This window comes from Zingiber officinale, chromosome 1A (genome assembly GCF_018446385.1).
Source record: "Zingiber officinale cultivar Zhangliang chromosome 1A, Zo_v1.1, whole genome shotgun sequence".
NCBI classification, from domain to species: Eukaryota; Viridiplantae; Streptophyta; class Magnoliopsida; order Zingiberales; family Zingiberaceae; genus Zingiber; species Zingiber officinale.
The window spans coordinates 155,217,083-155,268,276 of NC_055987.1; the positions used below are offsets into that span (position 1 = coordinate 155,217,083).

At 36.3% G+C, this 51,194-nt stretch overlaps 6 protein-coding genes and 1 non-coding gene across 15 annotated transcripts; 4 read left to right on the forward strand and 3 right to left on the reverse strand.

Moving 5' to 3' along the window:
* Window positions 1-4,577: 4,577 nt before the first annotated feature.
* TRNAV-AAC lies at window positions 4,578-4,651 on the reverse strand. Its single transcript has one exon. It is a non-coding gene; the product is annotated as a tRNA-Val (tRNA).
* A 950-nt stretch (window positions 4,652-5,601) lies between these two features.
* On the forward strand, window positions 5,602-9,346 carry LOC122038101 (ADP,ATP carrier protein 1, mitochondrial-like). Its single transcript, XM_042597683.1, has 4 exons — window positions 5,602-5,755; window positions 7,067-7,591; window positions 8,171-8,542; window positions 8,766-9,346. Exons 2-4 carry the CDS (start codon window positions 7,085-7,087, stop codon window positions 9,060-9,062), a joined length of 1,176 nt encoding a protein of 391 aa, XP_042453617.1. The 5' UTR covers window positions 5,602-5,755; window positions 7,067-7,084; the 3' UTR covers window positions 9,063-9,346.
* A 296-nt stretch (window positions 9,347-9,642) lies between these two features.
* LOC122038099 (serine--glyoxylate aminotransferase-like) lies at window positions 9,643-12,703 on the forward strand. Of its 2 annotated transcripts, none has more exons than XM_042597681.1 (6): window positions 9,643-9,798; window positions 10,697-10,966; window positions 11,214-11,498; window positions 11,673-12,039; window positions 12,120-12,330; window positions 12,423-12,703. In XM_042597681.1, the coding sequence occupies exons 2-6, from the start codon at window positions 10,762-10,764 to the stop codon at window positions 12,558-12,560; spliced, it is 1,206 nt and encodes a 401-aa protein (XP_042453615.1). In that variant the 5' UTR covers window positions 9,643-9,798; window positions 10,697-10,761; the 3' UTR covers window positions 12,561-12,703. The 2 variants fall into 2 exon arrangements, with proteins under 2 accessions (XP_042453615.1, XP_042453616.1); XM_042597682.1 differs by having other exon boundaries at window positions 12,120-12,359; window positions 12,423-12,564.
* Window positions 12,704-12,841: 138 nt separating this feature from the next.
* Window positions 12,842-16,008, forward strand: LOC122038102 (small nuclear ribonucleoprotein SmD1a-like). The gene is made up of 4 exons (XM_042597684.1): window positions 12,842-12,996; window positions 13,087-13,163; window positions 15,504-15,695; window positions 15,782-16,008. Exons 1-4 carry the CDS (start codon window positions 12,983-12,985, stop codon window positions 15,841-15,843), a joined length of 345 nt encoding a protein of 114 aa, XP_042453618.1. The 5' UTR covers window positions 12,842-12,982; the 3' UTR covers window positions 15,844-16,008.
* A 2,657-nt stretch (window positions 16,009-18,665) lies between these two features.
* LOC122038103 (probable L-type lectin-domain containing receptor kinase S.7) lies at window positions 18,666-21,190 on the forward strand. The gene has a single exon (XM_042597685.1). The coding sequence runs from the start codon at window positions 19,054-19,056 to the stop codon at window positions 21,073-21,075; it is 2,022 nt and encodes a 673-aa protein (XP_042453619.1). The 5' UTR covers window positions 18,666-19,053; the 3' UTR covers window positions 21,076-21,190.
* Window positions 21,191-21,640: 450 nt separating this feature from the next.
* LOC122005373 (protein SOB FIVE-LIKE 4-like) lies at window positions 21,641-22,006 on the reverse strand. The gene has a single exon (XM_042560400.1). The coding sequence runs from the start codon at window positions 22,004-22,006 to the stop codon at window positions 21,641-21,643; it is 366 nt and encodes a 121-aa protein (XP_042416334.1).
* A 400-nt stretch (window positions 22,007-22,406) lies between these two features.
* On the reverse strand, window positions 22,407-47,315 carry LOC122038104. 8 transcript variants are annotated; one of them, XM_042597689.1, is made up of 17 exons: window positions 46,367-47,301; window positions 44,716-44,992; window positions 44,333-44,518; window positions 38,192-38,344; window positions 36,927-37,430; window positions 33,879-35,951; window positions 30,487-30,698; window positions 30,203-30,358; window positions 28,295-28,526; window positions 27,662-27,972; window positions 26,845-27,133; window positions 26,454-26,634; window positions 25,947-26,119; window positions 25,644-25,851; window positions 25,302-25,472; window positions 24,721-24,792; window positions 22,407-22,525 (listed from the first exon to the last, which is right to left on the reverse strand). In XM_042597689.1, the coding sequence occupies exons 1-11, from the start codon at window positions 47,134-47,136 to the stop codon at window positions 26,848-26,850; spliced, it is 5,160 nt and encodes a 1,719-aa protein (XP_042453623.1). In that variant the 5' UTR covers window positions 47,137-47,301; the 3' UTR covers window positions 22,407-22,525; window positions 24,721-24,792; window positions 25,302-25,472; window positions 25,644-25,851; window positions 25,947-26,119; window positions 26,454-26,634; window positions 26,845-26,847. The 8 variants fall into 8 exon arrangements, with proteins under 8 accessions (XP_042453623.1, XP_042453622.1, XP_042453626.1 ...); XM_042597688.1 differs by having other exon boundaries at window positions 25,947-26,336; XM_042597692.1 differs by having other exon boundaries at window positions 25,947-26,634; window positions 46,367-46,774; window positions 46,875-47,007.
* Window positions 47,316-51,194: the final 3,879 nt, after the last annotated feature.

Here is a 51,194-nt window from a genome sequence, read left to right on the forward strand (position 1 = left end):
ACACGTTGAAACAGTTCACTTTGAGTTCTAAGAATCTTGATCTGATTCTTGGAAAACAAAGAGTCGTCTACAACCGATCCGGACTTGGATTTAAGGTTAAATAAAAATACAAGTCTTATTTATCACTTGTCAATAGAGCTAATAGAAAAATAGTCCAAGCATGGGTCCCCAAGTCAAACTTGATTAATAAAGTTGGACTTGGCCAATATTGGGTCCCCGAGGATTAAATCCACTACCTTGATAGACCCTATCGAGGCTATGATCCAGAAGGGGCCAATAGAGAAATCATTTTTATAAATAGAATTGTTTGATGCTTGTCTTACTGCTTTTATTATACATGCTTAGATTAGGCTAGATAAGGACCTAGGCGCGATTTACACTTGACTAGTTAGACCTAGGGGTTTCATAAAGAAAATTAAATATCCAATTTCGTCGAAAAACTCTGTCTAAAAGTTGTGGATGATCCCATACCTAAAAAGGCCTAGTATCTCGCCACAGCCTATAAGTCAATCTTTGAAATGAATACTTAATTGACTAATTGAAAAATCTGAGTCTAACTCAAATGTAAATTAATCCTTAGATAATAACCTAAATCAAAGATTAAATTAATCATCTTATAAAAACCTATAAGGTTCCCTAATTGATAATTTAGAAAAGGATGAGGTGGACTTAGGATAAATTTAGTCAACTTAATAAATTTAACTTACTTAAACTAATTCAACTTAATAAATTTAACTCAACTTAATAAACTTAACTTAATTAATTTCAAAATTCTTAATTAATTTCAGAAGTCTTAATTAATTAATTTCAAAATCATAATTAATTTTTAAAATCTTCTCAAATGATTTTCAAAATCTAATTATTTTCAAATATTAATTCCAAAATTAAAATTAATTTCTAATCTTAATTAATTTTAAAACCTTAATTAATTTCTAAACTATAATTAATTTCAAAATTTTAAGTAATTAACTTTCATATCTAATTAAGTTTTAAATATCAATTAACTTTCAAATTTAATTAATTTTCAAAGTATTAATGTTAATTGATTTTCAAAGTATAATTAACCTTCAAAATCTTAATTATTTCCAAATGTTAATTAATTCTTAAAATTTAAATTTACACTTATATTTTAAATTTTGAAATTCAAACTCATTCAAAAGACAAACTTAAGTTTTTAAATCTCAATTTCAATATTTCTAAAATTTAAATTCTAAGTCGAACTTAAATATTCTTCGAAATTCAATATTTTGAAATCTAGAATATTTTTAAAATTTAATATTTTTGAAATCCAAATTTAAAGTCAAATTTAAATTCAAAATTCTCTAAATTTAAGTTCAAACATAAACATTTTCAATATCTTTAAATATTTATAAACTTAAAATTAAGTTAAAAATTAACTTAAGTTCATCTCACACAAATTCATAAGTTGAACATGTTTGATAACTTAGAAAGGGTGAGATGGAAAATTAAAATAATAAATAATTACTTCTATTTTAAACTTGTATTTTTATTTTGAATTTTCATGCATGGACTCTAGGACACCCTAAAATATATTTGACATTAATTAAGGGGGCATGAAAGAAAGTTAAAGCATTATTTCTTTTTCAAAATTTTCAAAATTAATTTTTTTTTAAAGTTAAAGTTTTTTTTAAAAGGGAATTCATTTTTTTTAAATAAACATTAAATATTTCATCAAGTTCAAATATTTTTGTATATAGAAAAATAAGTCTTTGAAAAAATATTTTTCACTAAGTTTCAATGTACTTAACTAAACTTTTCTTAAAAATATTTTCAAAAGTTAAGTACTTAATAAAATATTTTTTAAAATATTTTTCAAAGAAATCATTTTCTGTGCTAAGTATTTTTAGAAGAAAATCTTTTTAAAGGTAAATGTTTTATCAAAATCTTTTGAAAAGTTAAGTACTTAACTAAGTTTTTAAACTAAGCTTTTATGTTATTTTTTTTTAAAAAAAGCTGAGTACTTTTAACTAAGTTTTTTATTAAAAACTTTATAAAGTTATCCTTTGTCAAAACTAAGCCTTTATCAACATCTTTTTAAAGATAAAGATTTAACAAATTTTTATCAAAATTTTTTTTAAAACTAAGTACTTAACTATGTTTTTTTTTTTTTTAAAGCTAAAGCACTTAACTATTCTTTTTATCTAAATCTCTTCAAAAACTAAGTCCTTAACTATGCCTTTTATCAAAATTCTTTTTCAAAAGCTAGGTACTTGACAAAGTTTCTTAAAAATTTAAGAATTTAGCTAAGTTTAAAAAAAAAATACTACCCTTCAGAGGGAGCTTCAAGTTAAACAGATTAAAAGCTAGTTTTAGTTACACAGATTAAAAGTTAATTTTTTTTACATAGTTCTCTCTTCTTATATTTTTTTTTATTTATGTCAAAAGGGGAGAAAATAGTTAAAGTTAAGTTAAGAAAGCATAAGGGGGAGTTTTTGTTACATGTTATATTTTGTTTTACTTATGCTCTTACTCTTGCTTAAACTACTTTTATTACAGTTATGTTTTATTTAACTTTGAACCAGGTTGTCATAATAAAAAAGGGGGAGATTGTTGGTGCAGGGAGCACCAGACGATCGAACCTGAATTTTGATTATGTCAAAGGGTCCAAAGTTAAGTTGTCTTATAATCTAACAAGTTTGATTGAGCTCGCAGAAAAGTCATAAGTTGTCTTAGGCAAAAGTCCTAGTGGATTCTAGGCAGGTGAAAACCCCTAGGGGGTGGTAACCCTAGGTCCTAGGGGGTGGTAAACCTAGGTGAAGAAAAGTCCTAGCTGCGGTTAGGCAGGTGGAAAATCCTAGGGGGCGGTAACCCTAAGTCCTAGGGGGTGGTAACCGTAGGCGGAAAGTCTTGACGGGTAGAAGGCTTCGGGAAAAAACCCTAGGGTCGGGTACTCTAGGTGGAAAGTCCTAGTGGTCACGGACCAGGTGGAAGACTGAACGGGTTGTGGAGTGAATGTCTAGCAGAAAGTCCTGGAGCCTCGGGTGTTGAGCAAAAGTTTAGTTGGTTTGGAGGACCGGTCTAACAATAGGTAAACTCTCTTGAGTGGAGTATGTGAGGGCGCATTCCTCGGTGAGGGGACAGTAGGCATCAGTTCGACCTAGTGTTTCCGGATGGAAATCCAAAGTCAGAACCAGACAGTCCGATGACTGCCAAATTTTTATATTAATATTGTTTTATTTGTGCTAACTCTATTTTGTAGGATATGTTTTGTATTTTGTACTAACGTATCTTGTAGGGAGTGAAAAAGAACTAAAAGTCAGGATGAACAGTGTCCAAGGCACCCTCCATGGAGCTTGGAGGCGCCTCGGGTGCCTTGGCCTAAGCAGCGCAGGAAGCAGGTCGAGGGCGCCCTCCATGGAGCTTGGAGGCGCCCTCAGGCGGATAAGCTGCGAGCAGTGCGGAGCTCATCCACACACGGCTGACTCGGGGCTTGGAGGCGCCCTCAACGACCTACTTAAGGCCGGTTCGAGCAGCAACAAAAACATCTCGAAATCACAATCTTCCTTCCGTGCTTTGCTCAAAGAATGATCCAACAAAACTGTAACAAGACTCCGACGACTAGAAGCTTCAAGTTTACTGTTTTCCGTTGTCGGTATAATTTTTATTACTGCTTTAATATTGTACTTCAAATTGTAAAGAATTCTCGAACTTATAGTGATTGTCCATCAAAATCGATCAACGATTGCGGACCTTGAAGTAGGAGTCGTCACAGGCTCCGAACTAAATAAATCTTGATGTTTGCATTGTTTCTTTTATTTCCACGGTGTATTACTCGATAGTTTTAAACGAACGTGAAAGCCTCGAGCGCTATTCACCCCCTTCTAACGCTTTCGATCCTAAAAAAAATTTATAAATACTTTGGACCGATAATTTTAAAAAATATATTTTTCGCAACCCTTTAGTTAAGAAAGATCGAGAAATAGAAAATATTTAATTATCAATATATATTCTTATCAAATTAATATCTAATATAAAAAAATAAATTATTTTTTTTACGAGCGATAACCATACTAATTTAAGGGTGTGCGAGGACTAGTTCAAATTAAAAGTTTTGTAATGTTGAATCTATTAGCTTTAATTAGTGAAGCTATTTTGATGAAATTGTTTGACTAAATGAATTAGCTCTATTAAATTATTAACTAAAATTAGGTATTAATATAAAGCCCTGATTTGTATAAATTTATTAGTTTTAAAAATAAAAAAATATGTTGAGATTTAGGTTACATTCTGATTACCAATATCAATGTTTTTAATCGGTTAATTAATTGCAAAATACCCGATGTTTTTTTTTTATATTTGTTAGCTTCGACAACACCACCGGAAAATCGGCCCAAATAAGAAGCAAATTTGTCGGCCTATTATAAAAATGATGTTGATGCAAAAGAGTAAATTGGCGTCGCCCGGACTCGAGTCGGAGACCTCAGTGTGTTAGATTGACGTGATAACCAACTACACCACGACACCATATTAGTTTTTCTGATATAAATAATATATTTGATATAAATAATATCTCACATATACCTCCCATCATAAACAGTTAAAAGCAAAAAGCCAAATAGCGTCGCCCGGACCCGAACCGGAGACCTTCAGTGTGTTAGACTGACGTGATAACCAACTACACCACGACACCATGTTCCTTGAAGAACGTATTATAAATAATATCCTATACATAACAACCTGGGCTCATTAAAAACTATAAATAAAAAATTGACTTTAATTTTTAAGATTCACAGAACAGTTGTCCTCTCCTCTTTTGATATTTGTAGACAATGACAGAATTGACTTCTAAATTTATGAATAAATAAATAGAGATAAAATAAAAAATTTTTATCACTTAAATCATCATCCAGTTTACTGGATCCAATGTATTACTCAATACATCTCCACGGCGCATGGCAGAAGACTCAGACTAACATTGAAGAACTCTTGTAAATTTATATAAATGAAGTCTAACCATATTTGGTTTCTTATTTTTAATCTTTTCAATTCATGCAAACTTTTAAATATAAAATTTTCATCTTTTTTTCATACTTTTTTTGGTAAGAGATTGTTATCATTAATATAATATAGAAACTCACAAAAGTCAGTTTCAAAAATTATTATTTTTAGAATTATAATTCCAATCAAAGTTCCTGGAAAAATGTGTATTATGGATTATCCTAATTGGAAGGTGGATGCTTAATGTGGGTAAACCCAAAGGGAAAACAAAGTATTACTCACCATAAATTTTCTTTTAGCAAAATTTTAAAAAACCATTTTTTTATTAGCATTAAAGAAAATATTAAAACTAAAGCACTCTATCATATATATCTTATAAAAAAAAATTATTATAATTTTAATTAAGTCGATAAAGATATTTTAATATAACAAAGTGTAGCAATTTTATTCAAATTAAATTAATTTAATTTCACTACTATCACTAAATATATTGAAAATAAGTTTTTTTTTTATAAAAAAAAATATGATAAGATATCTTTTTTAATATTGTTTTGAAAACAAGAGGACCAATCCGCATGGCATATTCTGAAGGACTCCCACATCTACCGTCTGTATATCGCACCGCATACCTTTCTCGTGCGGGCGCGCTCGTACAGCGATTGAAGCGATCAAGCACACTTCCCGTTAAATAGACGCAGGGATCATCACGGTTTCTTCGTCCACGCTTGTTGCCAAGAGAAAAGCGGCTTCTTTTTCTCGAAGAGAAAGAGGCGAACGGAACCGGCACTTCTAAAGGGTAGAGTTTGATCTTTGTTTTTGTCTCTATTTCGGTGTAACTCGTCCTCGATTTCCTTATCACTTGTTTGATCGATCTGAGTTTGTTGATTTTTTTTTTCACTTTCCTTTTTATTGCCCGTCTTTTTAAGGTTTTTTTTGTTGTATATCACTTCCAATGAGGTATCCTGGATCCTATTCTGTTATTTTTTTTATAGATCGATGCGTAATTCGCAGAAGTAGGGTTGGATCTGTAGAAAATCAACCTAATAATTGCCTGTGTATTTTTAAGCTTCTTGATCTTACTGGTCTGCTATGTTTAACAGAGTAGTGTTGTGTAATATCTCTGAATGTTTGTGCTTGCCAAGTTTGATCCAGTTTATTGTAATGTTTTTCGGGGCTCTAATGGTTATTGGTTCAGCTACGCGTGGCTTTTCTTCTGCTGAAGACGTGGCGCATCTGATGATGTAGCGCGTTGGGGGTATATTACATAGGCCAAGCGATTGCATTGATTCGGTTATGCTATATAATATGGAGCGATATATTGTTAAAAACGAAATAGAATATTGAAACTAAGGAAATGATCTGCTTTTCTTGTGGGGATGAATCGGTGAATGTTTCCTCACCACAGCCTTAACCAGAAAGAGCATTATGTTGATTGTCTTCCTTTTTTAGATTTGAAAATGTTCTCTGTTTATTTTATCCATGTTCAGCTTCATTTGAATTTTACTTGTAAATTGAAGCAATCCAAATGAAACCGTTTTGCAATGCTGACTAGTATGTCTTTGACAGGCTGAACAGCTAACAGGCTATTTGCTATAACCGTTATATTGTTTACTAATGAGTGTCTTGGTTACAACACTTATTTGATGATTGTAACATTGTGTGAAATTATATTGTATTACTAAGTGATGAAATCAGTATATTGGCAATGATATGTTTTTGTACTTTAGCTGATGTCATATTGCTTTGTAAAATCAACCCAAATTATGGTCATAGCCATTTACTAAATGGGAAGTCGCCGAGTTATTAATCCCATATCCATACCACATTTCCATTACCCGAGGCTTATTCTATCTATCTGTCATTGTTGCCACTTCAGGTGCTCATTGAACTTCCATGTGTCAGTGGGTCTATATAACTGAAATATCATATTTCATCTTGTTGTTCATGATTGTATACCCATTGTAGCTTGCAGTTGTTTTGTTAGGAATATTGAATATGTTGATGGTTCCATTTTTGTTGTAACTTTAATTTGTGCAAATAAATAGTAGTGGGATTTCGGTGGGAGCCTTGAAAATTATCTGCTGACTTTGATAGTGGATCTGTGTAGGCCATTAACTAGCAAGACATGGCAGATCAGGTTAATCAACCGACTGTTATTCAGAAAACTGCAGGGCCGCTCCATTTTAGACCCAGGATTTCTCAAGATGCACAGGCTCGCAACCGCAGCTTGTATAGACCTAATTTATATGAAAGACAGTTCATGACAGCAAACCACATTTATGGAGGATTTCAGAAACCATCTATACATGCCTACACTAGCAGCAACCAGTCACCTGCCTTTACATCCGTCTCACCGGTTTTTGCTCATGCTCCTTCGGAAAAAGGGTTTGCAGGCTTTGCAATTGATTTCCTTATGGGGGGAGTTTCTGCTGCAGTTTCCAAATCTGCTGCAGCGCCTATTGAACGTGTGAAACTGCTGATCCAGAACCAAGATGAGATGATCAAGGCTGGTCGTCTCTCTGAACCTTATAAGGGAATTACAGATTGCTTTGGCCGTACAATTAAAGATGAAGGTATTTTATCTCTATGGAGAGGAAACACTGCCAATGTCATTCGTTACTTTCCCACTCAGGTAAATTATGTGCTTATGCTGCATATAAATGCATTAGTTTGAGAAATTTTATTCAGCACATCTTTGAATCTGTCTATTTAGCATGTTGGTTCTTTAAGCATTTAGATACTCATTTTTGCTTTTCATAGATATAAATACTAACAACACATTGGCTATTGATAAATTTGTGTTCAATACCAGATATTCAAGGAAATGTGAATATCATCTTTTATGGTGGTTTACCTTCAGAAAATTTCTAACTATTAGAAAAATTTTCAGCATCATAGAGATTGAACTAATAAACTGTTGTTTCTATGGGAACTGATAATTTCTTTTATCTGCTCGATTTCATGGCTTTCTTACAAGGAGTTATAGCAACACGATGGTCAGAGAGTCAGTCATAGTGTCCGTTCATCCATTTTAACTTCAACTTAAAATTATGACAGTTTATTACCAAACACTATACAGCAGTGAGCATGATGATGTTTGGAATTTGATTTCTTATGTCTTCTGATATTCTTGAGATTTCTCTCTTTATCTCTCACCTTTTTGTATTATAGAATTTTACTGCTTCTTAACAGAGAATATAATGCTTGGCAGGCTTTGAACTTTGCCTTCAAAGACTACTTCAAGAGGATGTTCAATTTTAAGAAAGATAGAGATGGCTACTGGAAATGGTTTGGTGGCAATCTTGCTTCTGGTGGTGCAGCCGGTGCCTGTTCCTTGTTCTTTGTGTACTCTTTGGACTATGCCCGTACACGTTTAGCAAATGATTCCAAGGCTGCAAAGAAAGGTGGAGAGAGGCAATTCAATGGTCTGGTTGATGTTTACAGAAAGACCTTGCAATCAGACGGCGTTGCTGGACTCTACAGAGGATTCAATATCTCATGCGTGGGGATTATTGTCTACCGTGGTCTTTACTTTGGAATGTACGACTCTTTGAAGCCAGTGGTTCTTACTGGAAATCTGCAGGTAATATTGGGATTTTCATACATTTGGTCAATACTATCCTAGATTTTATCCAGACTAATCTACTACTATTTTGCTCTGAAATTGGATGTGATTTAAACCAGTCTCTCTCCTATGTATAACACTTGAGGTGTTTATTTTGTTCCCGAAGTGAGCCAGAAACCATATGATTTATGCCATTTTCTTCTACTTGCTGTAATCTTACACTGCATCATAATGCCTGCAGGATAGTTTCTTTGCAAGTTTTGCCCTGGGTTGGCTGATCACCAATGGTGCTGGCCTCGCTTCTTATCCCATCGACACTGTCCGAAGAAGAATGATGATGACCTCCGGTGAAGCCGTCAAGTACAAGAGCTCTTTGGACGCCTTCTCTCAAATACTGAAGAACGAAGGCCCCAAGTCCCTGTTCAAGGGTGCCGGTGCCAACATCCTCCGGGCCGTCGCCGGTGCTGGTGTGCTTGCAGGCTATGACAAGCTGCAGCTGATTGTTTTTGGAAAGAAGTACGGCTCCGGTGGCGCTTAATGTGCCTAGCCACATGCTGCTTTTCTCTCGCAAGCCATTGGTTGCATTCCCAATAATTTTTTAGTTAGCGGGAGATTCTCCCTACGATTTTCTGGAGTTTTGTTCTCCTAACACCTTGATTATGGTTGCTTTGAGGAAATTGCGATGGTGGCGGATAAGGCTGCCATGCATGACTATTTTTCTTGGCCGCATACAAGAGATTAAACTATTATCAATTATTCCTACTTTTCCTGGATAAGTTATTGTTCAGGAATGAATTAATAATAATAGACGTTCTTCCGTCATTCTAATTTAGCAGCAAATTTTGAATGCCGTGGAAATGCTTAATCACTCATTGGTTCGTTTGTTCCAGTGTATTGTATCAGGTTAGAACTTTTGTCCCATTGGTGGGAAGGCATCGACATGAACTTTTGTCTCAATTTCTTGATTTTTTTTTTCTTTCATTTGTTATCTTTTTTCAATTCACGCTAATTAGGAAGGACATCGGCACAAGGAAGCTGTGGTCAGCATTCCTCAAACGAGCAACGCCACAGTTTATACAAATTAAAACTCTTCCCTTTATCTTCTCTTCCCAGGAGCACACTTGTTGTACGCCTCAGGATTCCTCTTATCCACCGCGCGTGGCCCAGCTGACACCGCTGTGCGTTGGCGCCTCTCCGTCACTATACAAACTGAGCCACTGCTCTCACCTCACCTCACCTTCTCTCGTTCCACGACGGGAAGAAGTAGTTCGAAGGTACGCAACACAGCATTAATTCTCTCTCCTTCAAACTGTCAAGTATTGTTACAAGCTTTTCTTGATTCAATCCTTTTTCTTCTCCAACAGTTTTTATAGTATAACTATGAAATTTTTTTGAAATAAATTGGTGATGAGAGATATCACTTGTCTAAGGTCATAAATCATTCAAATACTATGTGCCAAGGAATAAGAAAACCCAGGTTGTGATGTCCTCTAAACCATGAAAAGGTAATAGATGGCAGTACATGTAAAAACCAAAATAATTGAAAATCAATATGTAGAACATATAAGAATCATATAACAAACTTGTGCAGGATGCAGGATTTGTATATCTTTATAAAGATGTTTTAAATTCTCAATTCCGCTGAAATCTTTCTCCATATTGAAAGAGAACTTTGTTTTCTTAACCAACCTTTACATTCTTAAAATGAAAGAAATAAACAAATAGGTTTGGAGTTGGAAAGTTTTTCTTTAGTCTAGAGAATGATTAATTCTCTTTTAGTTGTGAATTCTTATTTGATAAATTACACAATTATCATTTAGATATAGGTACTGAATACTTTTTTCTCGTTCTCTCGGGGTGGTGCGATGATTAAGACATGGGGTGTTGCCACATGAGCGAGCGAATCGCCTTTTGCCACATGAATACTTTTTTCTCAAGAAAATAAGCTTAATGGCCATAGTTCTATATGTTAGCTGAGAACTTTGTGATTCCCTCAGATGGAAACAAAAATATAAGCAAAGGATATATTTTTTTTTGGAGGTCCAGCTCTAATTATTGAAGTATGTTTTGAACTTTAATATTCTTTTGATCTTTTCTTGGGCAACTAAGACTGCATATACTAAACTGGAGCTAAGAAATGAGACACTTATCATCCCTTTTGTGTACTTTCAGGTGTGCTCATAGCAGTCATCTGGGCATAGTCATCCTTCGATCGCAAGAAATTCACTGGAAAGAAAATGGACTTCGTCTATGGACCTGGGAGGAACCACCTCTTTGTTCCAGGACCAGTTAATATTCCTGAGCCAGTGATACGTGCAATGAACAGGAATAATGAGGATTATCGCTCACCTGCAGTGCCTGCATTAACAAAGACTCTTCTAGAGGATGTTAAGAAGATCTTCAAGACGACTATTGGAACACCATTCATTATCCCAACAACAGGTATGCTTTGATCTCGCTTTAGACATATTCGATTTATTACATGCTTAGACTCTTCTGGGTAGGTTTGTGACTTTTGTTCTACTATGTAAGCAGTTTTGCCAATGACAAAATTTCATTTTGGGATCATGCTAACCTTGATGGCCACACAGAACTATGTCAAATAATCTTTAGACATTTATAATTATAACTTGAGCTTTGATTGTTCAAACTTGCAATTTGTTTCTTCTAATGAGGATCTTTGTATCAGGTACTGGGGCTTGGGAGAGTGCACTTACTAATACTTTATCGCCTGGTGATAAGATTGTGACTTTTCTCATTGGACAATTTAGTCTTCTTTGGATCGATCAACAAAAGCGCCTTAATTTCGATGTCAATGTTATTGAGAGTGATTGGGGACAAGGTGCCAATCTTGACGTATTGGCTTCTAAACTGCAAACTGATTGGTCTCACTCAATCAAGGCTGTGTGCATTGTTCACAATGAGACAGCAACCGGCGTTACCAACAATTTGGCATTCGTAAGGAAATTGCTTGGTATGTCAAACAATCTAGTAATCAGAATAAAAAGCAAAAAATGCAAATAGAAATGCAGCATATTGCCAGATATTATCTTGATACGCAATATTTGAAATTTCAGTTCTTCAGGATTTCAATTTTACAGTTTTTGTTTCTGATAGATATATTTCCCTCGATGGTTTGAATCTACAGATGAGTACAGGCATCCTGCACTGCTCCTTGTTGATGGAGTCTCATCGATATGTGCTCTCGACTTCCGCATGGATGAGTGGGGAGTCGATGTCGCTTTGACTGGATCACAGAAGGCTCTTTCAATGCCTACTGGGATGGGAATTCTGTGTGCCAGTCCTAAAGCTCTCGAAGCCACTAAGACTGCTAAGTCTCTTAGAGTTTTCTTTGACTGGAATGACTACATAAAGTTCTACAAACTGGGAACTTATTGGCCCTACACACCTTCCATCCAACTGCTATATGGACTTAGAGCTTCCCTTGATCTCATATTCGAAGAGGGTCTTGACAATGTGATAGCCCGGCACAACCGGCTCGGAAAAGCAACAAGGTAAGCAAATAATAGCTGTTTACAGATTACTGTTCGTGAGCACAAGCTAAATCCTAGCTTTTGTATCAAAAAATTGACAGACTTGCAGTTGAGGCTTGGGGCTTGAAGAACTGCACACAGAAGGAAGAGTGGTTCAGTGATACTGTCACTGCTGTGGTAGTTCCCTCTTACATTAACAGTTCGGATATCGTGAAGAGAGCTTGGGAGAGATACAACTTAAGCTTAGGATTGGGCCTCAACAAAGTAGCAGGCAAAGTGTTCAGGATAGGGCATTTGGGCAACCTTAACGATGTATCCTATCGATTACCTTGCTTCTAAATGTAAGAGTTTAAGATTTTTGGGACAAATTAACAGACCTAACTAAACATTTTTGAGTTTTGCAGATTCAATTGCTGGGTTGTCTGAGTGGTGTGGAAATGGTACTCAGAGATGTAGGATACCCAGTCAAGCTAGGAAGTGGAGTTGGTGCAGCAGCTGCTTATCTGCAGAACACTATTCCCATGATACCTTCTCGGATATAAGAACAATAAGAAGTCAAATTGTAAGAACAATGAACTCCTTAATTCTCAAAGTAAATGTATATTTGTGAATTACACTATCTCTGTATCAATTAAACTTATGTTGAAAGTAATATTGACACAAATGAAAGAGCAGTATCGTTGTTCTTCCTCAAAAACTTCAAAACTATGTTTGTTATGATTTAATTAAAACTAATTTTTAAAATAATAAAAAGCATGGGTCGGTTTCGGATTCAAGTTCAGCGAGTTTTATTACCGAAAGAAAACGAATCGGGTCGGATTTTCTTAAAGCTCCCTCCAAGCCGGCCCGTGTTCAGGCGTGACGGTTCTCTTTCCCCTCCCCGTTTAAAGAATAAATCGCCTGTCTCATTTCTTTGGAGCCCTAGAGCCGTCGTCGCCGCTTCTTTCACTCTTCCTGCTCCGAGATGAAGCTCGTCAGGTACCCTCTCTCTCTCTCTCTCTCTCTCGTCAATCTTCTTTTACTAATCTTTCTTGTTCCTCTGCTGCTCCCAAAAATTTTGGCTGCTAGGTTTTTAATGAAGCTCACCAACGAAACTGTCTCCATCGAGCTGAAGAATGGCACCGTCGTCCACGGTACCATCATAGGTACTCCTCCTAGTCCTATTCTCGTGTGAACTAGGGTTTTGGTGAAACCCGACGTGCATATGGATCTTTGGGCTTAGGGTTCAAGATGCATTTCCTCATATGCTTCTACCTTTTTATCCTTCGTAATTTTGCGTGTTACTTTGCATTTGGATATTGTGCTCGATTTATTTAATTTTTTTTTGTGGCCTGAAATTCGCGAATTTATAAGTTGGACTCCATGTTTGTAAGCCGGATTTGATGAACTAACTCAAGTTTGAGTTTTGTCATTAAGATTGTTATTAACGCTTTCGATGTGGCCATTTTTTTCCCTATTGAAAATGGGATGCCGCTAATCTTATTGTTTCTTCTTGTAGGGCTACTATTAGTCTGGGTGTAATTTGATTGACGCTATAAACTTAACCTCTTTGGACTCGTAGGACAGAGCCTCCATTTTTTATTCTTCATTTCATTTTATAGTTTAAATTCACTCTATTTCACCAGAAAATATTTGATATCTCAGAATTTTAGGCTATCGTGGGAAGACTACATATCAATCAAGAGTAAGCCGTTACCTTCTGTTGTTTATGTATTGAAGTTGGATCTCATGCTTCAGCATTGTATTCATTTTATAAGATTTTAAATACTCAATCATAGTCGGCTCATACAATTTTCCTTCCTAATCCATCCTAGACTATACAGATCTCCTGATTAGGTGTCTTTCCTCATCTTCTTTTCCATTGCCACTAGTAGCATATGTTGGCACAACAAGGGCATAGAATCATTCCATCTGGGAACTGATGCATGGGAACAGAACAATACCTTAAACCTTTGTCCTAGTTAATACTGACTTGATAAAATCAGTCTTGCTTAAAGACAGACACGAAGCATGTTCTGTGTATTCTGTAGTTCATTAACATGGAAGTTTTCTTTTATGTTAGGGTTAATATGCATTGTTTAGTGATCACTGCAAGTGATCACAGCTGGTTCAAATAAGTCAAACTCAACCAAATGGAAGATCATTTATTGTCTATTTAGTAGCTAGGCAACAATGAAAAGATGAGTTAAACTGTAGAAGAGAGAAGTTGGAGGAAGGAAAAGCAGTTTTGTGACGAACATTGTGGTCATGAAGCAGATAAAAAACACGCTGGTACTATTATTCTGAATTGAACTCTAGATATTGTCTGCGAGCAATGAAGCATAAACAATCAATGTGCTGCTTTAGACTCACAATATTATTCATTATTCCCCTTAAAATTTTGAATGACTAATGAAAGCACGAGCTACACTTGTTGATGGTCATGCCACACTGGATGTGCTCATTTTGCTGCATTCATCATCATTTATGAAACTATTTTAATGGCAATATTGGGGATGCAATTGGAGGAACCAATGTTCTGTTAACTTTGTTAGCACAATGCTTAGATGGTCTTCTAGGTTATACATCATTGCAGTTTCAAACGACATTAGGATATGAATTTTTGTTTGATTTCTTACATTTGTTTCTTAACCATATTTTCCAAAATTAAAAGCTACAATGGTCATTAAGCTTGCTGATATGCAATTTTGTAATCCTCTCTCCTTCTCTTTTCTTTCCAATCACTTAAACAGACCTAGTGTCTCAAAATTAACCCTTACAGAGATAACTAAGGGGGCGTTTGGTTTGCATTTTCCATGTTGTTCTCTATTTTCATTTTCTGAGAAAATGGAAAACACGTTTGGTTTGCATTTTCCACATTCATTTTCAAGAAAAAGAGAGCATTTTCTAAGAAAACGAAAAACGTGGAAAAGTCATTTTTCTGAAAAACGAGAAAATGCGGTTTTCTGGAAAATGAAATGAAAATGCAAACAAACTAAACACACCCTAAGCTTTCTGAATGATTGCATCATTTGGTTGTGGCAGAGATTCACTTTTGAGACGACCATAAAGGCTTGGTTGGTAATAGCAAAAATCATGTTTCAAATGGATGTAGTTTTTCTTAGTAAAATGTCTCTAAATCTCACAATTTTGTTGTCTTTCAATAAACTATGGAGAAACAAATCCTACATTCCAAAACACTTTTTTTTTTCATGTCATGTGTCAATCCACTTCCACATCTTATCTACTGCTTCTATATAGTTTATCTTTGCAGGTGTTTTAGTTTATTGCGTTCTTCCTTATTATCCTAAGAGTAGCTTACATGGTGTCTACATTCTTGTCTTAAATGGGCATAAAGCTGTGAACTATGACATTTATTAATATTGCATGATCATATTGTTTGACAATTGGTTGATGCAAATTCTGATTAGATAGGTTGCTAGCAGTCTTCAAATGTTTATTCATTTTGGTAGCCAGCTTAGGATATGTTTCCATCTGTCTTGTAGGTGTGGATGTGAGTATGAATACACACTTGAAGACTGTGAAACTCACAGTGAAAGGGAAAAATCCAGTTAGCCTTGATCACTTAAGTGTGAGAGGTAATAACATTAGATACTACATCCTACCTGACAGCTTGAACCTTGAGACTTTGCTGGTTGAGGAAACACCTCGGGTCAAACCTAAAAAGCCAACTGCAGGTACATTTTAAATTTGATCACCACCATCAATTGGTATCGGATCCATATTTAAGCTCTACCTTTACTGTTATCTGATCTTAAATCAGGGAGATCAGTTGGACGTGGTAGGGGTCGGGGACGTGGTCGTGGACGAGGGCGGGGGCGTTAGCAATATCAATTGCATCTCAAGTTTTCTTCTCAGCATAGGTTTCTTCACCTGGTTTATTCTGTCAATTGATTGTGGTGATTTTTGGTTGCATGCCTCAACTGGTAATACTCTCATGTTATATTTCATCACTTAATTTAGAAGATGAGGCATTATCGGTTCTTATTTTACAGTCTGCTAAGTTTTGCAATTTGAATATACTGCGGGATTGCAACTGTATTCCTTCTTTGTCTTAAGATGAGCACACACTTCTGCAGTCTCGTGTTTCATCTTTGTTTTTTTCCCCCCTTCGTATGTCTTCTATTCTAATGAAGTAATCTAACTTAAAGATTAAAAATTTTGCAGCTACCTTTTCTAGTCAAATTTGCTTCTGTTCTCTCTTCTAGAAAATTCCAATCTCAACTGTCAATTTCTTCTCAGAAGCTCCCCACATTCTCTACAATTCTCCTGCAAGCAGACAGACAGCACTTCTCCCTTATGAATCTCTCTCTTCCCCACAGTCAATTCCAATCTACATCTTCCCAACTCCCTCTTCTCAAGCCATGGACAAACTCTCTCTCACACCTGTTAACTCATCTTCTAGAAGAAACATTGGTCTCGCAACGTCGTAAGACTCCACCAAGACGCAGAGTGAGATTATGCCACTCTGCCTTCATGTGGAATCTCCTCTTTGCATCGCAATGCTTTCTTGGTTTCATAGTATATTAAATCAGATAAAATTAACTCTCTTCTTTGTTCTTTCCGTTTTTCTCATTGTGGATAGCAGTGAAATGTTTGCTTTAGAAGAGATTGGAAAGAAGAGTGCCATGCTGCTGCGAATTAACCTTGACTTGCACTTCACCACCTTTTTCTTCTCCATCTGGTCACCATGATGCCCTCGTCAACTTTAGAGTTGTAAATTTAAAAAGGTTAGGAGGTTCGATCAACTATAGTTGGTCCTATATATAGGTCAAAAGTATTCCTTTCAAGTGGTTGAGTTGTCCACCGATGCTCAGTGTTACCAAGCCGAAACCACCAAACCATCTACAATCATATCACCTCTCTTTCTTCAAGTTTAAACAAGCCTATCCGAAAAGAACACATCTCAGGCTTTCTGCAAGTCAACAACCCCTTCTACTCCTCCCTGTTTATAGTTTGCCCACTTTTCCTTTATTTCTTTCCATCTCCTTCCATCGGTCTGAGATGTGTTTCCCTACAAGGTGTTGCTGCTTCATAATCTTGCTGGCCGCGGTGATCGTCGCTATTGGTTTCGTCTTTGGGTTTGGCATATTTTCCAACGGCTTTAACAGGATCAAAAACACCTTGCACTCCCAGCATGTGGATGAGACCACCTTTGCCCCTGCGCCGCCCTTCACATGAAGGCTTTAAGAGCTCGTATTATTACTCTTCCTGTACTGGCTAAGTCCATTATCTCGCGTTGATATTAAGCTAATTTCCCATTGTTTGTTTAGTGAATTATTAAATGCTCTGTTTTCTATGGGAGTGTAGAGTACTCCATCATTGAAGAGCATCTCCGCACATGAAAGTTATGGAATCCACTTTAATGTTCTTTCAAGGAGCATATCTTTGTCATAAAATAAATAAATTGTACAACTTCAACTTCTCTAGTAACACGACCGGAAAATAACGCTTCTTATCCTGCAAAGAGATGGGTGGGGAAAGTACCGGGACGATAAAAAGTAATCATATGCCTCTCACAATTATAGTATGGTGTTCATTCCAATGGATTTGAATAATATCTTAATGTTGAAAAGGATTTGGGGTTTCAGATGACAAATTAAGAAAGAAAAACTAAAATAAATTATTTGCATAGAATTTAGGATGGTCATAGTCGGATCAAAAAGGAAATTGAAGAAGTCATGGGGACAATAAAGTGAAAACTGGACATCATGAGCAAGAACAGTACTTGTATGAAGTGGCTCGCATAGTTGTTGTTCTATGAAAGTCTCTTTTTTTTTTTTTTTTTTTTTTTTTTTTTGTAAATTCAGGTATTCAATTTATACCATATGACTATTCTTTAAAGTCTAATGAAAATTTTCTATTGCCATAAATCGAGAAAGCACGATCATCACGGATAATCCAGTCATAAATTTTTTAAATTCTCCAAATATAATGTATCATGTAAAATTTGAACCATCGTTACTTGGTAGTCTGTTTCCACTCTTACCATCAGAGCGTAATCAGGGTACATGAAAAATCCCTTTTTAATCCATCAAATCTCAACCAGCTGATCGGAATTAAATTTTCACAGTTGATTAATCAAGTGTTGAAATTGGATCTGCTTAGATCCGATAGCAATGAGTGCAAGCCCATATGTCATGTTTTGTCTATAGCAAAATAGTACAAAGTTAGATTTTTTTTTTTTTTAATAATTCTGATATCCCATTATCTATTAATTTTGAAATTTTTTATTGACCATCAAAATAAATTAAAAATTATTCAAAAGGACTCATTCAAATTATCAATATTTTTGGATCAGCTACAATATATTAAGACTTAAATCTTATATCCATTGATTATCTATCAGCTAGAACATCATTGAACCTCCTCACAGATAAATATCATAAACTGAGTTTCAATTAGAGGGTATGTAATGTCTTTGTTCGTTCTCCACTAAGCCAAAATGGCATGATCTCCAGTGATTTCTTTTTGGGTTGACATTTTTTTACGTTGGAAAAGCATAAATTTAATATCTGATTATTTAAGTTTACGTGATTGTAGAACAAAACAACTAAAAATTATTATTCTTCAGGCCCTGAATATTATTATTTGGAAAATTTACTTTTACGGAGTATGTTCCTCGAATTTTTTCAGCTTTTTACCCCATGGATCTTCAAAAACAACAAGTCACTTCTAGATTCGTGCGTATCCAACGCAAGATCTTGTCGTGTCTCCAGCAGATCTCCAATTTTGACTCTCGTGTACCGACACACCGAATCCAATCCATTTCCCGACCGTTGTATACCCGCGGCTCATAAACGCTCGAGTTTCTTCTCCGTTTTTTATTGAATGTTTCCTCCAGCTCTATAACGTTACAATCATTCCACCAAATTCAAACCCTAAATCCAAATGCACCAAACTCTTCTGCCTCGATTTCTGATCTCATTTGCTTTCCAATGTCGATGATCTTTTATTGATCTTACAAGTAGCACAGCACCGTAGTGATTGATTATCAGCTTGTGGCAAAAAATACAGCTTTTTTCAGTGTCAATAATGGCAGCACTCGATCTCCCTGGTCTGTTCTTGATCCTAGTTACGGCAGCTCCTCTTCTGCTGTGTCTTCCTCCTCCTTGTTCTTCTGCTTCGGTGAGCTTCGATTTTGCCTCCTTTTCCTTCCTCAACCTCACTCTCCTCGGCGACTCCTTGCTCCGCAATGGCACCATCGGCCTCACGAAGGACACCGCCGTACCTTCCACCAGCGCCGGCGCCGCCATCTGCACCCTTCCCATTCCCTTCCGCCCTCTTTCTTCCTTCGCCACCAAATTCTCTTTTTTCGTATCCAACGCCGACGACGCCGGCGACGGCCTCACCTTCTTCCTCTCCCCCTCCAACGCCACGCTCGGCGCCGCCGGTGCCTACTTGGGGCTCTTCACGCCCTCCCCCGAAGCCAACCTCCTTAACGGCTCCGTCATCGCCGTCGAGTTCGACGCCCGATTGGACGCCGGCTTCGGCGACCCCAGCGCCAACCACGTCGGGCTCGACCTCGACGCCCCCGTCTCCGTCGCCGCCGTCGATCTGAGTCCTCACGGCATCGATCTCAAGAGCGGGCGGCTGATCACCACTTGGATCGAGTACCGGCAAAACGCCACCTTGCTCAAGGTTTGGCTCGGCTACTCCGCCGTCAAGCCCCAAGATCCGATTTTGATCACCCCCATCGACCTCTCCAAGCACTTCGCGGACCGCATGTTCGCCGGCTTCTCGGCGTCCACGGAGGGCAGCACAGAGGCGTACACGATCCAGGACTGGAGCTTCTCGGCTTCCGGTCCCTCCATCAACCACACGCAAACTGTTCCCCAAAATGCCTCTGCGAGCTCCTGGCGCGTGGTTTCCATCGCCGACGCCCACAGCGGCCCTCAGAAAAGCCTCAGTTTGGGGCTTGCGGTCGTGGCACCTACCGCAGCCGGCGTCGTCTTTGCATTTCTTGTTTGGGCCTCAGTCAGGAAGTGGATGCAGATGAAGGCCGACAAGGAGGAATTCAAGTCGGAGTTCTTGACAGGCCCAAGAAAGTTCTCCTACAAGGAGCTGAGCGCCGCCACCAAAGGATTCCACAGCAGCAAGATCCTCGGCAACGGAGCATTCGGGACGGTGTACAAAGCCGTCCTCCCTGGATCGGGGGGCACGACCGCTGCCGCAGTCAAGCGTTCGAAGCAAGCTCACGATAGCAAATCCGAGTTCCTGGGCGAGCTATCCATCATCGCCCGTCTGAGACACAAGAATTTAGTTCAACTCGAAGGCTGGTGCGTCGAGAAGAACGAGCTGCTGCTCGTCTACGAGTTTATGCCCAACGGAAGCCTCGACAAACTCCTCCATCGCGTGCACGAATCGGGGCCGATGTCGATCCTCAAATGGCCTCAGCGCTACCACGCCGCCGCCGGAATCGCCTCGGTTCTGACCTACCTACACCAAGAATGCGAGCAGCAGGTGATTCACAGGGACATCAAGACCAGCAACATAATGCTGGATGCGAACTTCAATCCCAGGCTCGGAGACTTCGGCCTGGCGAGGCTGATGGACCACAACAAGAGCCCTGTTTCGACTCTCACTGCGGGGACGATGGGCTACCTCGCGCCGGAGTACCTCCAGTACGGGAAAGCTACCGATAAAACCGACGTCTTCAGTTACGGAGTCGTGCTGCTGGAGATCTGCTGCGGGAGGCGGCCTATCGACGCGAAAGACAGCAACGCCAAGGAGCAGAAGCTGGTGAACTTGGTGGATTGGGTCTGGAAACTGTACTCGGAGGACAAGCTCATCGAGGCCGCAGACAAGAAGCTGAAGGGGGAGTTCGACGAGAAAGAGATGCTGAGGCTTCTTCTTGTGGGGCTGAGCTGTGCCAATCCGAATTGTGCTCAGAGGCCTACCATGAGAAGGGTCCTTCAGATTCTGAACTGCGAGGCAGAGCCAGTGGCGGTGCCGAAGACAAAGCCGCTGCTCATGTTTGCCTCCACCGCCTCCTTCAACGTGCAGGACATTGTTTCGGAGCTCGAAGGGAGTGCGGTGGATGTTTTCTTTGTTTAATTTGATTGATTCAATTGCTGTTGTAAATTCAAAAGCTATTCAATTGTGTGTCTTGTTTACCTGATGTAAATTGTTCAATTTCAATGCAAGTATATGCATTCTCATTTCGAAAACTTGGACAACATTGTTCTTGCAATCTTAATATAGCAACATTTAAAGAAAAAAAAACTTACATATTCTATACGTCTCTCGAAGAAAGGCGCACTGTGTGAATTAATCGACACGAAAGAGATGAAGACGAAGAAGAAATACATATTCGGCCGATGGCCTTCCTGTTAAACGAGGAAATACATGCGTCATGTCATTAGCCACTACACGTGTCCTATTTCTTATGACTTTTAACGAGGTTATTTCATAAAATATTAAAATATATATATATGAAGTGGCCAGGTGCCCAAGGGCCTCCATGGGATTAACATTCTAAGGCACATTTCGTTGTAGTTTTTTTATCCATATAAATCCTTTCATGCGGCAAATACCTCTATGTCAAAAAAAAAAAAAAAAAAAAAACCAAGTTCACAAAAGTAACTAAAGCATGTCTCCCCTACCCTTACACCGCCATCAATCATACATTTCTGCTAACTTTGCTCTCCTTTTGAACAACATTTCTTGAAGGACGAGGATGATGCACACCACAAGACTCATTGTCGTCTTCATTATTAACATCCTCATCTTCATCGTCAACCTTGTGATTCTCAGCATTCCTCCTCTCACACCATGTGGAAGATGCATCAGAAGCTAACGAATCATCCTCATTGTCATCATGAATGCCGACTTCCTCGTTGTCATCAACAACAACATTGCTATAGTTGCTATCATTCCCAGCATCATCTTGATAAGTTGGAGTGTCAATGTACATGGTCCACCCGGACTGGCTGCTGTCACACTCCTCTTCCTCCTCCCTCTCTCCAGATACGCAAGAAGACTCCATTGCTAGAAACAAACAAACAAACAAACAAACCAAAAAAGAAGCCTAAAACATCAAAAATATTAGGAATGAAGAAGAGCTGAGAAGTCTCACCATGAGAGCTGCTGCCTGAACTCGAATGAAACTATTGGATTGTGGTTTGACAGCTAGAGTTGAAACTCTTGTTGTATAGATTCTTGAAGGAGGGTTGGCAAGAGGGACAGCCTATCCTTCACAACTGTCCCTGGGCCTTTTTGGTTGTGTCTTGTCATGAAGCCAGGAGCTGAAGGGGGGAGCATTTAAGAGGCTCCATGGCCATGTGGATTCCAGGGAACTACTCTGCTTTTAGATGAGGCTGGCAATGGCATCAACCAAATTAATGCCACCTCTGCTTCGTCTTTTTTAGGACTTCCAATTATATTTCTCACTTATCTCTTATACCAAAAAGTAAAACAAACACAATGGCGACGATGTTTAGGAGGAAGATGTCAGAAAACATGAGACCCATCTGCTCCAGATAGTTCAGTGCACCGGCACATAACCCTATGGTGGTGCATGACAACGACAAAGATGACCTCCAATCAATTTGTGTTTTTAAAATCAGATGGAATATGGTTAAATTAAAGAAAATTGGAACCCAATTTGTTTACGTAACGAAACTCAAAATCAAATCAATGACAAACAACTGTAAACGAACAAATTTGGATCTTAAGAACTTATTGAAGTGGTTGATTATTCTACACTGTTACAGAGAGACTTTAAGTATCTATACTTATATATAGAATGTTTTAAATTGAGCATATTTAAATAGACATAAATGTAAATATATGTCACATATTAAAAAACAGATAACTTTTACAATTAAATAGAATGTTTTCAATCGAGCATATTTAAATAGACATAAATGTAAATATATGTAACACACATTAAAAACAAAGATAACTTTTACATTAAATACTTTAGCAAATATATTAGTAAATTTATAGATCATCTCTAAGTTTTTAGTGGGTAAAAAGAATATAATCAATTCCTATCCAAAAATAAGCTTTTTAAATAGGTATAATGGATTAAAACATTTGCACAAGCTGGCAATTTGTGAAGTGATTTTATAAAAAATTGCAAATAGATATTTATATATGTCTTCGCCAAATATCAAAAGCATGATCTTATTTTTGTTATCGCTAAAAAGGGTACCTTTTTCAAGGGATGCCTTATCCTATTTTTATTTTAAAAATGCCCTTATTCCAAAATTATTTTAACAATTTTAATAAAAATGAAGCAGCAATAAAATTCTAATTTGGTCAAAATTATTACACTTATTGTTTATATCAAAATATTTTTGTTCCAACCTACTCAAACTTACTTTAACTTAATTAAAATTGCTCCAACTTAGTCAAAACTATTTCAACACTATTATAATAATTTATTTAAAACAGCTACGTAATTCCATGCTGCAATAGTTTTGATAAAATTATTACACATAATTTTTTTGACTAAAATTAATACACGACACTAGAATAAGTTTTTTTAATGAAAAAAGAAACTTTTATTTTATTTTTGATATAGAATGCCGTCTTAATATTTTTGAACATGAACACCCTTCTAACACTAACAAAAATAAGTATTTTTAAAATTTTTGCACTAGATCTTTCTTTCATGTTTTTTCCTAATTTTTCTGACCAAAGTTCATCTTTTTCTCTCCTATTTTCATGTAGGTGAGGTTAAAACCAACAGAAGAAAGTGTCACACTAAAATTATATATCACAAATGACCAGCTAATTTTATGTGCCTTTGTCATTGTTTTTGCTTTTATAGGCACTATTGAAATTCTAAGAACTTTGTTCCAGGTCAATGTAGGTGACAGGAATATAAGAATCATATGTTTTGGAGATATAATTCACAAACCACCACTTCTACAAAAAGGTTAAGATTAACGCCTTACATACTTATAAAACTATATATGTAGAATGCATATGGTGGCTTGAAAAACAGAGTCATTTATTATGTAGATTAGTATCAAATAGGAACGTGACTTTATTGCCGGCCTAACAGATCAAAGAATGACAGTATGTTGAAACTATATAATACTTTTGTTGTTGCACTTGCTAGGATGGTTTTTCAGTTCAATTTTAGTTAGATTTTACTAATTTTCTTTTTTGGATAAATAACTTTTGCTAAAAGTAATAAGCCAGCAAAAACTCTAGCCTAGCAGAAATTTATTCATTATATTCAGACAACTTTTCTATTAACATATTCTACCTCTCATCCATCCTATGATTAGCAGATGTTAATTCAGTTCAATTTCCGTTTAATTGAATCAAACAATAATTATGATATGAATATATACTAATTTGATCTGATTTTTTAATGATGATAGTAGCTGGAAGGAGTTATGCTTTGAGAGACTTCATAATATTTGATCATGGCATGGCAGAGTCAGGGCCGAATTAATTTGATTATCCTATTAGAGTTTTTATTCTTTCTCTTGGTCGAATTAGACAGACTTATAATCTTGATTGATGATATTGGATAACCTAGACTTATAATGTTGATTGATGATATTGGATAACCTTATCATTCAGGTTGATCAAATTAAGTTGTTTATCCCGATACTATGTTGATCAAACTAGCTGATCTTGATTGATGACACCAACTTCAGCATTTGATGGTACTACCACCCTGATTATTCAGATCAATCAAACCAATCCAACCAAATTAAGTCAATTATGAAAGTTTACCTGTCTCAAACGAGTTCCACCAAATTAACCTCTTCTTTTCCTTCCTTTCATCGACTCTCTTCTTCCCTATTCCTAAAAGAAAATTAAATAACTAAAATTGCTCGTGATGTTTACATTAGCAAGAAATCAAGAAAACACATGCAAAATACTGCAAACTATTTATCTATAATTGCTACCCATATGCTTTGATGGAGTTGGAGTACCAAGGGTTTAGATGAGTTCAGTACAGTCTTTGGAGGAAATAAAGTTTGACAGAGGAAATATTTGTATAGTAGTAAATCTACGATGACACGCATGTGCCCCATAGGGCCGAGATGTTTATTCTGTAGGTAAGTATGCATGCCACTCACCATCAGATCTCTGAGCCATTAATGAGCATGGGCTCGCCCTGAATGCAGGAATGATTACCTGACAACTTTTAGAGAAATGTTTTTCTTTATTTTTGAAAAAAAAAATGCAGAGGTGAACAACAAGTAGAATCAGGGCATAATTACAAAAACAATGCAGAGATGAACGAGTAGAAGCAGGGCATAACTAGAAAAATAACCAAACATAAAAGAGGAAAAAAGCAGTTAACATACCAAGCAGTGATATTAAAGTCCGGAGTCGTTCCCCTTAAGCGGCTGGTTATCTTCAGAATTTGACAAAGAAAATCTTGCTTAGCTTGAGTCTTTCTGCAACGAAGAGCAGCAACCCAAATGTACAGGATGCTTGCTACTCCATGTTGATGACCTCGGAAGATCCTCTTGTTCCTGAAAACCATTAGCAGGCTTGCGCATTAAGTGTTCAAAGGCCAAGAACCACTCCATATAAAATTTTATCATTAATATGAAGGCTTTGTGATCGGAAAAATTAAGACGGCTTAGTCATGCAACAATATGATTAAGCTTTATGTTTATGAGATCTTCGGCTGTTTGACATACCTTTATCCCAGCAGTGAGGCCTTCGCATTACTGACTCTTCATCCTACTTGAGGCCAACAATATGATACTTTGACGCACTAACTGCTGCTTTAGATTATGAAACATAGAATGCCAATTGCAAAATATGCCAGACTCCCTGCGTTGTACGAATTGGTGCCTTAACAAGAATGCATATTTCATGCACCTGAGGTTTTTTTTTTACTTTTACCTACAGTTCATGAAGATAATTGCATGCTTATACTGCCATGATTATGTCAGTTCTAGCTATGCAAGAAAGAAACCATAACAAAAATTATGGCGCACCTTTTCATTGTCACATGTAAACATATATATAGCAACAAGTCAATTGCACCAGCTTAAGAACATCATCTTATTCGTGAACATCTTATCGTCTCACAGTGCGGCGACAACCAGAGTAGAAAGTCATACAAGTCTTACCACATTGGTTGTTTTTATCCATCATCAACTCTGTTTTCCTAGCTTATATATGAAACCAATAAGAAAATGAGTACCAGATACCATCAAAATCGAAAGATCCATTGTGCACATTTCTCAGCTCATTAACTACTGTAGCCAAGACACGTCCATATGGCCGAAGGATTTACTTTAACCCAAAATTTGGATGCTAGTACAAAAAATAATATTCTCTGCCAGCTTGGATTCGCATTTCACCTTCTACATATACATCATAACCTTACAAGTCCCAATTGTGTAGTGCAGACCAAAACAAAGAAAAACAACTATTTGAAAACTGTTCAGAAGAGAAAAAATAAGCAGTGAACAAGACACGAACAGAAAATTTGGAGTAACCTGTAATATAGGATAGCCAGAAGCTTGTCATATTTCCAATAATGGTCTACAATCTGGTAGCTCATCTCAGAAAGCTTCCTAAGAAACTCAATACTGACTAGACCGTAAATATATCATAAGCACGGGCTTTAATGTTAGAGAGAACTAGATCAGTCAATTGATGCTCCTTCCGCTCTTCTTCCTGCAATAATACAATCAGCTGAATGATACTTCAAGCAATGCCCTGATAACCTATGGAAACATCATGGCACTTCTATCCTTCTGATGAGGCATTTCATTTGTACAAATAGAGTGAAATATGATCAAGTTTCAACTTTGAGCATTTGTGCAATTAGTAGCATGAAATGCATTTGATATAACCGCCATGTTCATCCATTCTGCACTATAATACCTGTCAATGCATCTTTTCCCGAGGTTGCTTTGGAAAGAAAAGAATGGCCAATAGGAAACATACACCAAGGCCAACAATTCCATCAAATGGGTGCAGAAGATGGCTACTTATTAACCAGGAAGGAGCTCCAGCCTCATATCTGATGAAGCCACCAGTTTGCAAAGTAAAATTGGTGAACATTATTCCAGAACGCACCCCGATTGGAACATAAATTTTATCCTGAGATCTTTGTTTAATTCCAAAAAGCGCTAAAGATAACAAGAAGAAACCAGGTACTGAAGGGAGAGACCTGTGATTTGAAAATCATTATAGGCATCATACTATATAAATGACTAAATAGAAAAATTTACAACTTTGACGGTATTTCCTTAGTAGTTATCCACTGATACTAAAGAATAAAGGTGTCATGTTTTTTGGACATCATATGAATGTAGAAGATGAATTTGCAAGGAAACATACAGAGAATTTGCTGGACAATGAGTTAAACTAAAACTTTTATGGAAAGAAAACTATGCATTCCCACTAGCATACAATTGTTATCATACTTGCTCCAAGGGCTAGTCATAAGAAATAATATCATCTAGCGAGGAAAATCCAAATTATAGAACCCTGTTTATTCTGCAAAGAATTCTAAGATAATATGATTTCACCGTTTATCGAAGATAAGTCATGAAAAAAGACAACAGACAACTACTACCAGAAAGCAATTGGCAGCTTCATGCTTCCAAAACTACAAGTAAAAAATCAGTTACGCATAGAAAACTGAAAACAACATATGTGAAAGATATCAAAAAGAAAGCAGGAAAAGGGAATATACCAATGGATTAGTGAAAACACAATTCCTGATATTATGATGGCAGGGTAATAACCAAGATCAACTTCAACTTCTTTAATAAGCCACGACCTGAATAGCAATTCCTCTACTAAAGCAACACCAGTAGCTGTTAAAATTCCACGAATGCTTAATAGCAATACATTGATAAATGATTTCACCAATACAACTGGACTAGCTGAAAATGAAGTGGGAGCTGGCCAAGATAGGCTTGCAAACCCAAGTAATCCATCTACGGAATGCACAGACATTACGATGACCATTCCTCCAACCAAACCTTTCATAAAACCAAAGACCTACAGAGAATCAGCTGATTATAAGACTACTTAGGTATATGTCGCTATAGAAACTTTTCTTCAAGTGATAAAAGTATGGCCATTGATAAAAACAATAATGGTTACCAGAATGGATTTTTGAAACCAACAACAGAAGTAAAAAAACCTAGGAAGAAAATAAAAAAGACGCACTAATCATTTAATTTTTTATTTGTGAAACTAAATGAGGCCAAAGCAAAACCTATTAGGTGCAAAGAAGAATGTGAGGCCAAATCATCTTACTAAAATTATGTTACTGGAACAACTAAAACTGCCCTTGTCCATGCACAAATTAAAAATTTACCCTGGGTGCTGTGAGATCGAGCCCATACTGTTCAAGGGGATCGTTGTATCCTCGTATTCTTTTACCCCAAAGTACAACAAGGATCATGCTAGAAACATAGAGGCCCAAAATACAAGCATATTCAGCAATTACATTAGAAGCCTTCATTGTCCAACTTTGCACTAGTGTTGGGAGCAGGGGAACCACCACTGGAGACCATAGTAGAAGAACCATGCAGCCAAACAAGAAAATCCTAAAGATAACACACTCTGATGTTAGTACCTAGAAAATATATACATATAGGCTATGTGAAGCATCAAGCCGAAAAAGAACATGAACATTTCTAAAGTAACAAGCAGAAAACAGTTAACTTCAGAATATAACTTATTAGTTGTCCACCACAAGAAAATGCCTCGCACGCATCTATTTTTTTTATTTATGTGAATCATTAGAACTGTTCTGGCTAATTGAACCAGTGTGCCTATGAAGAGTATTATATTATCTCCTAATTGCTCACAGAATCTCTATTTATTTAATAAAATCTTAAGAGAACTGTTGTAATATGAGGATATGGGGATTTTTTTCTACTGAAGTTATACAAAGATATACAAGATGGGAATGAAACACATAGCCCTAGAAGATTAAACAAGAGAAAATCACTAACAATGCAATGGACATGTTGAATTCTGAGGGAGCAGTACTGGGAGAAAGGGAAACCTGAACAAAAATCATAAAAAACAGTAAAAAAATTAAAGAAAGAAGAATCAATGGTATTGGCCTATTTCTTTGTGCCAAATCCCCTCTCACAAAGGTCTTTGGTAGTTTAAAAAAAACTGCAGCTTGCAACCAAAACTAGTTGAATTATTTAGCTGGGTCCAGTGGGATTTTCACCAGAGGAAAAACACCAATAATTGGCAAATTTCCCACACGTTGCAGCTAAAGTTGGAAATTTTCCAACAGGTATCCCAAATTTCATTTTTTTTCCCTCCCAAAGGGGGCACTGCTCCCTATAAAATCCTGAAATGCCTCATATAGTCCAGCTACCCGCTCATGCATAGAAGCCATCAAGGTAATTTCATCAATCAACCTTGATAGCTAAACACGTCAAAAATACAAAAGGAAGACCATAATTGAAATGAAAATCATCCCAAGCACAAATCCAGTGTCAACTGCATGAAATACCCCCTAGTCCAACTTCAGACTTGATGGTAATATTTTAAACTATTTAACTATGGTAAGTTGGCACAGTTCAGATCCACCTAAATTATCCAAATTTCCAGTGTCCAATCCCACTAAGGGACTTCCTCATTTAAGTTGACGATCAACGCCGTAAAGCATAGTTTAAAATCTCAAACTGTGCTGAGGTTTCAATCCTGGACTGTCGCGCCGATATAATTTCAGTATTTTTTAAATATAAAATGTATTAACTAAAAATAAAAAATTAATCTAAATATTTAAAAATATAATATATATATATAGGATAATTTTATTAGGCTTTAATTAAGCCTATTTAAATTATCTCAATCATAGTTAGAAGTTGATTAAAACTGTTAATGCAAATTATTTAATTAAATTAAACAATCCCTGGCCCCCACTGTTCCGGCCCGTGTGACGTGTCATCGGGCTAGAACAACGCCTCAGGATGGGTCACCAAGCCAGTGCAATGCGTCCACGGGGCCTCGGGGAGCGCCGGCATCAGAGGCTTGTGCCTGTCCATGAGCGGCACGAAATATTTTGCTCAGACGAAACAGAACGAGATTTTAATCCATCCAATAAAGACAAGAGTGTCTGGGTAAACAAAGGCATCCAATGCATTTTCCTTTGAAATGTATTCCAAGTTCAATTGAATAACTAAAAAAATTGTAGCTGTACAGAATGAATCCATGCTATTTAATTTATCGACTGAGTAGGAGCAATTGCAAAACTAACCTCTGCAACAAAGGCCGCTCAGCAATCCGCAAAAATGAGATAAGTCTGTCAGTCAAGCTCATAGCACCACGTAAACCACCCCAAAGCAAAGCAATTTTTCCAACAAATTTCAACAATCCACCCTTTTGTCCCAGTTCTGCTAAAACAGCAACTAATCTTTACATGTTTAACAAAGAAATGTTAGTGAAGAATGATATAAAAAATACAAACAAAAAAAACAAGAAGGTACAAAAAACAAATGTTTTCTTTTCTAGAAGTATGATAATAATATAAATGTCTCACACCTGTCATGATCCACTTCCCCATCATCTCTTGTGGGCACTACAGGTCCAGCGATAGACATGGCTTTCTCAGCTAAATTACTCACAATACTAATTGGATTTTTCTCTTGTGATAGCTCCTCGGAACTTGTAGGCTGAACATTTTGAGATCCTTTCTCAGCATTGACACTTGAAGGAGGTTCTATTACTTGATTCTCATTATCCCTTATCTTTTGCTGAACATTCATGGTTAACAGTAAACAGTTAGATTAACCTGATGAACCTGAATAGTAGTTCCTAGAAGTGCAAGTACAAAACATAAATCATAAACCTCATCGATACAACAAAAACCACAGACTAGCTTGCAATTCCATGTGAAAATGATGACAATTAAACAAGTCCCAAATGCAAGAAAATACAAAGGAAGAAATTTGTAGGGAGTGCTATTAAGAGAAAACAAAATATAACCACATATAATGATGCTATATAATTCTGAGGACAATTAAAAAAGCCCCGAATGCAAGAAAATACTAAGGAAGAATTCATAGAGAAAGACATTAAGAGAACCAAATACAACCACCAATGATGCTATAGGATTCTAAAGTCTAAACCAGTTATCTGAGAAGAAAGTTATAGAGAAGATCAAAGAACAATATTTTTTTGAGCAACATATAAATGAAAGAAAGTCCTTGCAGTATTTTCTTATAATCTTGAAAAAAAACAAATTTGACTAATTCTTAATAGCTTCGATTGGGCCAGTAAAATCAAAGATGATGGTTATTCTTTCCTATTTTGATAAATTTCACATGAAAATATAGGAATTATGCAGGAAGAAGTTTCTTCCATTAAATTACTAATAAGCTAAGTAACACGTTTCAGTCAGATGAGGTTTATGCTAATGAGAATGACAGTTGTATTGCAAACCAAGTCAAGATAAAAGCGTACAAAAAGGTCAGCAGATGTGTAATCAGAATTTAATGACGAAACAAAGGAAAAAAGGGCAATCTGATGCACGGAGCTCCCGCCAATGCGGGGTCCCGGAAAGGACCTACAAAAGATCAGATTATTCTAGTGCAAAATTCACCAAAACAGCCTGCTTACAAATGCAATAAAAATCATAAGGGGATTGAATGGCTGTGGGGACTGTTCTAGGTGTCACATAGTGGAAGAAAATCAACTGCACTCACCAAGGGATTGTCATTTTGCTAAAATCTGGTGGAGTCAGATAGGGGCTACTAGCTTCAGCAATTTCTTTGTGAAACAAGACATATCCCATTGGATTGTTCAAATTTATGTAGGACAGATGAGATGCTACTGGGGGGAGTTGGTGTATCAATTTGGCATGGCATGCTGAAAGTTGTGGGATAGGCACAACATGACAGTCTTAGCAGCAGGTCATGGGATCCCGTTTAAATCTTAGAAGCTTATTGTTAATAAGGCTCAAGACCATGCCTGGGTGGGAATGACCATGCAACTAGAATGTAGAAGCAGAGGTGGGAAACAACCTTTGCATGTTCTAGATTGGTTGTGTGAGGAGTGGAAATGGATGAAACAGTGGAAATTGGCTTTGGCCCAGCTGGCATCGGAGGAGTGGTTAGAGATGGAGAAGGCACCATTAACCTATTTTTCATGTGAACCATCAATCCCACCTATCCTTGACGCCAAACAACATGGAATCCAATCAAGAACTGAGCTAGCTTGGGGGAGAAGAGCAAGGAAGGTTGTGACAATTAAAGATTGTAGACAACGTAGCCTTCTGAGGAAGGCTTGGCCATCCGTGTGCAAAGAGAGACTACAGGATATCTGTGCTTGGTTTGGCAGGATTTGGCAAGTAAAGGTGGTGTTTAGACAAAGAAGAAGCAACAGTATGGCTGATAATTGTTATATTTAGGACATGAGATATATTAAGACATTTTGGGAGTGATTCCATGCATCCTAAACTCATTCAAGAAGCCTTTTAGCCTGTAATTAGTGTGATTTCAAGTGTTGATGACAGAGCACATGAAGGTTAGTTCCATTACAAGGGGTATAATGATTCAAGTGGCCAAGACCTAACCAGGTTATCATGTGACTTCAAAGATATCATGAGACACATGACTGTCAGGCCATCAATGCCTTACCAGGGCATCATGTAATCTTAGGGATATCAAGGGCGTACATTGACATCATTTATTTATGTTTGCTTCCAAACCAATCTGAGGCGGTGATAGAGTTGGCTAGTCAGATTGCTAAGTGCAATGTTATATTGACTGCTCCAAATTATTGATTCTACAGGTGTTAGAATTTTTGTACAACTTTAGGGATTTTTCATCCCTTTATTGTAATCGGTTTTCTTGCATTTCTTTTTTATGTCATCATACTTGTTGTATTTTATTTTGTTGAATTAAACCTTGTCTAATTTAATTTTATTAAAATCAAAGTTCAAAATCTCGAACCGTGCTGGCCGAAATTTCAGCCTTTGACTAGAATGATATTGTTTTTTTGGTATCGTGCCAAGATGAAGTAGGAGTCATTGTTTGTGCCAAATGGTATCAAGTATTGATAATTTATCGGAATGATATGTTTAAACTATTTCGTTTGGCACAACATAAGATTTCAAACCATGGTTAAACTTATTTCTATTCTTATAAAATATTACTGTTTTGTTATCATGCATGAGTATCACTTTCTTGTTGTTTGTGATTTTGTGGCACAATTCATTGGTTAAGCATGTTCGAAAATTACTAGTGAAACAGTAAACCAAATGTGAACATAATTTTTTTCAGCAAACAGGCCAAAATTTTGAAATATCAATGAGGCCTTATAGTTATGATCAACATTCAATCAAGGAGATTTACATGTCATGTTCCTGAGATCATCAAGTGAAGAGTAGGAAAAATATTAATCATATAATCCAGAACGGGCAAATTGATTACATTACCAAAAGAAGCATGTACGATTGTGAAAACAATCATACATGCAAGAGACAAATAAACAAGGATAGACTGACTTTATATACATGTAAGCATCTGCATATGATAGAGGTTTTAGTAAGAACTTAGAACAGAATAGAATTAGCAGATTTACAAGCCACTCAAAATAAATGTCACATTAAACATTCAGGTTCTAGAATATGGCAAGAAAGGAGCATGTACTTTGAACTATTACAGCAAGAACATGATAATACTAGAAGTAGAAACAGAAAAAGGATCATGAGTTTAATGAAGATGATCAATGTGTAGATTCTCAAGAAAAGAAATTCTGGCAATTACTACTCTGAAAAATTTGTGTCAAATCTTGGGACAGAAAAGCAATGACAATCTAATATAAGTATCAGGTGAAAAGCTAAGCTGACAATAATCTAATGAAGAAAGAAGTAATAGACAAAGAGCTCCACAAAATGCAGTAAGGCACTTTATGTTCCATGACATATTTACCTGCTGGCGTGCTAATAATGCAGTAGCACCTAAGGCAGCTGTAACAGCTCCAAACATGGCTCCATCATGATTGGTATTAACTTTGGTCATTTTATCCTCACCACTAGAACAAACATGAGCAAGATCCTTTTCATCATCATAAAGTTCATTACTGGCATACTCTTCTGACAAATGTTCGTCTTCAACTTTTCCAACTTTCTTATAATCTTTGTGTTTGTCATCTAAGGCAGCAATTACGAAATATTTTCTCAAGGACGCCAATAATGAACCAACAATTACACCAACTGGAAGAACCTTCTTCAAATATCTAGTTTCCTCAACAACAGAAGATATTATTTGCACTGTGCTTCCTCCTCCTAATGTACCAAATTTTACCAATCTCAAGTCACCAATCTCTGATAATGGTTTCAAGTTTAAGTGATGGTTCAGAATAACTGCTTGGCTTACCATATCAACAACTAGTTTCATGTCATCTACAAGAACCTCTTCAATTTCATCCAACATAGAAATGCTCAATCTTCGACCAACTTCAACTTTCAGAGCATCAAATAAACTATTTCTTACTAAGGACAATGTGACCTCCTTATATGCATCCAAACCACCCTTGATATGTATACTTTCAGTTGATTGGCCCTTAAGTTTTGAATCTTGTGGATTTACAATTACATAAGATGTCTCAATAGCATCATCTTTATCACTGTGCTTTGCTGATTGATGCCAATTTTCATTATGACGATTGATAGTTGTTGGTACTTTCCAGGCTTCATCCTGGTTACTACCTAAACTTGTTGCTTGGTCTGGCATTTTCCATTGGCCTTTTTCTGGGTCAAGGAATAAATCAGTTGTCATGTCTAAATCAGATGGGTTTGGCCTTGGATACTGAGAAGCAAAATACATCTGGAGACAGGCTTCATATGGTGAGCCCCAATAATAACGGTTGATATCTAGAGGACACTTCTGCAAAGGATCAATTTTGCTAATTTTAGTTACAGAAGAATCAACTTGTAAAGTATTTCCTTCACCAGCCATACTTTCATTTCTCTCCATAACCTTTCTAGGGTAAATATCTACCTCAGTTAACTTATAATTGGATGCAGTTACAACTGATTTTTCACTTGATCCACTATCTTTTTCCTCTATCTTTTCACAATTGTCTGATTTGATAGGAAAATGGCAAGCTGAAATAACTTGAGATCCCTCACCCTCCGCTTTCTTCATTTCATGATCTTCTTCATTGCTACTTTTCTCTAATTGATCAATCATATCCTCTAGAACTCCAAAAACACTGTTAACAGCCATCTGTGTAGAATCATCAAATCCAGTTAAGGCATCTAATGCCTGAGTGACACTTACAGAAGGTCCTGCAGTGCCATTTGAAGTTTGAAGCAAATCTGGACCACCTTTCTCGTCGTTCTTTTGGAACTCACTGACTTCTTGTTGAATAACTTGGTGATCTGATATTGAAATGCCTGATGAAAGTGACTGTTCAGAATTAGATGCTGAAACTGACAAATTTTGCTCTTCTTTTTGAGCTGGCTTCTTCTCTTCACCATTTGGAATATCGTGGGCATCATTCGGAACCTTATCATCTTCAGTATACCTATCAATTATTCCATGGCTGTAACTAACCTTGTGCTGTTCATCAGAAGCCCCTTCAACCAGGTAACTGGTCTTTTCTGTATAATTATTCTGACTGGGTTCATATCCAGATTCAGGCGTTCCAGGTGATTGAGAACTTCTTTGTTCCAACAATTCGAGGTTTTCTTGCATGCCACTCACTGAGGTTAATTTTGCTGGATCACCTGGGACTCTCCCCTCCTGGTCAGCACCTGAATTTCTCCCAGCATATTCTCTCTCATTCACTGAAATATCTTTTACTGTGTCTTGGATCTTTACCTTTGATGTGATATCAGGAATCCAACCGATTCTACCAAGTCCTCCAAAATTCAATTTTGTTCCATGAGTTTGCACAATGTCAGTAACAGCACTTGTGATCTTTCCACGGACATCCTCTGGGACAGCTCCTTGAAGAGCTTTCATAAGATTTTCTCCTCTCCCAACAGCAGAAATAACCTATAGTAAATGCCAAAGAAATGTTTAATTTAATCCCATAAAAAACAAGTAACTTGAAACAAAGAATAAGAACCAATTGTCAAACAAAGAAATTAAATAAATAATATTAATTAATTAATTTAAAAAACAGCACAATGATCAATGATCATATTTCAGCACAAGTTTCTACATAACTAGAATAATTTCTGGAAAATAAATATTTTTGGTTAATCGCCAGATATGATGAATAAGAATTGACATGTGAAAAAACAGGCAAGGAAAAGAAGAAAACATTACCGCCCAATAGTATTGTCATTTATAAAGGCAATGAAATTCCATGGTAAACAGGAGACAAGACACATCACCCAAATTAACTTGTCATTTGTCTACTGACAAGTTAAGCTATTAAATAAAATCAAAAGCGAAAGGTAGGGATCCATACAGTGCTTCAGCAAAACATGAAATATTAAATCAATGATGGTTATTAACAAGATCATGTAACTAAATCATGGTAAAAGTAAATTTACACCTGATCAAAAACAATGCATAAATGTAAAACCTTCAAGTCAAATTGGTCAATTTTGAAAATTATTAAACCAAAAATTACAAGACTTCACAGTCCCAAACTTAGGTAACAACAGCAAAGGAGCAATATCTGCAACAAATCATAGAGGTTGCCCCCATAGAACTTTGACAATTTCAACAAAATGGATATTTGAACGCCCAGAACATGAATTGACAGAATATGTAATTGTTACATGCTGCATGAATTGGACTTCTCCTTCCAAAGATATATTATGCAAACGTGAAGCCTTTGGTTTACTGAATTACTGTGACAATTGCAAGCAACTAAGTCAATTCAAAAATTGTCTGCTTTCATTGCATACATAATAGAACAAATCAAAATTAAAAGGTCAATGATGGAGATAGACGTAAATTAGCGCGAATGGTTTAACAGTAGAAACTTCAAGAAGATACTTTAGTTTGGACATATACCTTCTTCTTTTGTTCATCATTAAGAGTACCAGGCATAGTAACATCAAGCATGTTCATGACAACTTCTGCAGTTTGCAAAACCTTGCTTGCTTCATCATCTTCGTTTGTGATAGTAGCTTCACTATCATTCTTGAACTCAAAAGTACTTTCCTGATCATGGTGACTCTCCATCTTCCTTAACTCACTCCTTGAGTGTGAATTAACCTTGATATCGCCTAAATTTTTTGTATGGAGTTGTTTAAGTGCATTATCAATTGGATAAGTGATAAGTTCATTGACAGAATTTTGTTGGATAAGCTTCCCTGAAGTATTTCTATCTGCCGTCTTCTGGCCTATATATAGTTGTCGTGAATCATAATGCCCATTCTTGCTACTTGAAAATCTTTCCTCTGGTGTTTCCTCATCAACAAATGTACTGGCTTTCGAAGGACGGATTGGGACATCAACATCTCTTAAAAGAGGATGGCGACCTTTCAAAAGAGCAAGTTCCACTGCTGACATCCACTGGACAGTACATGCAGAATCAGAATCAAACATTGCCAAAACTATGTATATTATAGGGAGAAACTATAAATGGTGATGACATAACTACAAGAGACTAAAAACTCTTAAGACAAATTGTGAGAAACCATTACGTTAAGCAACACAAATTGTTGCAAATAATGAATATAGTATTCTGTAGTAAAACTTATTTATCCATCAAATTTTATTTCTAAATTTTCACTGTATATTGCTCAATATAGAATTCTAACTAAACAAATTATAGAGAGTAATAAACTAACAAAAATCTGAATGCCAGCAGAAATATGTAATGAAAACAAGCTGTATGAGACCAAACTGCACACTAACTATTCTCTAATTTGTATCCCTTTTGGGATCTCCATGTTTTATAATCCTTGACATTCTTGTCAAGAACACCCATAGAGGAATGAGGTTCCAGGAGTATCATAAGCTAAGTATGTTAATGCCAATGTCGAGAATTGCCCCTTTCCTGAACTAAAAGATTTTTAGAATATTCTGTACATCTAGAAAAGTATTATCGTACTTGTCATATCATACTTGTTTATGGAAGAAGTAATAATAGGCTCATTCTTAGTTTAAGTAACAAGGCGTTTAACTGAAGTATCCAACACCAATTCAACTATTGGACATCGATAGCAACATGTTTATGTGCAGAAGAAGTGCTTGAGGACTGTCAGTTCCAATCTGTGGGCATGCCTGAAATCAGAAATCATAAAATAATCAGAAAAATAGCCAAAGGATACCTCAATAGCAAGCTGTTGACACCAAATGGTAGCAGAATTCTTGGCTGCATTAATGGTGGATGGCAAACAAGAACAAAGAATGAGGCTTGTAAATGGATTTTCTGCTATTGAGCCACGTGGAATAGAGAAAGATGGTACTGTCCCATCATCAGTCTGTAAAGTAGCACCTCAAAATGAAAGTGTCAATATTAATTTAGAATCAAAACTAATTTAAAATGCATGTGCCACTATGAATATTAATTCAGAAGTATCAGAAAAATAAATTTTATAGATGAAGAAATGCGGATGGGATTATACATACTGTGCCTACAAAGGAGGTTCGAAATCTCAGTTTCAGCACTGACCTCAATCCCAACTCAAAAAGTACCATAATTTGTATCTCCAGAATGTAATTATGCCAACTGGCGTGACAACAATCTACATTTTATACATTTCTATAGACATACATCTAATCGATCACACTTTCAAATCTTTTAAAAAGATATTTATCCTTTTATAATTTGCTTCAATAAGAATATCAAAAACCATTATTTCTGGTCTTGAAAAAGCAGAAACTTCTTCAACATAGAAAAACTTCATAGAAATTGATTAACCATTACTTCTGACTGACCACGGAATTAGCAAGCAGAGTTCCAGAACCATGAGAGAGATTTACATGATATAATAAAGTCAGCCTAAATATCAGAGAAATGGAATGAATAAGTCCGAGGAAGAGTCAAAATCTGAGAAGGAAAATTCAACTAATCTACACGGTTAGAGATATTTGATTAATAGGGCTGACCTTTCAAAAAAGTAATCTCAGACTCAAGAGTCTACCACACAATCTTGATCTCAAAGACAGGAATCAGCATTTTTGAAATCCAAGACTCTGCCAGCTCAATTTTTAAAACTGTCTTCCTAAACAAAGTTAATACTCTCGGAGATTTGGAATGATAGACACCATGAGTTAAAGAGAAAAAGACTAAGCAACGTGAAAGTGCCATGAATTTAAAAAAAGTAAAAAAAGAGAGGATAAAGTTTGGGAACTATGTATTAGACAATTGCTGTGAGGCTTTCAATAATAGAGATGCCTACTGTACATCACATTAAATATATGTTGAGCTCTTGGAGCTAGCAGGAAATTTACATGAGAATTTTAGTCTCACTTCTACTTTTTGGTGGAAGATTGAGGCTATCAATTATACCATCTTGCATATAATCATATCTTAAAAACATTGAATTATTGGAGTCACCATGGTGAGGCCATATGCAACACACATGAGCAGTATGATGCACTGCTAAGCATTGCATAGATGTGACCAGCACTTAGATGGAATGTGGCACTTCATTGATGCACTTTAACATCCTCCTGAGTTACATTGAGGCACGTGTTCATTTTATTGTCATGTAGGAAAGTGTACTCTATCTGCACCACCATATAAGATAATCAATCTGCCAACAAGTTGCATGAAACTAACGATCTGATTTCATCTCAAGTGGTGTGACCTATCAAACCAACGGGTCTAAGTGAACCAGTCTCTCAAACTGATGTGATTTAGATCATGCAAGGGCCCATATCAAAGTAGAATAGTTGCAGTCTAAGAGTGTCTAACCAAAATCAAGAGAATGTGCACTCTTCTATACAAGGACTAAAATAGGTTGTGTAAACTTCACTCAAATTCAACTGATTTCATAGCAATCCTCCTCTCTCTCTGTAATGGAAACCTACTTCCTCCCTGTATATGAAACTGTAACTATCGGATTGATTAACTTTGATGGTCAATTCTAGTGACATTGTTTCTGAGTCAGAGTAGAGCACAGGCTTGTCTTGGCAGTGCAAAAAGACAAAAGGGTGGTTTATCTCATGGTAGCCTAGAGAATTCAGTTGCACGTTGTTGGTGAGGGTGACTTGAAGCCTTAAGAAAAGTGATTGCACGCTTCGAGATCGTCATTTGTTATGAGTTCACAAGTCATCATTCTGGTCCATCGAAGCCTTAAGAAAAGTGATTACACGCTTTGAGATCGTCATTTGCTATGAGTTCACAAGTCATCATTCTAGTCCATCAGCAACCAATTTCCTACAATACATAAAGAAATGCATCTGTGCACTACAACAACAACTAAGTCTTATCCCACTAGGTGGGGTAGACTATATAGATCCTTTTACGCCATTAGGCTCTATCCTCTACTATATCATCATCTATACTTAAATAAATTTTATCTTGTTTTATTGTTGTTAACCAAGTCTTTTTAGTCTGCCTCTTCCTCGTTTGATGTGTGTATTTGTCATAGTTTCATATCGAGTAACCGGAGCATTTATTGTTTGTACCATCGTAAACCGGTCATTTGGAGTTTTTCCTCAATAGATGCAGCTCCGACTTTCTAATGCTCTCATTTCTTATTCTGTTTATCCTCGTATGTCCACACATCCACTTTAACATCCTCATCTCTGCAACTCTCATCTTCTACTAATGTATTCGAGTCATAACTCAACTTTCAGGTCTAATCGCCGTTTTGTAGAACTCCCTTTAAAATTTGGAGATATTTTGCAATCACATAAAACACTTGACGCCCTCCTCCATTTCAATTATCTTGCTTATATTTTATGTAAGACATTTTTTCAATCCCTCCATCGTTTTGCAAAAATGATCCTAAATACTTAAAACTTTCAGACAACTCGTCATCTCCTATCTAACAATTGTCTCATTACGTCTAATATTGCTAAACTTAAATTCTATATATTTTGTCTTTACTAAGCCTAAAACCTTTCACTGCTAGTTTCCCACCAAGATTCTAGTTTAATATTTACTCCTTCACGTGTCTCATTTACCAAAACAATATCATCTACAAACAGCATGTACCATGATTTTTGAATGTGTCTAGAGTTCGTCCATGATTAGGGTAAAAAGATAGAGACTTAGAGTTGATTCTTAATTAATCCTATTGTTTATTGAAAATACTTTAGTTAATCCGCATGAAGTCTTCACTCTGATTGTTACATCCTCATACATATCTTTAATTAGTTTACGCTAACCCTTCTCTTTTTTAGAATTCTGACTCTATCATAAGTTTTTTCTAAGTCAATGAATACTATGTGTAGGTCTTATTTTTGCTTTTGGTACTTTTCAATTAGTTGTTTGAGAAAATGTATAGCTTCTATTGTCGACCTTCCAAGCATAAACCGAAATTAAAAATTAATTTTCGGTCACCGTGATATCTTTCCTTAATCTTTTTTCTATTATTTTCCCAAAGTTTCATAATATGACTTATTAGTTTAATACCCTTATAGTTTACACAATTTTGTACGTCTATCATGTTCTTATATAAGGGAACTAGAATAGTTACTCTCGATTGATCAGATTTTTTTTTCATCTTTAATATCCTGTTAAATAATTTTATAAGTCATTCAATGTCTTATTTTTCTAGGCACTTCCACACCTCTATCGGAATATCATATGGTCTAATGGTTTTTTCATTTTGGATCTCATTTAAAGCTTGTTTTACTTCTGAAATTTGAATTTTACGATAAAAATTTAAATTTCTATACTCATTTGACTTACTTAAATTATTAAGTTGGTCATCTAAACCTTCATTAAAGAGTTAATAAAAATATTTCTTCCATCGCTCTTTTATTTCTCCATCATTTACTAAGTACTCTATTGTATTCATCTTGAATACAGATTTGTTTGGATTATCTTCCTCTCTCTAACTTTAGCTATTCTATAAATGTCTCTTTCCCCTTCTTTTGTATCCAATTTTCGATATAACCATTCAAAAGTTTCATTGCTTCATTCACTACTTTTGTAGCTCTTTCTCGGCTATTGTATATTTTTTTAAGCTTTCCTCATTCTTATAAATATATAATTATTTATAGGTTGTTCATTTTTCCTTCACTTTCTCCATTACTTTTTTATTCTACCACCAAGATTTCTTACTTGGTGGGGGTGCATGCCCTTTTGACTCGCCGAGTACACTCTTGGCTACTATTTTTAACTTTAATATCATCTTATCCCATGTCGTATTAGAGTCACTTAATATTTCATCTAATGCTTGTACTCCTACCTTCTCATTAAATATGTTTTGTTTCCCATCTTTTAACTTTTACCACTTAATTATAGGAGTCGTGTATAGATCTTTACAAATCTTACTATCCATCTTCCTAATTATAAGAAAGTCGGTTTGCGATTTATTATTTCCACTTTTGAACGTGACAAGTGTTCTCTTTTTTTAAAAAAATGAATTAGCTAGTATAAGGTCATATGTTATCGTAAAATCTAATATATTTTTTCCTTCTTCATTTCTTATTCCAAACCCATAACCCCTATGCACCCTCTCATATTCCTTAGTTTTTTACTCAGACATGTCCATTTAGATCGCCTCCTATTAAAATCATTTTATTTGGATGGATATTTTGTAATACTTCATCTTAGACATCCTAAAATTTTGATTTGGTATCTTCATCTAATCCTACTTGAGGTGAGAGCTATAATTCTATCACGCTTTCTAACTACTCCTACAACTTCATCTTTTAAGGAACTAGTTACAAAAATACTCACTCCATTTCTTGTTTTACTTTCCTGTGTACCATAACTTAAAACCAGAGTTCTTTATCATCTTTGTCTTCTCACCTACCCATTTTGTCTCTTGTACACACAAATACTAATTCTTCTCCTAATCATCGTATCTACTGTCTCCATTGCTTTACTAGTGAGGGTTCCTATATTTCATGCTCTAAATTTTAGACTATTAGTTTTCTTATTATATTTGTTCTTATCCAACTTATGGTTCAAGAATTCTTACCTATTTAACACTACACCTAAGTTCTCATGGAGATGTAGCAGTCTTTGCCGATACATTACAATCGGACTTGCAATGCGAACTCTTACATATTGAATACTACACTGAGTTCTAAAGATGTAACGGTCCTTTCCATGACGTTAACTTAGACCCTACAACGCGTTCTTTTCAGGGAACAACCTAGCATTAGCACAATAATTTAATGAATCCATTTATTGAACATTTATCATAGTTTAACGATGGCTGACAACATATTGAATACTACACCCGAGTTCTGAAGATGTAACGGTCCTTGTCGTGACGTTAACTCAGACCCTGCAACGCGTTCTTTTCGGGGAACAACCTAGCATTAGCACAATAGTTTAATGAATTCATTTATTGAACATTTACCATAGTTTAACGATGACTGACAACCTAACGCAACTCTCCTCCTTTATCCAGGCTTGGGACCGACCATGACGGGGTAAACTAATATATTTGTGCATTGATATATCTTAATTTTCTGAGTCATGATTAAGTGCTTGATGGGATTAAATACTTAACATTATAAAATTGAATTTTAAAACAAACAAATATAAATAGGTCTTATGGACTTGAGGAAACTTTCCTAAAATGTACCATAGTGCATAGGTATAAAAGAAGAAATACTATTTGGACAAACTATATGGTTGATTCCAGAGGCAAAAACACAACTCGATGGTTGATCATGTTTGAATGAAGCCTCGAGTAAAATTAACAATCAGCAAAGAATCACAGGCATGTGTCTCCAAACCAAGTTAAACAAACAAACAAAAAATGCACATTACAATGCTATACTGATCAAGGGCTACCCTGTTCATATTGCAATGAAATGTTTCTTGCCAACCAATAACAATGTGGCATGCAATTGTATAAAAATATTAGCAATAGTTTACATAGACAACAATAGTGTCCTTGAAAAACATAGATCCAAGAGCTATAATGACCATGTATTTTGAACAAGATAACAACACTTAAATTTATAGTATTTGTTCTCTAATAATGCCAGAAGGGGAGCCTTGGCGCAACGGTAAAGTTGTTGCCATGTGACCAAAAGGTCACGGGTTCGAATCCTGGAAACAGCCTCTTGCAAAAAGTAGGATAAGACTGCGTACAATGGATCCTTCCCTGGGACCCCGCATGGCGGGAGCTTCGTGCACCGGGCTGCCCTTTTTTTTTTTCTCTAATAATGCCAAAATATCTATGATGGTGTTCGTGAGATTATACTAATCTCCTTTAAGATGAAAAAGAACAAAGTTAAATGTTTCATAAAGAACACAGAACATGAGTGCTGTGCACAGTTTGTAAATGATTTTACTGCCAACTAAACTCAAGTCTGAAACATACCTGTACAAAAAGAACAGGAATCTTAAGGTTGCCAATTGAGTTCCTTGTATTAGCCATAGAATAGAACTCCTCAACTTTATGATAACCATGAGAAACCATTGATATAGATTGATCAAAATCCCGAACAGACTTTGCTAATAAGGCTGTTCGAACGTCAAAGCCTTTAGCCTTTCCCTGAAATAGCTCCTGAAAGAATAGAGGCAATTTTACTATCTAACCAACAAAATTGGACTAATGGATCTAAAAAATATAAAAGCTGGTTCCATCTCTTCTCCATTTTCAAAAAAGATGAAGGTGATTTCTCTACAAATAACTATAATTTATATACCACCACCTAGAAAACGATGCAGTCAGGACTATTGTTATCTGAAACAATTAACCACCTTATTTGCTTGTAGAATATTCACCAATCCACTTGTGAGCTTTTGGTCTAAAGTGATATGATGAGGAAATGACCTTGTAGCTTCATCTAAGTCAAATGTGTTATCTATGCAAACAGCAGCTGTCAAAACAGTTGAGTCTCCTACGTCAGCAAGATACTTTGTAAGCATATTTGCACCATAACCCCAGCCAATACTCATCATTGTTGTCCAGGGCCTTACTGTGCTGACAAATTGGATCACTGTCAAGATATCATCACTATCAGCAGCTGTGAATATCCTGCAATTATTTTTAAACTGTCATGCAGATTGTACATTAGACACAGCAAGCATATAAACACTTAAAAAGGTGTTCTAAAATCAGAAACAAATCAATTGAGTAGGCAAATGGAAGAAAACATTTGCTAGATAGAGTGAGATAACAAACAGGTGAAAAGACATTTCAAATAACAAATATTTTGATCAACCAAGATAAGTGATAATCTTCACAAAAAAAATGGGCTAGATACTTGTGATATTAAACATACCAGAAAAGAGAGAATCAGAAGAAGAAAAAAAAAGTGCTATAAGATTTCATTCTGAACCAGGAGAAAAGTTTTCTGTTGTCATTTTTCAACCAGCTAGGTTTTAAAAAAAATACCTAACAAAACCTGGCCTGCATAATCACAAAACCAAGAATAAGTTTAACAATGCAACATCACAATCTAACTTTCGCCTAACAAGATTGACACCAAATTTTCTGGAATAATGGCTGGGGCAATTAGCATTAAGTTAAGGAGTTCTCAAGTTCATCTTGACATCTCTGAGCAATTTCACACATTTTATTTTCAAATCTCTGTTCAAATTGAATAATGAGTCCAAGGTTACATTCAGTTACTAGATGATAATATAATATATTTGGCAAGGCAATTTGCTATTTTCCACCCAGTGGTCAGTCGCCAACTCTATACTAAATTCAAGGCTCTACTCAGTTTCAATATTGAACTGATTCAGTTGTCTTATAAATGAAGGCGACAAGATTACTTCAAGATTACCTCAGCAAACAAGATATGCTCTTACGGTTTCATTCATTCTGTGAAGATCGCTTCAACTCCAAAGATGACTTATTAAACAGAAAGAGAATGTGGAATGAATTTAAAAGGCGAAGTAACCACAGAAATTTAACAAATGTAGTACAAATAAAAACATAATTTATGAAAAAGTATAAAGCCTATTTTGTTGCTTCAATCGAAACATTGTTAAATGCAATTTGAAGTATAACATTTAAATTGTGCTATTTTCTAATCTTTCAGATATTTGGCACATTCTTTGATAGAAGTTTTCTAAGTCAGACAAGGCATAATTGATCTTTCAGTTGGTATTGCATTTTATGGGGGGCGTTCTGCACTTATTACCTTCAATTGCTTCACATTGCACTCTCATGCACAAGTAAGATAAGAAAAGAATGTAACACAAAATTGTAGGTTAAAGGCATACAGTCTTGTTTAGTTGTCTCTAGATTGTTTACCAACATACTTATCCAAAAACCCTCTGTTGTACCTTAACTGTTGCTTGAACCAAAGATTGCTTCAGCTAGCTAATCCTTGCAATCACATTGACCATATGAATATCAAGTCTCTCCTAGCAATGAACCCAGATAAATAGTTTTCTTTACCTTGGCGTCGTCAAAGGAGAACCAGCACATCCTCTTGGATTCATAACAATGGGGAAATAACCATGTTGGAGGGCATCAAACACAAATGCTTTGACACATCTACCCATACTTCCTTCGGGAGTTCCCGGCACAATGAGCACCGTCGTGTCCAGCCCATGCTCCTTCCGTAATTCCAAATTTTCTGGCCAATCCAACGATATCACTCCACCATCATCGGTCCTCAAACAGAGCCTCTGGTATTGAATTTCCTCTTCTGGCCTCGTTTCTCCTTGCTTTCTCAAGACAGGTATCCCCCCACGGCTCAAATTCACGTAGTGCCGCTCCTCTCTCAGAAGCATGTCATTTACTCCCTCCAAAAGAACGCCGCCGTCCTCAAAGGAAACTGATGGGCATCGGAGGAGCACGCTCCTGTTGAATGGCGTCGGGCTCGTGAACAAAACCCAATCGCCGACCACGGCATCCGCTTCAAGAGTTCGATTCCAAAGGTTAGAGAAATAGAGAGAGGCACCTGCGGCCAATCCAATGGCGGGGGTGAAGACGAGGTCGAGCGAGGTTGGAGAGGGGAAGACGGAGATGAGGTCGCGGAAGAGGTCGTCGAGAGAGGCACGGACTCGCAAGACTACCAGAGGCCTCCGGCTCCTCCAGCGATGGTGGCAGTGGAGGACGATCGAATCTCGGGTACGAGGGAGCCAGCCAAAGGACGAGAAGTTCCTCCGTCGGAAAAACGTCACTTGAGGATCACTATGGTAGTGGATCGACCGGAGTTTCATGCGGAGAAACCGACGAAGATCTAGGGTTTCTGGAGAGTTCGATGGAACAAAAGAGAGGACGAATGGTACAGGTGGAGGAGGAGAGGAGGCCGTGAAGCTGCCGGAAGAAACACGGACGAGAAGGCGGCACGTGGAGAGGAAGACACGAAGAGTTCGTGAAATGACGTGAATACCCTCATGCCTTCATAAATCAACTTCGAATCGGTGGCGGTAGCGTACCAGCGTTCAGCTATAAATTGAGTGGAGCAGCTCTGTGAAATCAATTACTTGAAGTAAAGGAGTCAAAAGAGGAAATGAATTTAAAATATATAAATAATGGAGCTTTTATATAATTTTTATATTTTTTTCACTCAGCTAATTGAAATATTGAATTAGTTCGGACGGTCCATCAACCCGATATTTTTACGTCAATCCTCATTCAGAAAAATCCATCCACTTATTTACTGAAAATGAAACTCGATACTTAGTTTTATAAATGTTAAAAAGAGCACTAAAATATAAAATTAGGTTTGTGTTTTGATTTTACTTCGTTCTTATTATATTGGTAAACACAATACTTACTTCTGTTGATAAATATTTTTACATTTGTTGATTTTTTTTTATTCCGGTATTCAATTTTTACTATCGGGCTCATTCTCAAAATGACTAATTTAATTTTACTAAAAAAATTTACCTACCACCATAATAAATCATGAAGCACAGATTAATCTTGATGGACAGTCCGACATCACAAGTAATTCAAATTACTCATATGTAATAGGTCTTAGATGATGTTTGAATTCTCGTCCTATCGTTTATCATCGCATTGTATCCCTGAGCACGGTTGATTCTCATTTTTTAATTTAGCACCAGGTATCAAGTTTACATCAACTAATTTTGGGATGATCAACCTGACTGCATAAAATTTTCTCACAACCCACTAGCATAAATAAGGAAGTGTTCACAGTGGATGACCCATCAACCTAATATTCTTAAGTCAACGTATATTAAGAAAAATTATACCGTTAATTCATCAAAAATAAAACTCGATACTTATATGCTTGAGAAACTGAGAAGACGTCATGTCGTTACACCATTATCCCGAGGCAATTGATTATCCTTTATGATGATGAATCAGATAATACTGAACCTGGGATAACCAATCCCGTCGTCTCACAAAAATTTCCCTCCAATTGACAGAGTAAATTATAAAACGCTCGCAGCAAGTAACACAAAGCCTAGTATCTCGTGGTTGTGTGTCCAATTTAAAAGAAAAATCTTTATAAATATATCATAATTAGAGATTAAACTATGAATATCTAGATGATAATTTGACGCCTTCTTACTATATAATAGTCTCGGGATAATTGATTCTCCTTCATGACTCATTATGAATGTTATTTATGTTATTAATTGTTGGTTGCCCATTAATACAGCACAAATATCGTCATGTTCATGTCCACCTCAAACTCATGTCGTTAGTTCAGCAACTTCATTGCTTGAACAGTGAAAGCAAGCTCATATCCATAAATATTTAGGCGGACATTATTTAGCTCCAAGGTCGCTTATGGCATAGTGAATCCTCTTAACGATGGTTCTGGTAAATCAAAAACACTCTCTTCCAAAGTCTTTTTTATCTTTTTTTTTTCTCATTTAATATATTTATTTGTTGTAATTTTATATTGTCGGAATATTTATTAATCATTCAATTAATAACAACTATTGAGTTAGTAAAATATCTCATTAATATTTAAGATTAAATTAAATAAAAAATCAAACCAAAACAACATTATTCTTAATCATCAAAGGGGAAACAATGCCCCCAGGGGCTGGATCAGTTGGTAAGTTGATGGTATATTTGCAGCATGGAGCGACGGTTCGAGTGTCGTCAGTTGCAATGTGGGATAATATCCCCGTCTGCGGGCTTAAAGCCTCAAACAACCATCAACTTGCCAACCCAGCATTCACCCTGATTTACCTTCCTCCTACAATATCATGGGGCAGGCATAGGGGGCCGCTGGGCGGCGGAACCCGCCTTTGCAGCATCAAAGGGGAAACAATGTGTAGCGATTAATCACTCCAGTAATTAATTAATTAGACACCTAAGTTTGAATTTTATATATTGCAGGTTATATTTTTTTTCCTCTAAAAGAATAACAAATCTAAGTATGATGATTCCTTGGGTGGATAATTATGAGTATTTCTCGATTTATTGGTGGATAGTATATGAGAAATCATTGGTCTCGGAGCTTGATGCGATGGTAAATAGATATATAGGTATTGTTATCAATAAAGTTTGGGGTTCGAATTTCGATAAAAGTTGAGGTAAATATTTTCCTTATGTTCTAATCACTATTCCAAAGGTTAATAGTCGTCCATGATTTACCTCCTCAGTGTTGACTTTGGGACGAATTGATAGGAGACACTGAGGACAAATATATTCATTTTTTTTGCGACCGATGATAAAACATATGAATTCCTCAAATAATAAGAATTTGATTCCCATATCGTATTAATAAATATATACTGAGCTCAAATTATGTTAGGTCCAATCTGTACTTTTTATATTTATACGGTAGTTAATGGAAAACTTTTATAAAATTGGCTTGGCCACCTTGAGATAATGAAAAGTAGAAATACTTGGATGGCCCAAAAAACAGTTGCTTTATTTTCTTTGAAAAACAGTCACCCAACAATACCACAAAACAAATAAAAGTTACCTACATTTGTTTCCCATCCTTAAAACATTACGAAACTAAGAAGTCAATTTTTTTTTTATAATATAGGTATCCAATTAATTAATTTTGAAAGTGATTGATGTGGTACAATGAAAGCTTTTTATTTATTATAAGGATAAATACTCAGTCCTTCTATGATGCGATGATTAAAACATAGAATATTATCACATGAAATTTTGGGATCGAAACTCAGCGTGACCGAGTATAACATTCCCCATGTCTTGGCCATTTGTACTAATGGCTAGTAGCCACCCGTGATTTACCTCCTCCGTGTTGGCATAGGGACGGATTGGCGGGGGCGCTGGGGGCGAGCAAAAAAATTTAAAAAGATATCTTACTAAGATTTGAATCTTAAATATTTAAAAAATTACTTGGCCGTATTGTCATTGTACGATAGTCAAGAGCAAAAAAAAAGTTTATTATATAATATTATCGATCCGATCCAAAAACGGAAAAGATGATAGACTAAAGACACATCTCTATGGTTGACTAGAAGTAGATTTTTCATTGTCCTACAAAAATAGGGGCGTTAATGTCATATCAGGAAAAGGTTCTTGACATTGACCCTCTGTTAAGTCAATTCTTTACTCAGCGGAGAAAAATAGTAGGAAAGTATAATTAGAGCGCATAGAATAATAAAGTTGTGCATACCTTCACATGTGAATGGAAACCTCCCTTTTATAGAGTCATTGTAGCGTCTATGCACACATCTCAAAACATATGTACATTTTCAAAAGCATCATAGAAAAAGACAAGTTAAAAAGTATCATTGATACCTTTCCTTAAGTGAGCACACAAATCTCTGATATGATAGGTTAGAAACTTTTAAATTATGATTTACTTGATGGACATGCTCTATTGTCAGTGGCGCAAACCTCCAAAAGGATATTATAAGATATGTCAGGTCCCATTGTATGCCAACCGGAAGTCGTTCGGCCGGGATATCCTAGCTCAGTCACGTTGAACATAGTTATTTTTCTTCACTCAGTAGTCTAGTTGTCAGAGGAGTATCTTTTATCCAATCGGCCATGATGCCCGGTCGACCGGGACAATGACCAAGATGTAGTGTTTGTCTCTTATTTTATCCGACCAGACTCAGGGCCCTTTCGACCAACTACACCTGATCAATGGTCGTGGGCTTTTGACCTCCATGTCAACCATGTTTCCCTACTTTGACCCCTCTTTAATGAGGCTCTCCTTTATCATCGTATTAATTGATAGAATCCTCCTTCATCACCGTATCAATTATTTTGGCTGAAGATGAAATCATCCAGAGTTCTAATATTATATGTTTAAAATAGTTAAGATTCTACTCCTCTTAATCTCATAATCAAGATTTTA

Coding starts and splice junctions, on each gene's coding strand:
- LOC122038099 (XM_042597681.1), top strand. CDS start 10,762: ATGGACTTCGTCTATGGACCTGGGAGGAACCACCTCTTTGTTCCAGGA. Junction 12,040..12,119: donor CGGCTCGGAAAAGCAACAAG/GTAAGCAAATAA, acceptor AAAAATTGACAG/ACTTGCAGTTGAGGCTTGGG. Junction 12,331..12,422: donor ATTTGGGCAACCTTAACGAT/GTATCCTATCGA, acceptor TGAGTTTTGCAG/ATTCAATTGCTGGGTTGTCT.
- LOC122005373 (XM_042560400.1), bottom strand. CDS start 22,006: ATGGAGTCTTCTTGCGTATCTGGAGAGAGGGAGGAGGAAGAGGAGTGT.
- LOC122038102 (XM_042597684.1), top strand. Junction 13,164..15,503: donor CGTCCACGGTACCATCATAG/GTACTCCTCCTA, acceptor TCTGTCTTGTAG/GTGTGGATGTGAGTATGAAT. Junction 15,696..15,781: donor ACCTAAAAAGCCAACTGCAG/GTACATTTTAAA, acceptor ATCTTAAATCAG/GGAGATCAGTTGGACGTGGT.
- LOC122038101 (XM_042597683.1), top strand. CDS start 7,085: ATGGCAGATCAGGTTAATCAACCGACTGTTATTCAGAAAACTGCAGGG. Junction 7,592..8,170: donor TTCGTTACTTTCCCACTCAG/GTAAATTATGTG, acceptor AATGCTTGGCAG/GCTTTGAACTTTGCCTTCAA. Junction 8,543..8,765: donor TTCTTACTGGAAATCTGCAG/GTAATATTGGGA, acceptor TAATGCCTGCAG/GATAGTTTCTTTGCAAGTTT.
- LOC122038104 (XM_042597691.1), bottom strand. CDS start 47,136: ATGAAACTCCGGTCGATCCACTACCATAGTGATCCTCAAGTGACGTTT. Junction 44,993..46,366: donor TCTCCTTTGACGACGCCAAG/GTAAAGAAAACT, acceptor AAATAATTGCAG/GATATTCACAGCTGCTGATA. Junction 27,973..28,294: donor TCGATCTCACAGCACCCAGG/GTAAATTTTTAA, acceptor GATTCTCTGTAG/GTCTTTGGTTTTATGAAAGG.
- LOC122038103 (XM_042597685.1), top strand. CDS start 19,054: ATGGCAGCACTCGATCTCCCTGGTCTGTTCTTGATCCTAGTTACGGCA.